The sequence below is a fragment of the Dasypus novemcinctus genome, chromosome 20, assembly GCF_030445035.2.
Source record: "Dasypus novemcinctus isolate mDasNov1 chromosome 20, mDasNov1.1.hap2, whole genome shotgun sequence".
Taxonomy (NCBI): domain Eukaryota; kingdom Metazoa; phylum Chordata; class Mammalia; order Cingulata; family Dasypodidae; genus Dasypus; species Dasypus novemcinctus.
In genome coordinates this window covers 39,126,487-39,198,575 of record NC_080692.1, presented here as the reverse complement: position 1 = coordinate 39,198,575, position 72,089 = coordinate 39,126,487, and positions in this window count along the sequence as shown.

Genomic DNA, 72,089 nt, shown 5'->3' with positions numbered 1-72,089 from the left:
CATTCAAACCAATATCTCTTTCCTAACAACCACACCTATTTGTCTCACTGCCTCACAGAATCCATCTGCTTTCTCAAACATCTCAAATTCAATATGTTTGAAACAGAACTCATTTTTCTTTCCCACTACAAACTCTTCCCATGAACAATACATCTTTATCAATGTAACCCAATCTGCCCATCCAGTCAAACCAAATTTGAGGAATAATTGCAAATTCATTCCTCTCTGTCAAATATAAGATTCATCAAATTTATCTCTTAAATATATCGTGAATTACGTTTTCCCAAAAAATTATAATTCTAGGGTATTTTAACATCTGTCCATTAAGACTACTTTCTTTTATTTTTTTCTCTGACTTACCCTCCATCTGATATCTCTAATGTTAATGGCATTGGAGTGGCCATGGAAATTTTAGGGATCCAGCTAAAGGGAAGTTGATTTGGGGTACGTGTATTTTAGATTTAGAATTGTTTATGTAGTTTTTCACAGTAATTTCTATGTCTAGGTAAGTTATTTTTAATCATCCCACTATAGGAAGAGATTCCATGAATATTCCTCCAACAGTGTGATTCATCCAGCATGGTTATCTCAGGGTATAGAGCCAGAGGTCATATCATAGTGCCATCTTTTTGTGCCCTACAGCTTAAATAGATGAGTAGTGGAGGAGAAACAAGGCCTAATTTGAACAGGGCATGAAGCTAGTTTGTGGGCAAATTTTCTGGTCATTTGAGGTATAAATTTGTAAGCAGATGATTTAGTTATTATCAGAGCTTCATAAAACTGAAGTTCCTTCCTAACAGGAAAATAGTCAGTATTAGGATTTACTCTATTATTATATATATTTTTTTCCTTTTTGATGGGAATTGAGTGAATTAAACTATGTTGAATAGTACAACATACAATGAGCTGAATTGTGTTTAAGCATGGTTCTGCTTTCCAATAATCGAAAATATGAAACAAATTTTGATTAACCCTGGTAGAAGAAAAATCTAAATGATCTGTTTTCTTTACAGAAAGTGTCAGAAAAAATTGTCTACATTGAATGAGACTTGCATATCTGGTTATGGTATGTACCTATTTTTATACATTGCTGATATGACTTACTAATATATTATTGAGGATTTTTTTCTTTATTCATTAGAGATATCGGACATTAATTTTCTTTTCTTATATGTCTTTCTCTGGTTTTGTATTAGGATAATGCTGGCCTCATATAATGAGTTCCCTCTACTTCCATTTTCTAGAAAAGATTGTAAAAATTGGTGTCATTTATCTTTACATATTTGACAGAATTCATTAGTGAAGCCATCTGGGCTTGGTGCTTCCTGTGTTGGAAGGTTATTAATTTTTCATCCAATTTATTTACTAGATATAGGTCTATTCAGATGATCTCTTTCTCCTTGTGTGAGTTTTGTTGGATTGTCTCTTGCAATGAATTGGTCATTTTCATCCTAGTAATCAGATTTGTGGCATAGAGTTGTTCTTAAGAGTTCTTTATTAACCTTATAGGTTAATATAGGATCAGTAGTGAAGATTTGTCTTTTATTTATGATATTAATAATTTGTGTCATCTCTCTTTTTCTTGACTCGAAGTTTATCAATTTTATTGATCTTTTTAAAGAACCAGCTTTTGGTTTTATTGATTTTGTCTTTGTTTTTCAATTTTAAATTTCACTGATTTCTGCTCTAATTTTCATTATTTTCCTCTGCTTACTTTTTATTTTATACTTCTTTTCCTAGTTTCCTAAGATTTTATATTGTTCTTTTCTAATATATGCATTAATGCTATGAATTTCCCTCTAAGCACTGCTTTTACTGCATTGTACTTATTTTGTTCCAGCGAAATTTGTCATATGAAGTGATTATCAGAGACTGTTTAGTGAAAATGTCAAAAATATGGTTGTATCTGGCAATTATTTTACTGTGTTCTGTTATGTTATTCTTCAGAATTTTGTGGGGGTATTTAACATTGTTAATATAATAACAGTGTTGAATACATTTTTCATTTGCTGTGATTTCTCATTCTAAATTATCTTTCATTTTCTTTACTAATTGGGTGTTTCCTAACAAGCATTCTTTTTCTGAAAGGACTACCAAATTGTACCAGAGAATACCACAAAACCTGTATTCACCACTGTGAACATCCTATAAGAACCATTATTTAACAGTTGGGTTAATTGAGGAAAAGAGAGAATGATCATTTAAAATGAAAAATTGATCAAGCCATTTCCTAAACAATTTCGACAATTCTGTATTCAACCATATCTAAAAATGATAAAAAGAATGAGACTCTGGTAGGGAAAAGGAAAAGAGGTGAAACTGATTTTAATACTTTATTTTGTTTAAGCCAGTATGTCCAAAACACCATTTCAACATGAAATAACTATAAAATTTTTAATGAAATATTTTATAGTTTTTTCACACTAAATCTTTGAAATCTAGCACATATTTTACAGCACATTTCACTCCCATGTATTCAACAGCCACATGTGTCTAATAATTAGAGGTCTGAACATTGCAAAAAATATTATTAGGTGGATTATTCCAGTAGAATGATGAACAAATATTATAAAAACTAAAAAGTGAGTTAATTCCCAGGAGATTTAAAAAAAAAAAAAAACCTTCCATTAGGCTAAGTAAATAAAAGAAGAAATGAATAATTTATGCCTGGAGTGAGGAGATCAGTGGATTTAAGGAAATTGTGATATGTACCTAGAAAAGCTTAGGGGAGTAGGAAATTCCAGTTATGTTCTGGTGCATGGTGCCAAATACAGAGGAAACATCAGAAACCCTGATAGGTTATGACTTCATGGACTAGTGAAGAAAAGAGAGTAACGAGCAACCTCACGGAAAGCACCTTCCAGCTACAAGTCATTTTGCTGGATTTCAGGGACTTAAAAATGAACAAGAAACAGGGAATACAGGAGTAGCAAAACACCTCCTATGACCACAGACAGAGCATGGAAATATGGGAGGAAACTGCTTGAGCTTTGGTGGATAAATTTCTCTTGAACCAGGTGGATCTCCCTCCCACACCAACAGTGTTCTATGACAGCATAACCCCCTGCCCCCACCCCAAAACATAGATGAAACCCTGGGAAAGGAGTGAGAGAACTGAGGCCTAACTGAGATTATTTTCTACTATCTTGGTGAAATGGGGTTTCAATATGAAAAGGTGATGTTTTAAATAATATTAAACATCTTGCATGTGAGTGCATGAACCCACACACATAGGTATATAAAAACCATAACATTTTCTTTAGTTATTATTTTATCCACTATGCAAGAGGGATTTCTTACTAGGATTTATGTTCTTTCAGTTAAATTTCTTATTCATTTTTATGTCTTTTTTTTAATATCCAATAAAGTACTTCGTATATGGAAGGTACTCAATAAATTGAGTGAATGAATCAATTAATGAATAAACAAATTTATATAACCTCTAAGAGTCAGAAATTCTGAAGAATATTTGGCAGAGTATGTTAGGGTCTAACTCTCCATTATCCTAAAGGTAAGATGAGATGTTTTGACATTGGGTAGGTAGCATAGAAGATGGTGTTTTCAACTCCTGTGCTCATATAATATGAGAGCTGAAATTAGAAATATGGGAAAACTGGGTCTTAGTATTTAAAAATTGGCCATATAGAATAAAAAGTTTAAAGAATGGCTTTCACAATCACATTTACTAGTATAACAAGCTATAAATTATGCATCTCTCTTTCTTTATTTAACTATGTGAAACATGAAAACAAATGTTTCTTCAACTCACCTTCTCCTGAAGATGATTTGTCAAGTCATTGCCCTTAACTTTTGACAACTTAATGAACCCATGAAAATAGAACTAGCCCACATGCCCAAGGCCGATGAGAAATGAGTTATAGGTCCAACAGAAATCAGGTGGTGTGTTAAAAAGCAGCATCAGTCCCTTTACATGGTTTCCATGACAAACTATGGCAAAACTCAGACAAAAATATGAGATTATTTGTTAAAGGCTCTTGCATTTTATTTTCTTAAGTAATATGAAGGCTAATAAAAATGGCAGGAATGAATAAGATAGCTAATGTTATTGTGGTAAGTGCATCAATTATAATTTTCATTAGACTAAAGTTTTCTGTAGAGCAAATCAATTTGAAATTATTAGGCAAAATAGGCAAGTTATAATGCCCTTAAAAAAAGATTCTGTTTTCTACTGAGAAATAAACACATTATCCAATGTTTTTAAATATTGCTCAAGGAAATAGTAATATTTGTAGGAAGCCTGATGTTTGATTTGACTCTTATTTAAATAGAATTTGAGGGTTGAAGGACAAGAGGTATGAATTAATAAAAATTTAGTTTTGAGCATTTGTTGGATAAAGACCATCCAAACTATAATCCAAAACAATCCTTACTCATAAACATTTACAGAGCATCTATTTTGTGTCAGGCAGTATTTGTATTAGTTTGAAAAGCTCCTGTAAGAAAGTACCACAGACTAATTTGCTTAAACAACAGAAATTTATTGTCCCACAATTAAGGAAGCAGGAAGTTCAAAATCAATGTGTCAGCAGGGCTATGCCTCTTCTTAAGGGGAAAAATCCGTTCCGTACCTCTCCTCTGGCTTCTGGTGGGTGATCAGCAATCTTTGGTATTCCTTGACTGCTGGCAACATAATTCAGTCTCTGCCTCCATCATATGGCCATCTCTCTCTGTGTGTTCAAATCTCCTTTCCTTATAAGAGCACCAATCAGATTAAGCCAGTGTATACCAGTTTGGTATCTATTGACCAATAATGCCCTCAGAGATCCTATTTACACAAAGTTCACATTCACAGACCTGGGCTTAGGACTTAAAATGTCCTTTGGAGGCATACAATTCCTTCTATAAAAGTATTGGGGATATAAAACAAAATTTCTGTCTTGAAGACATTTACAGACTTGAGAAAAAGGCTATACCAAAAATCCTAACTAAAGAAAGCCCAACTGTTATATGCAAAATTATAAAAATATAATGTAAAATACCATTGAAGTCCCATTTTTATGGAGAAACTGATGGCAATGGGAGATAGGAAAAGAAATTCGATGTTAGGATGGTATATACATGAGGAAATCTGATATTTTTAGAATAACAGAAAGGAGTTACAAAACATATTATGAGACCTTTAGAATAATTCAAAATTATATTATTGCCCCTATCAACAAAGAATAGGAAAAAGGAGCAAAATTCTATAGGCAAAGTAGAATTTCCTGAATACACTCTTCAAAGTTTTCCCATGAGGTTCTGTCAGTTTTACATCTACTTTTATTGTACTTCAAGTATATTACCTTTTCTTAAGGAATCATCCTATGCTGGTAATTGTCACTGAGAGTTCCACTGTATAATCCTCATCATTTTGAATATGTTTTAAGTAAAATATATTGAAAAAATCCTTTTCTATCTCATAAAACAACTCAGTCACAGTCCATACAGAAAAATGATCAAATTGAGCAAATGTTTAGCATAGCTCTGACCATAAAGTTCCATGACTGAGAATATAGATTTTTCTAGCCAGAATTGTGCTTATTGGTTGTTCTCATTGATATAATTTTTTAATCTTTCTCTTCATTGCACCCAGATGAATAGTCAAAACTATTTCAGTAATGTTTTCCTTAAAGGGTTCTTTATATAAGGTGCTACAATGGAAAAACTGAGTTGAGATGTATTTTGGTAATATAGGTACTGATTAAATATGCGCTTGGAAAATAACAAGGCCACACTACTTTTGCCACATTTCCTTCACGTCCTGGCCATCTGGGAACAAGGCTCTGCAGAATTAGTTTTAACAACTCACACTAAAGATCCAGTTTGAGTAGAATAGGACAATGTTAAGCCACACAAACCTCATATTTATCTACTCAATGAAAAGAGAGATGATTGAGGATATATTATCCAATTAAACCTAAAATACTAAGAAATGCCTTATATGTAAGTGTGAAGCATGAGTACAAGCAAGATTCATTGGTAAAAGGTTAAATTAAATAAAACTTTGACTTAAAAACTACTGGACAAGTAGAGGGTATGGGAAGACCTGGATTAACAGACATTTGCAGGAAAGATTACTGACCATTTAGTTTTTACAAGCTCAGTCGCTCAGTATAAACCTACAATGTGATGTGGCTGCTTTAAAAGTTCAAATTTAAATGGATAATCTGTGGAGGGGGCTGAGATCAGAATTGATGTACATCTAGCCAGGAGAGACCATCTCCAATGGGAAATAAGTGTCATGGCTCTCGTTCTGCTCCACCCCATGCAGTTGGATGGATCTGTCCTATAGGCATACAACTCACCTTCACCCTAACTAGGACTGTGGGTCAGTAGTAGTCACCCACATGGGTTTGATCTTGGGTGGAGTGGAAATTTGGGCCTACGTACCATGATTTGACCCTCAAAGTCACTAATCAGTCAGTAACAATCTTAATCTGAGAAAGTAGGACCCCACCAGGGTCCCATTCAAGTATTGGTGAGTTCCAGAGTAGGGACAATTTGTTGCACCCATTTCAATGAACCTTCTCCTTCTTCAGTGAATTTGTGTGGCATCAGGAGAAACTGCGACAAGGTGTAGGCTTCTCAGCAGCCTCTACCTAGAGCAAGTTTACAGCTCTGTAAACTTTTACTGTAAAAGTCTTTTACAACTTTTAAAGGACTTCTAGAGGTTCATTTATCATAAAGGATGCATTTGATGGCTTCTTGAAACAAAATGTAGACTTCAGTCATGCTCCTCTTGTTCCACAGTAACTCTCCCCCTCCCACATCCTAATTATACTACTTATGTTCATTCTTTGTTGACTAGGATCACAGTAAACAGACCTCTATGCAACTGGGATGTTCCAAAAATCTTCTAAAAATGACCTGGGTCTGCTTAGATCAAAGACATTTCTACTCAGGGAGGTTACTCAAGTTCGTTTCTTAAAATCTTATAGTTTATTATGCCATAGTTCAGTAACCTCTTAAGGAGGAAAAGACCTCCTGTGCTGGTGAATTTCTTTAGGGCAGAGCAACTACAGTGATGCCAGTGGCTGCAGCATCCTCTCAGCTCTGCACTCTGTCCTACAGTTAGAAAATACAGTTTACACACATGATCCCTCCAAAGACTTGAAGCTGAGCCTTTTTTTCAAACTGGAAAGCTGCTGTGGAAGCACAGAGTAGGAGGATGAGAGTGTCGATGGAGAAGCAGATGAGGGACATGCACCAGCTCAGCACGAAGGCCTCTCTGCTGTGCTTGAGTCAGCCGTCATCGGCCACAAGCCTGAAATAGCATACGCAGGCTACTATTCGGTTCAGGTCCTGGGACTTGGACAAAATGGGTCTCCTGGGACACGGAATTTATGTATTAACTTTTCAAACATCTCTCTGGGAAAGGTAGAATGCCCGAGCTCCAATTTAGGTCAGGTTTCTTCAACCAGGTTGATGTTCGAATGGGGTAGAATTTTATGTGCACTTGATATATGTGGATATATGTGGCAGACTATTTGGGGACTAGAAATAACAACAAAGACCACACCAAAAAAAAAAAAAGTCTGAACTTTTTTCAGAGACTTCAGAGAGAGAAGGAAAGCAGAATAGAAAGCATATAGAGCTTGCTGGAGGTGCTACATGGGTTACCAGGTGCAAAAGGATCAAATGGTAAATTCTGAACTGATTTAAACAAGTAGGGTTTAACATAGAGATAAACAACAACCATAACACATTGATGAAATGCAAAAATAGAAGGATTTACTAAAAATTCAGGGATGCTTGGAGGATATATGACTTTAAATTTTCTAAGAATTAACAAGGTATGGTTAATCAGTTATGGCTGATTTAGAGAATAAAATTTGGTCCAACTGGTTAGAAGATACAGAGAGGCTTTGCATTGATGAATCAGCTTCCTTTATAACGTAATGAAAATTCTCCAACCTTAAAATTGATCAAGCAAAGCTAAGAGTACAACCTCTCATTGACCTAAAGAAGATCTGTATTTTTCTCCCCACAGCAGACAATATTTTCTATAAAGTTCTAAAATTATTCAATGGCATGAAAAGACACACCAAACTAATATGTCATTTCATCTCTTCCATTTTAAGTTGCTAGAGAGCAAGAATTCAGATAGATTTTTTACAAAGGTCCAAATTTAGCAACATGGTGAGTAGGCATTATGTAATTATTTTTCTGACAGATCATTTTGCATACTTTTGCATGTTATATAAAATAAGAAACACACAATATCACTGTTTGAATTTAACACAAATTATAATTTCCATTTTAGGTGTAGATAGACATCCCAATCAAAATCTTTTTCTTTAGTTATTGCATAAAGGATATTTCCAAAAAATTAGGTACTTTCAAAATTATTAAATTGAAACTTTACTAAAAGAAAGTCATTGCACATTTATGATTTACTATTATCAGCATATTTTTGTAAAGGTAGAAAAAGACAAAATTAATTTAGAATGATTTCTGTCATTGTTCACTCTGAATATAGGAATAGATAGATTAGTAAATCAGGTTGTATCTTTTCAATACTTCTGCTTGCAAATATTGAGATTTTGTTCCACTCATTCCATTTTCATTGTATTAGAATTTAAATATGTTCAGCAATCTCATCCATATTTTTGCTTTGCACTCTATTCTTCTCTTTAACATTTATGTACTTTGAAATTTCAGTTGCATTTTGTTCACCCACACAATTCAATAATATCTAACTTTAAAAAATTACTTCTGTACAAATATCATTGCTATTTATGGGGTGAGGATAGGAGCTAACCATAATTTTTAAGCATTGTGGAAAGTTGTTTGCTGTTTTAGAGCAACATACCCACACTGTGTTTTTCTATTATGTTGGGAAGCTCACAGGGAGATTACAAAATAACCTTAAATTGGTAAATGAGTCAAGAGGGTGGCATTATAAGTTAGTGCACATTGTCAAATTGCAATACTTTGGACTTTTACCATTGCACTTTAATTCCGCTTAAAGGAATTGTTTTTTGTGTGTTTTTTTCACCCAATTTGTAAACCCACAGTCTCCTTGAAAAATAAAACTCTGTACTTGACATTTTCAGATTCCCCTTATCCCATTTCCATTAAAGACAAGTCTGACTTTGGGAGCTCTAAGAATTTCAGAGAATTGAATTCCAGAGAGAAACTCCTACTGGAATAAAGTCTGCCTAACCGGAAACACAGAGGATAGATTTTTCTCACCCCTGCTAATGAAGAGCTAGACTAATGTCCCCGCTTGGGGTTTGCAGTTAATACCCCCATGGAACATTCATTTGCAGAAGCTGCTGAGTTAACTCCAAAGCCCCCCTTTCCCTGAGCAAGTTGTCTACAAAGACAGTAAATTTAAAGGGTCATGATAATGGTGTCTCCCAAGACACAGTAAAATGTTGAAAGTTCTCACACCGTGTTTTGAACTCTCCAATGGGTTGTTGATGGCAAACTGTGTATCTTGAGGAGGTCACCTCCAAGAAGTTTCTTCCCAGCTGTTAATACACAGACTGTGTGACTGTGGAAATAATGACACTTTTCTCAGACTTTCTGATGCAAATAAAGTAGATGCTGTTGCTTTCTATCACAATAACGTTAAGTGTGTAATACCTCCTGACAATGGTAAAGGCTCTGAAATTAAGCCCATAGGATGAGATCTTTAAGGAAAAGAAGTTTATATTCCCCTACTATTTTCCTCAAATTAGAATAGAGCTTTTTTCTTATTTTCCACATTTTTAAACTTCATTTCAACTTCAAAAAATTAACAGACAAAAGGAAGCTTAAAAAATTTTTTAAAAATCCTGTCCATTCACATTTTATTTATTTAATCCTGAAAACCAACTCAATTCTTTCTCTGGTATTCTGAAAGATGACCAAACAAACACAGTTTGGTAAAATTACCAAGGTTGCCTTGAAAATGAAAAAAAGAACTGCTTGATCATGTTCACATCTCATAAACTAAAACCAAAAAAGTTTTTTGACCTTTAGTATTGATATAGTACCTTCTCTGCCTTTGCTACAAAATATTATTACTGTTAAATGGAGTCTGTAAGTGACATCAGTTGTATTTTTCCCATGTATCACCATATTCTTAACACTTTGTAATACAGGAACATTCTAAAATAGGACTTTTTGAAAGAGTAAGAAAGAGGGAAGAAAGAACAAACAAAAATATACAAAACAGTTTATGATATTATAAATAATATAGGCAAGGAGTTTAAAAACTTGTTTTGTGCCCACATGCTTAGGATTTTAGTTTCAGTTATTTGGTATTTTCCTGAAAAATTTTCCTAATAAATGTATTATGGAGCTTAAATATAAAGAAAGATCCTGTATATAAGAGAAAATTGAACCGAACCAATCTCTATTGTTGACTGTGAAGGGATTTTTTTGTTGTTGTTTCTTTTTTTTTTATCTCCTCTCCTACTGACTACTCTGTCATCAGTGGGAGGTCAATTTATGTTCTCTAAGATGGATAAATTCAATAGTTTTTCTCTCTTTTTGTTATATTTTTTAAATAAGCCTTAGAATAGTGAGAACAAACTTAATACAGAGACTTCAAGAATAATTTTCTCTAAAGAGGATGCTTTATGTCCAGAAGTGGATCCCTCACTGATATTCATTTTCTGGGGACTGGTTTGTGACTCTATGTAAGACTAGCTCTTTTAATAGCCACAGGAAGAATTAGTTAAAAATTGACTTTGAATGTAATTCATTTGCTACAAAGTAGTCTTTCACCCCCTGCTCTTCTCTTTCACTTGGTTCACATTTTCGTTTTTCAGTCCTTTGTTAAAAAATGAACGGCACAGCAAAGGCATGTGAGGATAAGATTTCTGAATGCCACAGTGCACACCATGGTGTTCCCAGCACTTAGCCATTAGAGCATTACTACTGTCCTGTGCAGGATGAGGGATGAGGGGCCGTGAAGAGGAGCAGCTGGCGACGGAAAGCCCCAGGGATGGACTCCCAGAGACACTTACCTGGAAAGAAGAAAGCCGTAACCTTCATCGCATTTGGTCCCCGTTCTGCTCCCCGCACTTAACACCCAGGGACCCAGCTTGTTGAAGGACAGGACGCTCACTAACTTTTCTGTCGCTGTACATACAATCAGTGCAGAGAAAATAGAAAGAAAAAAAAAATGCTTTCTTATTTATCTTCTCAAGTCAAATTAGGGATGGTTTGGGGCAAATATCTAACAGAGCTAATTATAAGCAAATATTTGAATTGGGCAAAATTGGTTTAGGTCAGATTGCTAGCACTCCCCCTCCTGTTTTAAATCTCCAGTGTCCATGTACTCTCTTTCCTCTCTCTCAACTCCACCATCAGTACCAAAGAAGGCAACTGTGCTGTGGCTTAATGTACATTTAAATCACTAGTAAGATCTTTTAAGCTTCTCTTTAATTTGAAAATAAAAGACCTTAACCACGGCTAGAAGGAATTGGCAAGCTTCAATGAAGAACAAAGTATATTTTACCTCCTCATCAAAAAACTTTTATTTTTTCTCTGCCTCTAACATAAGCAAACCCTTTGTACTCAGAACAAGCATGCCATAGGTCGAATAAAATATCTTCCACTCATATCAGAAGTTTCCCAACACTCATAAAATCAGGGCATTTCCATGATTGGTCTCTTAGTTTAGACAACTTGAGACTTTCCACTGATAGAATTACATCTTTAAAATCTTTTTTATAAGGATTCACCAATGTCTATGTCATCTGGATAATATTCTCATCCTGACTCCTAGGTGTAATGTATAATATATGTTGAAACATGCTGCCAATAAAACACTTTGTAAGAGAGAAAAATATTAGCATGAAATGGCAACCCAAAGATACAGAGTGGGCTAAATGCTGTGTCTGATAGTCACTTGCAATTGGATGTTAGCTTGATCCAAGAAGTAGCTGAAAATTTAATTCCAAAATAGTATGAAAAACATTACTGAGAGTTTTTTTCTGCGGGTATCTTCCTTCTTAGGAGAGCCTGGACCACTAAAATTTCCTAAAAATACAAAAATGTGAATCTATATCTTTTGAATGGAAAGTTAGATAAAACACTTCCTTTTTATTCCATTTACCATGATATTTACTAATGATTTTTTAATAAGTTCAGCAGTTTGTATATAGAAAAAGTTAACACCTCAGAAAGCAAATCAGAGGTTTTTTTCATTAATTTAGACAGTTAAAATGTTACCAGATTTTGTCTAGGTTCTTGGCTATGCTGCAGAAATGAGCATAATGAGTGAGTTAGGCCAGTAATTTATTCAGGTAGGGAGGGACAAGAAATGGAAGAAAATAACAGATCATGGGTCCAGGTAGAGAGGGAGGGGCTGAAAAGTGGTCAAGCAGGCTGATTTACAGACTACAGCTTTCCATTATAGATTATAAATGCCCAGGTTTTCTTGCATTGCAATGTGGCAAAGGCAAAACAGTGAGAGTAGAACAAGGAGGGCAGGAAGACGGATGCACAGGTGAGGAAGCATGAATGTAGGCTCTGTGCCTGCTTTTTGAACTGTTAATTATTCTAATGGCCTAGGGGGTGTTCCAGCTGCTTGCTGTTTTGATTGATTACCTCCCCATAAAGCCCCCCCTCCCCCCACGTCCCAGGGCCCAGTGATAAAGTCCTTGGGGAATATCTGGGGCTTCTCCTGGCTTCTAGAAGAAGTCTTTACTCTGAATGACAAAATCTTGGGGAGGGTCTTCCAGCAGCCATCTTGGGGTTATTGATGTCCACGTGGACTCTCTGCCATGTTCCGGATCCATCTATTGATTCCCTATTTTACTAGCCTGCTTCAAAAAGGTAAGGATTTAAGTGGAATTTAACAATAATCTCTAGGAGAAGAAAAAACAAACAATAGTAATTTGGAGATTGAACCTTATAATTTATAATTTAAATCTTGGAGAGGAGGTTATTGCTGGAGAAACAAATTGTAATTCTTGTTTCTGATATTTACTAAAAAATACAAATGTTTAAAAGATTCTATTCAGATAAATACATTTAAAATTGTGGCTTGATCAATTAAAAATATAGCTAATTATGTGAAGCTATTTTTAGATTTCATGATAAAAGAAGTAGCACGTAAGAGAAGCATTATGTTTGGTACAAAGTAATCCCAAACACAACTCACTCCACCATCAGATTTTCATTATTTTCACAGCTATCAATGATTGTTCTAGTAAAGGAATTGTACCTTCGAGAAAAGAGAAACTTGAACTCAAAACTTAAATTTCACCTGTAATTTGATTAATCAAATGGACATTTACTGCTTCTGTCTTCTTATGAAGACCCCAGGTACACAATTATAATTTTTTCAGTACTTATCAAAACAATGTTCATTTTCTATTCAAAACCAAAGAATATATTCAAAATCAAACTCAACATCTTAATGTATCCTTTTGGCTATTTGGTAAGACAAAAAAAATGCAATATTGCCATAATACATTTTCCTATATATAAAATATATGATTGTCATGTATAATGTATATCATTTATATATAAAGTGTATATGCGTGTCTGGTTTTTCAATCCTAATTCAGGGTCCAGTTTTGAAATTTTTTTTTTCAAGTTACATAGTGCTTAAGGTTGATGAGATCCAAAATGACAAACTGATGTTGGGTATTCAAAGTGAAGTTATGTTTGGTTTGCAAGTTCACAAATATTATACATTTATTGTTTATATATGTTTATATATGAGTGATATATTTTAATAAATTAAAAAATAAATAAATCTAAGAGAACAGTAAACAATATCAACAACAAAAATGTCATACCAAGGTGACATGGAGAAAAAAAAGGTAAAGTTATTAAGTTATTGAAATGAAAGAGATGGAGGAGCTAAAACCAGGTTGCCAGTTATATCCAAAATGCAGATTTTTAAGGCATCAAATACAGAAGACATCCTTAAACAAAGTTTTCAAATCACTAAGAAGGATGGAGAAAGTAATGAAAATACAGCAACAATGGTTACATGGACTCAGGGTCCAGTAAAATGCTTGTCATAAAAATAAAGGAATGTTTAATAATTGTTAACCCTTGTTATTATTCTCATTATGCAAACCAATGTAATTTTTAAAGAGCAAGTTTTCCTTAAAATATCAATACTTTCAAGGAGATATAAATCAAAGTTAATAACTAAAAATGGGCAAATGTATAAAAAACTGGCAAAGTCCAATTTGTTACAAATATCTTTAAAAAATACACAAATCACACTTGATATAACAGCCACAGAAATAATTCTTTAAGAATGTGGAGGACCAGTGCTGTATTTCAAAGTATGCATACTGTTGAATATAAAGGGAGAAATTTTGTCCCACAGTGATGTCTCTCATTATGGCAATATTGTAATTAAATACAAGAATTTCTTCTGAAAAAAATTTCTGAGGTTAATTTTACCTCCATTAGAAATCTTAAAAAAAAAATGACTGAAACAAAATTTTTTTAAATGCCATTGAGAAAAGACTTAGAAAAAAAGTTATTTCATTTATGAAACCTTTTCAAAAAATCTTAGTAAGTTTCCTTATTTTTAATGGGTGTATGTTACCATTCGATGAACTAATAAAACAAATTATAAATAAAGGACAAGCTGTGTTAAATATAGGTGAGAATAGAATTAGAATTAGAAATGTTAAGAGCAAAATGAATAAGGACTTGTAAAATTCTTTTAAAAATTACTAAGAGGGTCAACTGAAGCAATGTTAGAGCATAATGATGACAATTTTTCTTGCAGTATCTTAAACATATCATACCACTGTCTTCTTGCCTCCATGGTTCCTGATGAGAAATTGGCACTTAATCTTATTGGGTATCCCTTATATGTTATGCACTGCTTTTCTCTTGTTGCTCTCAGAATTCTCTTTGTCTTCGACATTTGACATTCTGATTAGTATGTCTATTCAGATTTATTCAGATGGGAATGCATTGTTCTTCTTGGATATGGATATCTGCGTCCTTCAGTAGGGTTGGGAAATTTTCTACCATTATTTCTCCAAATATTCCAAATATTTTTTTCCTTTCTCTTCTCCTTCTGGGACACCATATGTTTGCATGTGTCTTGCTGTTGTATTCATTCTCTGAGAACTTGTTCAATTTTTTCCATTCTTTTCTTCATATGTTCTTTTGTATGTTTGCTTTCAGAGGCCATGTCTTCAAGCTCACCAATCATTTCTTCTGCCTCCTCAAATCTGCTACTATATGATTCTGGTGTATTTTTAATTTCATTTATTGTGACTCCCATGCCCATAAGATCTGCTATTTTTCTATGTATACTCTCAAATTCTTCTTTGTGCTCATCCAGTGTCATCTTAATATCCTTAATCTCTTTAGCCATCTCATTGAATTTATTAAGGAGATTTGTTTGAACATCTATGATTAGTTGTCTCAACTCCTTTATGTCATCTGGAGGCTTATCTTGTTCCTTTAATTGTGTCATGTCTTCCTGTTTCTTGGTGTGAACTGTAATTTTTTGTTGGTGTCTTGTCTTCTGACTCTATTGAGTATTTATTCTGGGTTGCAGTTTCTCTCTTTAGTTTAGGGCTCTCTTTCCCTTTTCCCTTGCTGGTTATATAGTAGAAACCAAGCATGTAGTTGGTAGAGGCTCAAGCTGCCCTCATTGCCTCAGGGACCGATGAAGCTTCTCCCAACTTTCTCCTTTGCCAGGGGTAGGGACAGAGTCACAGCTGTGTGGTTAATCCAAGTCATGCAGACCTAGACTATAGTTGCCCAGAGAATCTAATGAAGCTTCGGTCCCCTTTCTCCCCTGCCTGTGGCAGGGATGGAGCTGCAGGTGTGGGCAGCAGTCTATGCCCTGTTTTGGGGAAGTAGAGCTTCAAATTCCAGCTGTGGAATAGCTCCCGAGGATAGGCACTGGCCTCCATGGCAGGGAGTGCTCTACTTATGAATCTTCTCTGCAGATGGTCATTCTCCTCCTTCCATTCCTTCAAGGATGTTGCAGGATGCTCTTTTGGTCACTTGGAGTCCCAAAACAGGTGCTTTAGATAGCTCTGGGTGATTACTAACTGCCCTGGAGCAGGAGCTGACTCTAGGTGCTCCTTACTCTGTCACCACCTTGCTGGTTATCTCCCAAATATCTTTAGATAGGTAGCATGTTTGTGCATTTTAAAGAAGGAATACAGCAATAAAAAGGAACAACCAATATATGCAAGAACATAAAAATTTCAAGAACATTTTTCCAAGTAAAAGTATACATACTGACACCTCCAGGAAAGATGGCAGAATAGGGAGCTCCAGGACTTTGTCCTTTCAAGAAAACAACTGTTAAACGGGCAGGAACTGTCTCAAACAGCTATTTTGACACTCCAGAGGCCCTGTACTGCAACCAGGGAAGAGCAGGAGGGAATAAGCCAATACATTACAGTAAAGGACAGGAAATTGTTTTATCCTTGTTGTGGCTACCAGTGCTTATCTCCCCAGTCTTGCAGCAGGTGGCCATGGAGCCCAGCAAGGAACATTTAATAAAATATTGACTATTCTAAATTCAACATATAATGCAAAGAAGATACTGATGACCAAATTGAAGGTGTTAGAGGAGAGTACCTTCTTTAAATGATCCTCAGGTATTATCTGACTCATTCTAGCATCAATTCTTCAAAAAAATAAGAAAATTTGGAACAAAATAAGAATCTGGGGTGGGGCTGGGTGGCTGTAAAATACATTATTGGTGCTGAACTTGAAATAATGTTATGCAAGTTTTACCTTTTAAAAATAAAATATAAATTGTACTTAATTTAGAAATTTCATTTCCTTCCAGCATTATTTCCATTGTGAAGAAGCTTATCTGAGTCAGAAACTTTATGTGGCTGAGAAACTGCTTGTTCTAAAGAGCCCTTTGGGATAAAACTGCCTCACAAATTGTAAAATATTATCATTCATTTTTGCCATTTTGGCAAACCTCACTTTTAAATTGTCTTTCTTGCTTCCCAAGATTTTTCTGCTTTTGACAATAGGAGTGGCTTATCTCCTGGGTAAAATTCAGTCAAACCACATGGCTTGACAATTTGAACTTCTTCTTTGCCTTTCAACTTCTCTTTCCACCTCTCCCTCTACCTTAAATCCCTGGAGATGCACAAATTTCACCTTCACTATGTGAAGATGAGTTTGAGAGAAAAGAGGAAAAAGTGCTTTTCATGTATAGTTGAACATGACCAAATTATACCAGTGGAACCTAATGAGAGATATAAAAAAAAATGTTAAAAGATAAATCTTATTCTGCTTTATCTAGAAGAAAATTATATGGCTACTATATAAAACTCCCCACTATTTATCTAAGATTATTTTAGCTGCCTTAGAAATTAGTGTATTTATTGCTGAGGCTGAAAAATCCCTGTGAAGAAAAATATTTCTCATCATCACTGTACTAGTATTCATTCCCCTTTTCATTGGAAGCAAATCATAACTGCAGTATCAAGCTCAATATTTTTTCCTAGCTCAAAATAAGTGTTGGAGATTATTTGTCACATGACGTGAAGAATGGATGCATTCTCTAAGACCTGGTTTTGGACTTGGACCTAATGTAGTATATCCTGTAAACTAGAATAAGTGTAATGAAGGCAAATCTTACATTATCATTGTTATTAGCTAATGTTTATTAAGCACTTATTCTATGTCAGGTACTGTTTCTAGTGCCCCGAATTGAGTAATTCATTTAAACTTCAAGGTACACGCTTCTGTGTGGACTCAATGGGATCATTCTTTGTCTCTTTCTGGCTTTGCTTTTTCACTATGCTCTGATCTAAATTCATGGCTTCCCTAGATATTTACACATGAACACGTTTTCAATTGCTAGCCCGGATCACCTTTCTAAACTAGAAATTTTTTATCAAAATTACTATTGAACCTTTCCGTTTAATTGGCTCTCTGTCACCTCCAGCTCAGAATGTTTCCCCTCCCTCCATATTAACTGTCCTCGTCATGTGGACCACACTCATCTAGTCACCCAAACCATAGTTCTTTCGGTCACCTCCCATAACGTCCTCTCTTTTATTTTTAACACTAAGTTTAATACATTCAACTTATATCACCTCTTTTACTTATTGTTGATTTTCCATCATTACTGCAAAATTTTAAGCAAATGCTTACCTTTCTATACCCAAGGGGAAATTATCCAGTGGTTAACAGTGCAAGCACTAGACTTAAGTATACATCTTCCAAATCCAAGAACCTGGATTGACTTGCTGTGTGACCTCAGACAAATATTGTAACCTCTATAAAAGAGAATACTGAAATGTTTATCAAACTCATAATATGTAGGAAAATGCAAGAATAAAAATATCAAGAAAATGGATATTATACAGGCAACTCCAATGAGTTATTAAAAGAAGTGCAAATATATCAGCAAAGAAAATAAATGTAGAGGATTAAATTTAGTTATAATAAGGCAGAGATAAGATTCCATTTTTAGAAAGCCATTTATATGTTTCTTATGAGGCACACATAGAACAGAAGGAAACAGAAAGGAATATAAATATGCAAGTTGTGAAAGGTCAACCATAGGAATGGCAATTTATCAAAATTGTAGAGTCATAAAACATAAATGGAATCTAAGACTTGTTCTCTCAAGGTAATCAGTTAGGAATATATACCCGGTTGAAAGTATCTTACATGCCACAGACAGCACTGGCTTATACAACCACAAGGTTAGTCCTGCATCTGGCTCAGACAAGGCTACATGCAAGGACTAAGGGATGGGATCATTCTCCCCATCTTTTGACTCTACTACTCTTTTTACATTGCCTTAGTTCAACAGAAAAATTGTCTTCACACAGCAGGAAAAATATCCACTTTCAGCCACATTCACAACCTGCTACTTTACCAGTTCTGGTAGGTAGCAAGGAGAGAAGACTTCTCTCTTGTCCATATAGCAACCCTGGGACTGTCTGTTTGGACTTGTCAGGGGGAAGTCTGTGGATTATTTCTGACTGGGACACATGGTACCCTGTATTTTTTCTTAAACAGGCCATTGGCCTGTGGTATAGAAGAATAGTTCCATGACTTACATAGGTCCCACCAACTTCATCATGATATTATTTAAATATAGCCTGCTTATTTATTTCGCTTTTTACCTATGCCAGATATCTTAGGATCATGTGATCCCTATGGGCAGCTGATCTTAGAGCTGGACTCTAAGTTGTGGCTACCTCCTACTTAGGTTTATGATTACTATGTACTTATTTGGAAATACAAACAAAACATAAATTCATGATTTATAAAAAACAATTTATTCTTTCTGACTATACACTTTAGCCAGTAACACTATAAATCTCAAAAGAGTAAAACGAAATTTTTAAAAGTTTTTAAAGGGAGTTAGTGTATTCCTGTGATTTACTTGCTTTCTTTCACCTGTTTCTCCCAAACACTGCAGATTTTTAGGGACAAATGAAATTAGATCCTGTGATTAGATTAGAGGGTATTTACTGATGCTGCATTTTTATCGATTCAGATAAAGCCTTTAGGCAAAGGTCACAAGCCTCTGTAACTCTGAGTATAACAGGAGGAGCTAAATGATGCCTAGAGATTCCAGCGAAAGATAGTCATATTAAAGGAAAGAAATGTCAGCATGAGGAGCATGGAGCATAGAAGTCTGCAAGAGTTAGCTGCCCTAAATGAATAAAAAAGTCCTCTGGACAAAAGAATAGTGTAAATACTTTAAGATTCTAAAAGCATATTAACATCTCTACTACAACAAAATGATTTAATCATTTTTAAATTCTCCATACAATTGCTAAGTAAATTCTTACTAATATTATTTTTAAAACAGATTGCCTATGGAATTGAAGCTTCCACATAAGCTGTAAATTAAATGGCATGATCTTCTAAATGATTTTTTTTTTTTTTAATTTGAGACACTCTACTCAGCCTAATTAGTCCTAGGGCACATATATATAAAATAACCTTTACTATTGAAACGATGGTCTCCATCTGTGTTCTCAAGAACACTGGAGTCTGGTAAGAAATATATAGGCATTCTTAAACGGACTCCATGACAAAACACCTTTGGGAAGTGGCATAATGTCAGTGCTTTTTAGGGGATCACAATTTGTACTAACCAAGTATCAATCATAAGAATGCCTACAATAAAGAGAGTTGGTATCATATAAAAAACAGGAACATGGATTTCCACTTCTGCTCAAGAATGAATGACTAGTAGTGGACTAGCCGCTCTGCCATTGAAAGGAAAAAAGCTTAGAAAATTATATATAAATTAGAAAAAAAATATAAAAAAGCTCTTCTCAGATATTGGACAACAGAAAGCACATGGCTAGATCCCCTGAGAGAAGAAAAACAAATGAAATATACCCTACAATCACCAGGCTTTCTTGGAGAAGCATTTCAGTCTACAGTACAAGTAAAGGAGCTCTAAGCAGAACAAGAAATTCTTGCTGAGGTGAGGAAGGCTCAAGTGGATAGAATTTGTAGGGCAGTGTACCAAGAGAGAAAGTGACTGGGACGAGGAAGATATATCCAGAAATTTTTAAAGGGGCCCATTTACATCTCTCACTGAGTATTAAGCTGCAGATGCCAAGAGTGACAATCTATAAAGTCAGGAAAAGAAATTTCCAGGTAAAGATTAACTGAGCTTGCAAGCTCACAAAGCACAGAGGCATTTGAGATCCCACAGTAAGAGTAATTCAGTGGATACTGCAGAAAGGCCATGCCTTAGGACAAAGGTCAAAGTGAGAACAGACATAAAGCTACTCTAGATGTACATTAACAAAGTTTAAAATATTTTTTCCAAAGTTCAAGCTGATTGGCAAGTAAATTAATATCCTCCTAGAACAAAGGACAACAACTGGATCCTTATACTGACTGATATTTAGTATGTCCAGCATCCAAAGTATAGTTACTACATAGTTTTTTAAAAAAAAAAAGGCAGGAAAATATAATCCATTATCAGGAGAAAAAACAGCCAATGGAAATAGAATCAGAAATGGCAGGATGATTGCATGGGCAAACATAAGGCTTTAAAAGAGCTACTATAAATGTGTACAATAGTATAAAGAAGAGCATAAAAAAGTAGTGAAAGAATGGAAACTATAAAAAATGATTCAAATTGAATTTATAAACTTGACAAAATATCTGACATGAATGGGCTTAATAGAAAACTCATTTTTCCTAAGCAAGACATAACCAAACTTAAAAATATGGCACAAAAACTACCCAAAGTAAAATGTATGAAGAAGGGAGAGTGAAAAAAAGATTGATATAAGGGGAATTTTCTAAAGAGGAGGGGGCAGATAAATATTTGAGAAAAAATTGCTGAAAATTTTGCATATTTGTTAAAAATATCAAGCCAGAGTTCCAAGAAAATTAAGAATTACACCAAGACATGTCAAAATCAAATTGCCAAAAATCATTGACAAAGAGAAAATATCTTAAGTGGCCAAAGAAAAAGACACCTTATATGTAGGTATAAAAGATTAAAATGATGACTGAATTCTCATACAAATTTTAAGCTACAAGACAATAAAAAGGAATGTTTGATTTACTGTAGCAAGTCATACTAGAATTCTGTCTACAATGAATATTTCTTTAAAAAAATATGACAATGGGGAAGTGGATGTGGCTCAAGCATTGAGCTTCTGCCTACCACATGGGAGGTCCTGAGTTCAGTTCCCTGTGCCTCCTGGAGAAGAGCAAGACAGTGGGCTAACACAACAGGCAGGCACAGGGAGCTGACACAAGGAGATACAAAGAGGAAAGGCAATGAGAGACATAACAAATCAGGGAGCTAGGTGGATCAAGTGATTGAGCACCTTTCTGCCACATGGGATGTCCCAGGTTCAGTTCCTCATGTCTTCTAAAGAGAAGATGAGCAGATACAGAAAGCAGACTGTGCAAAACAATGGGGGGGGGGGGGATAAATAAAATAATTATGGCATTTCAAACAGACACAAGCTGAAAGCATACAGCAATATTCAACATGTACTACATGATGTTCTTTGGATTGAAGGAAAATGTCACATGATATAAAGGAGTGAAAGTTTAAAGGATTTTTGTTTTTTAATATTTCTTTAAACATGTTTCATTGAATAAAAACAGGAGCAGTGGCAAATAAATACCAGATATACAGGTAAAAGCATTTGATGGTAATAAGAAAGGTCATGGGAAGTAGAAATACACTACTGTATATGTGAAGTGGTTGAAATTTTATTTGAAAGTAGATTGTGATAAGTTGAAAATGCATTTTTGTAAACCCTGCAGTAACTAATATAGTATAAAATAAAGTGGTTTAACAAAAAGGTAGTAGAGAAGACAAATAATCCCAGGAAAAAGTGCAGGAGTTAAAACAGGAACAAAGTATATGGGACAAATAGAAAAGAAATAGATATAAAAGGATATAAACTAAATTAAAAATAATATCAATAATTGCATTAAATGTAAATGGAATAAACACAAATTAAGAGGGATAAAATCTAAAACTGCATAACAAAATCAGATCCAATTATGTTCTGACCATAAGAAACACATTTTAAATATGAAAACATATTCAGTAATTAAAAGAATAATCTAGCAAAACAGGAAACAACAGACATTGAATGCATACTCTATATCCCCATTTACATAAAGTTCTACAATAAGCAAAACCAATCAAATAAGTATTTGTGGCAAAGGTAGAGTGAAATTCACTACAAAGGGGTTAGAGAATATTTTAGTATAATGGAAGTGTTCTGTATCTTGACTGAGGTGGTGATTACATTGGGGTATGTAAGTACATCAGACTGTGGTTTTAAAATGGGTATTTTTCTATTAAACAACACCTCAATAAAGTTCATGAGAAAAAAGAAAATTAACAGCTGGAAACATTACTCTAGCATAAGAAATCAATTTAAATGTTGAATTTTCTCTAATATATCAAGATAGATAATTTGGAAATCAAATTATTTTCTGTAGTCACTATGGCAGTTGACCTAATAATATCCAAATTATTGATAACTGAATTAATGAAAGTTTGAAAATATTTTAGTCACACTAAAACAGTTTATTCCAATATACTAGAGCCCAAAAGATGTCTACAAGTCATTTCTATGTAATCTACATTCTTGATAATATATTTTCAATTCTGAATTATAACTAGTATTGATCTCTGATTTCTATGCATCTCTGGCTTCCAGAAATCCTGAAACACAATGATTTGTAATATGAATATTTTTCTGACAAAATCAAAAGCTTCAGTTGATTCCACATTCATGGGGGCTAAAGATCTTCAAATAAGAGAGGTGGAGCAAAGATGTAAAAATCTACAATTGTTAAACTTCCAGAGTCCTCCATCATAAAATATTCTTTTTAAAACTCCAAATAAAATGTCTTTAACTTAGTCTGTCACCTCAAGCCATAAAATTATGATTAAGCATGAATTGCCATATTTATAGCAGTATACATGCCACCTGACAGGGAGGAAAATAGTTAAAATCTGTAATAATGATCTAAAAGACAGTTGATACTCTACCAGACAGAATCAATTTTAGGATTTAGAAAGTAATGTCATAAAAGAGAGAAGATAACTTTTTTGCAGGATATTTTAAATCTTATTATAAATATGAAAATTACTAACAAGTAGAAAAGAAATAATATAACACCTAGAATTAAGAAGGGATCTAGAGGAAATCCACAATGAAACCAAAAGACTACTAAGAAGTGCAAATATGTATAAAGAGAAAAACGTGCCAAGAAAGCTAGAATTTAATACTTTATCTTAAAGATCATGTTGAATTAAGAATAAAGCCTGTACATTTTCTTAAAAGCACCACTATAAGAATAGCAAATAGAAAGGACGAGAGAATTCTCTGGGTATTGGATATGTAGAAAAATAGATCCTTAGTTTTAAAATGTATTAGTTCATATACTGAAATTAAATATTTTGCAATAAAACTTAGTAGAAACCTAAAGGAAAATCTGATCTAGAGCAAAGGTTGGCAAACTATGCCACTATGGTCTCACACGTCATTTAGGAACACAACCACAGCCATTCATTTTTGTATCATCTATGACTGCTTTGCCCTAAAGGGCAGAGTTAAGTAACTGCAACAGTGATCATATGGCCTACAAAGTCTAAAATATTTACTATCCAGCCCCATAAAGAAAGGTTTGCCAACCCACAATTTAGAAAATAAAAAATGGATCTAAAGAGATAGTTTCTCCACAGTGATAAGGTCACATAGTTGTATTAAAGAGATGAAGTTGCTTTTCATGTTAGACTCAAACCAGTAAATTAATCCTTATTTTGGTAAAAGAATCAATGAGCAAGGTCTCAAGAGACAGTCTTTGTTGAACAGGAGAAAGCGGCAGAGGGACATACGTTCAGATAAACAGGGAAGAGTAGTGGCAAATAAACATAAACAGATTAGCTTTTTAAATTTTGTAACTTGTTATAAATCCTTGCAGAAACATCACTGATTCCTAATTTATATATTCTGGAAGTTTAAACAGAGCACTGCACATCTACTGAATGTTCTTTTCTGGTTTTACTGTTGTGGGTTTTTGTTGTTGTTGTTTTAATTACAGTCCCTTTAACCATCTAATTAAATCCTTGAGCCCCTTCCTTGGGCAAATGCACATACCAGAATTTGTTTCCAATTTGGTTTAATGTATCAACCCATAATGCTCAGTCATGAATCCTTCTATTGATTCCAAGTCAAGGATTTTTGTTCTTGATTAGAACATATTTATCATCGCAGCCTTCAGGGGCTGAAAATTTTATTATTTAGCCTTCATTACTTTTTATCTTTTTTTTTTCACATTTTGGGTAAAGATGTAAGCAATGTTTTTGGAATCCATGGCAATTGGATACAGCTAATTAGAATTAAAGGAAAAAGGACAAACCGATATATGCACACCAATGTTCATAGCGGCATTATTCACTATTGCCAAAAGTTGGAATCAACCCAAAAGCCTATGAACAAATGAATGGATAAACAAAATGTGATATATACATACAATGGAATACTACTCAGCTGTAAGAAGGAATACAGTGCAAACACATAGTATAAAATGGATGATACTTGAGGACATTATGTTGAGTGAAGCAAGCCAGGCTTGAAGGACAAATACTACATGACCTTTCTGATATGAAATAAGCAAACCAAGCTGTCTCAGAGATCTGGAGACTGGATGGTAGGCTTACAGGAAATTTGGGGGGAGAGGAAGGTTTTGAGCTGATACCTACATGGGTGAAATCTATGATAAAGTAGAGGTAAATAGTTGTACAAGGAAGTAATAAGACAGGGGCTTAGGGATACAATTGGGTGGGGCTTTGCAGGCTTGAGGGGGACTAAGGTTGGGAGTATGGGTCAAATGGCCCAAGGAATTGGGGGAAGGGTTGAGGGGAGCAGATGGACATGGTAGATTGTTGGGTATGTGGTTGAAACTATAATGTTGAGAAAACTCTTTAGAAAATATAATAAGGAAAGGTTGCCTATTTAAAGTGCTTACTTTGGGGGGGGAGGGGTGGAGGCATTATCTGGCCCAGGGCAGGCTTCTCCAGAGTGTGTAAGTGCTTATCTTATCTTGTCATAGTGTGTTATATCATTGGGTGGCGACCCATACAATGAACCATACTGGGGAGGCCTGATGTTCTCAAACATAGGGAATGGTGTCTCTCAAGAGAATTGGTGGCTCCCAATGGGGGAGGACAGTCTACTGTGTCAAGCCCTCAGCATTGTTGCAAGTATCTATGAATCTGGTCCTTCATGCAGTGAAGGTTGTGGGCCCTGAGGGAAGGGAGAGAGAGGAATAGAACAGATGAAAGCAGGGATAACTAGGGGGCAATGGAAGTATTCCACAAGACCATGCAATGATGGATATAGGACATGTTAAATTTCACCAAAAATTTATAAAAGTGTTTAGTCTAAAATGTAAACCATAATGTAAATCATAATGCAACTAAAATTTTAGAAAAGTATGCAGTCTAAAATATAAACCATAATGCAAACCAAAATGGAGCCATGTCTGGTAGCTATGTTTCAATATCTAAACATCAGTTGCAGCAAATATAACATGAACATGTAAAATGATCATTGCTGGGGAAGGGGAAAAGGGTTTGATGATGGATATATGGGAGTCCCCTATATTGTATATGTTACTTTACTGTGATCCAAAACTTTTTAAAAGACAAAATTAAAAATTAAAATAAATAGGATGTAGATACTGAGGAAGGAATGAAAGAAATTTCCTTGCTACTGTACATACAGGGCAACACCTATTACAATGATGAAAGGCAAAATATCAAAAACAAACTTTTATGATATTTTTCATTTTTAATACCCCAAATTACTTTTTACTTTATTTTAGTTTTTCTAAATTAGTAGGTATTCTATTTCTAATCTTTAAACTATCATTACCATTTTATTTTCCTACTATTCAAATTTGGCAATATATTAGGCTTCATTTTTGAAGTTTTGTACTACAGAGGGGTCCAACTATGGTAGGGGAGGAACACTGATGTGGGATGTTATTGATGGGGGACACATGGTTGGGAGGGAGTTCTCCAGGGCATGTATATAGGGTATATAAAAATGTTCAGATATTCGTTGGGTATTTTCATAGTAGTTAGAGTTACAAACAACAACTGAGGGAGTGCTGAGTTCCTAGCTAGGGGAGATCTCTCACATTCACCAGTGGAACAGCAACAATCCCCCAACAGCAAGAGCAAAGACCAGTGATGAAGGATGGTCCAATGGTGAGCCCTTGATACTGATGACTGTGAGCCTGTGTGCCTGAAATTTGAACTAGACCTAGAGCCACAGGGTACCTAAGAGTTACCTCCTGAGAACCTCCGTGTTGCTCAAATGTGGCCACTGTCTAAACCAAACTCAGCATGTAAATGCATTCATTGCCTTCCCCCCAGCATGGGACATGACTCCCAGGGATGAGCCTCCCTGGTGCCGAGAGATTACTACCAATCACCAGCTGGTGATGCCAGTAGAAAAAGAGCATGAATAAAAGGGGGAAATGGTAAAGACAAATGAATTCACATGTCTAAGAGACTTCAAAATGAGTTGGAAGGTCATCAGAGGGGTGTGCTTATGCACACCTCAGCAGGATCCCAGAGACAGCCAAAGTAGATACAACCCCAGGAACTGGTGTTTCTGAGGGCAATAGAGACACAGGTTCTATGGTCATGACAGATAGATCTGGAGTTCACTGCCTTGTCAATGGGCCCTATTTTGGAATTTGTGTTCCTGAGTGTGATGGAGTTGGACTCAGATGTGACCTTTCTACACATGTCTCTTTTGTCACTTTTACTGAACCTGTGGTTGGTGCTAGGGTTGGTGTATACTCAGTAGACTTGAGTCTCTGGACCGGCCATGTGCCAGCTGGCCCTGAGCCTCAACAGAGTTGCAACTCCTACTCTCCAGTTCATTGGACTTATCCAGGTCAGCTAACAGGGAGGTGAAGATGGTCAACCATCACACCAGGGAACCAAGAGTGCCTACAACTGCAAGCAAGAGAATTGCATCCATCAGCCATGTGGGATCCCCTCTCGATTTATAGGTGGAGTGGACATCACCATCCCAGGATCTAATATAGATTAGAGTGGACTTACTGGTATTCTACTAAAGAACTATTGTGACTCTACCAATAGAAGAAATTGCATCATTGATGTGGAAACACTGGCTATGGTAGTTGCTGAGGGGAGAAGAAATGTGATATTGGGGCATTTTTGGGACTTGAAGTTGTCCTAAATGATATTACAGGGACAGATGCTGGACATCATATATCCTGCCATAACCCACTGAATGGACTGTGGGAGAGTGTAAACTACAATGTAAACTATAATCCATGCAGGGCAGCATTGCTCCAAAATGTATTCACCAAATGCAATGAATGTGCCACAATGATGAAAAAGGTTGTTGATGTGGGAGAAGTGGGGGTGGGGTGGGGTGAGGGTATACGGGAGTCTCTTATATTTTTTAATGTAACATTATTTTGTGATCTATATATCTTTAAAAAAATAAGACAATTAAAAATAAAACCAAAAAAAAAGAAAAAGAAAGAGACAATAAATATTTTTAAAAATTAGTATTAGCTTTTTAAAAATGATTAACCAAGTATTAATTATCCCAAATAATTATGTTTAAATTATTAAATATTTCTTTAGAAAAATTAAAATCCTCTTAAATTACATTCTTCATTGAGCTGGCATAAAACTTTCAATCCAGACCTTTGTCTTCAACCTAAATTTCAATAAAGATGGAAATTCCACAAACATCAATTCAAATTTCAATTTAGAATTTTAAAATAGTAGTATAGTACGAATATATAGTATAGTACTAGTAGAATATTAGCAAAATTATTAGAAAAATAAGCAATGAGATCATTAGAACTGTGATTTCTACTAAGCCATATACACATATATCTGGATTTTATCACTATGCTGTTTATGTGGTTGTAAGAAAAATATTAGAATAGTACACAAAAAGGAAAATCATTCTGAATCTATAATAAGCACGGAAATAAAGTTGTTTTGATGTTGTTGTTACTGTAAGGTATGTAGTTCTTTAACACAATAATGGAGTGATGGTATCTTGGAGATATTTCAAGGATTAAAGGCCCAAAGCCTGGTTGCCCATTGTTTCTACTAAGGCAGGTGCCATTTTCTAATTCTAGATATTTATCCCTTTCTCATGTTTCAGAAGTAGATCATAATCTATTTGGAGTGCCATAAAAATGGGTTGTTAAATTTTCAGGTAAAACAAGCTTTGTTTTGATTAAAGTTATACTGCCTACTCATTTGCAACAGATTCAGCTATGCTTGAGAAATATTAATGAAATAAATTGAAGGTTCGCTGGGAAAAAATACACACATACAAGTAACTGGACAATCAGTATAGGTACATGGGATTCTGAATATAATTACATCCCATAAAATTTTCCAATTTACTCTTCCTAGCAGGAATTCTATCATTCAGAAATATAGGGTCAATTCTTTTCCCATAATACTAGACAGAAAGAAGATTGGCTGGTCTAGTTGCTTTAATTGAAGAAGGTTCCTTCACAGTTCTAGATAAGATGATGTTCTTGCTCATCTAGATCCCCGCCAATTCCACGTGGTTATGCACACTGGGGATGAGGGGTTGGTGCTATTAAAATGTTGATTCCTGGAGTCCACCCTTAGAGAATCTTTTGTTTACTTGGTCTGGGGTGGGGTCCTGGGTGCTTGTTTAAATCTCCCAACATACTTCACATATCTAGCCAGCAAAGATTTATTATGGAGCTCTATACAGTCTTTAAGTTGTTAAAATGCATTTTGATGCAAGATTATGGGGGAATGTATTTCATTCTCAGAGCTTACCAGATATATTTTTACCAGATCTATTATTATTTAGGGAGTTGATTGGGAGGTGCTGCTCTAGTCCAATACACACACTTACCAATGAGAAAAGGAAAGGTCAAAGAGATTAAGTAATTGCCTAAAGTTACACACCTTGGTAATAGCAGAAGGAGATCTAAGACTTAGGTCTCCTTTCTTTGTCTGGTGCTCTTTTCCTTCTTATGAAATATCATTATTCCTCCTGACTCTCCAAGTTTCATCTGTGTCCAGATTATCGCAATGCGAAATATTAGTTGGGGAATTTCATTGCCATGGTGGGTACAGTTACTTTGATTGCTCTGTGGCAGGGAGTAATTTCTCTCTCTCAAAACTATTCCCCTTTAAAACACCACCCTAGGTGACTGAGAGTCTGCTTCCCAGTTCATGTGGACTATGGATGTGCTGACAGAATGGCAATCCTAACGGGTTTACCAGAGGATGGAAGTGATGTCAAGGTGACAATCGCTATTCTGTTTTTGTTCCTGTAAGGAAACTAAGAACCTCTACCCATGATCCTTGAAAAAGTTTTATTAAAACTCAGACAATTTTTAACATGATTTTAAAATAAAGCATTTTTAAAAGTGCGAATAATCATACTTCATGGTCGACATGCTACCCCATGGCTGTAAAAGGTAGCAATTTTCATCTGAGGTGGACAACACATGGCTTGTTGTGATCAATTATGGGGTAGCCAAAATAAATTCTTAATAACATTTGCAACACCAAAATTTGTAAACAAATGATTTTAAAAACAAATTACATTAAACGTATTCCTAATTTAATCTCCCCTCTCAATGGTCCTCAGTATGCTTTCTTAAATGAAAGAGAAAGGGGTTGAGGTACAGATATTTGCCAGGTCAACACATGGGTGTTGGTTATACATGATTGCCATTTTATATATATGCTCAGCTGATAAAATATGGAGAAGTATTGCAGAAAGAAATTTTCTTGTAGGATATACTAGTTTTCAAGTGTATTTAATAGAGAATATCTCACACATGCATATACACACCACAGAACTTAAAACTGTAAATTGTCATCAGGATTTCCCTATCTCCAAATTAATTCACTCTAGCTTTGAAATTCCTTAAAGAAATTCTACATTGGCCAAATGTATAGAGTTTTTTAAAGGACAAAATAATACAGAAGAATTAAAATAACCAAGAAACACATCAGGGTAAAAATAATGCAGCCTCTTTCAGGAGAGAGTGTGCATATATGGGAGTCTAAGAAATGTAGTGTGAGGTTTTCATAGAGATACCAGAATGCCCCTACTGACATAGACACTTAATCTACAAAGGGTTTCAACCATCTGTTAGTTCACTAACCATGTACTTTGCTAGACTTTCACTTATCCCCAAGAGTATCTCAAAGGGAGAAAGGATCAAAAGCTTATACATCTGAATTCTGGTTCCGAGCTATGTTTACTGTTGAACAAAAGTTATATTCTTCTTCCTCCTCCAATATCATTTACCCATCGATCTTGGGAAATTAGTGTATGAATAATTCCATCAATATATTTTATCAAATGAAAGGTCATAACTAAATCTAATAGATTTGTCGACTTTCTAAAAAACTTCATCCTTCACATCTGAAGCCTGAAACATTGTAAAAGCAGTTTCAAAGTCAACCTATGCCTACATAGATATTGATCTAAATTAGTTTGGTCTTGTAATATTATTTCTCTTGTGATATAGTTTAACATTTTCCATCACGCAGATTCATCCCAGCCTGGAAACCATCCAGTGTTCAGATGGCTAAAGGAAAAAAAAAACATACTGAAGAAGCAACTTACACCTACAGGCTACACCTACACATTAAACTTACTGCACAGTCAGCTTGGGTGAAATTAGAGAGAAAACTGCCCAAGCATGTCAAATGTTTAAGCTTTAAGACCCTGGGTGGAATGAAACAAAAGAGGAAGGAATCCAGGGGTGCTTTAGCATAATCAAGCTGGCTCATGCCGCCAAAGGCACTGCTGGGATTGAGAGCTTACTGCTGTGAGGAAACTTGTAATTGTATTCTCGTCCCACAGTCACCAGTGGACATGGTGTGTGTGTGTGTGTTTAAATTCTCAGCTAAGACAGGAAAGGGAGAAAAATATTAAGTACTGCAGAAAGCAAGATTTCACATTCCTTTTTTATGAATGTGAAATATGTTTAATATTACAAATTTAATAATTTAATATCTGTTCCCCACCCCTACAATTTCACTTTTCAAAACTTGCTACATAAGGCTGCTTGGTGCCCAGCATGTTAAGACCCTGTTCTTCAATTTGACAGTATGTTAGAGTATCCCAAAGGGCACTAGGATGTAGCAGAGCCATACTCGAATTGTCCATAGACACATTAAGAATTACTTTTCATGCTTAGTTCTTTAGTGCTGGGCACAGGTGCCAGCTGGCAGCACAAAGCAGTAACTCATTTAAACCTAGGGATTAAGGAGGCAGTATCTGACTTTATTTCCTTACTTTGCCATGCTCCGATTTTCATGACTTTTCAATTCACTTGTATTTGGTGATTTCACCATTTTGTAAAACTTACTGACAGCAAAGCCAAGGTTTCTGAGGAGACATTGGTGGTACTTGTGAGAAATAAAAACCTACTCAAAGGAGCTACCATCCAGGGACACTGATGTATCTACTTACCAGATATGTTTATATTCATTGCAAAGATGAGTTAGAACTGGATAGGTGGAGGGGTATATAGGTGTACACCTCTATTATAAAAATACTGGGATGCCTTTCCAAAATATTTTTAAATCAAATCTAAAAGAACACGCTCCACATTCAGTACTCCTACAGAACATCACCAGGCTACTTGGCCTACTCTAATCCAATTTATACAGAAACAGTAATTACTTCCTAACATTTGTGTCAGATGGTTATCTCATAAACCAAACAGACTATTTATATATTATTGTAAAAAAGTAGGACTAAATGAATGGTTTTCCATGATTCTCCAGCCCATTTTCCAGCCATATTTTTACCCTCAGCCCAAACTCTGAGATGTGAGCCTTAAGGGAGGCAGGAATAAAATCTCTAGTGTGCTAGGACTTATTCCTCTCCTTTTCAATTAGTAGAGCTGCCCTGATACTTGAGATGAAAACATTTGTACTAGAGAGGCAGATATGGTATACAGAGTTAAATTTGCTTGCATAATGATGCTGCATCCCCTAGAAGTGGATTTCATTCTAGAAGTTTTATTATTACCAGGCAGGTCTGAATTCAGTCTGACTCTGGATTATCCACAAAGTTTATAGTTAAGTTTACAAAGCCTCAGATTGCACTTTGGTAAATAACACCTACTTTATTGAGTTGCTGTGAATAATTGAAAAAAGCACGCAAAACATGAAAAGTATAGAAGTTGGCACATGCTAAGAAATTAATGTCATCTTTTATTTTATTATGATATTATAATGATTCTGAGGTGACTGGTCATTTAAGGACTGTTTGTTTCTCTCTTGTTGTATAATCAGTGTACTATCAATAAAATGCCTGGGATATGATAGGCTCATTAATATATTAAATATGTTATATGCAAATATAGGAGCACCTGTAACTTCTCAACTTTCTCTCGCATTTTAAAGCTAGAATCTCCAGAAATTTTTCTTAAAAGTTGTGAATTGGTTGAACCATCTAACCCTTGAGGTATTTCAAATCTTTCTGCCTATTCAAAACCAATGTACCAATTGATTATTATACTGGAGCCAAATCTACTAAGAGCGTTCCAAATTACCAATTTGTTTGAAACTTTGAAAATAAAAAATAATAATGAGAGAATAATTCATATGCCCAAACACAAAACAATATAGCCTATTGATTAAGAATATGGATTTTGAGTTCAGACAGACTGGGGTTATAACCCGGTGGTTTGGGGGAAAATTTAATCTAAATTTGCTTCCTCTTCTGTAAAATAGGGATAATACTGGCAACAGTCTAATAGGGTTTCTGTGAGGACTGAGAGGAGATAAAACTTGTATAAAGCTTAGCACATCCTCATAATTTGTTCAATAAATATTAGTGGCTATTGTTGCGGCTATTATGTATGTGATAACCTAAAGTTACATGAAAGCACAAAAACCACATTTAAAAGTTTGATTTGATGAACACATAGGAACTACTTTTGAATGTGTCCTATTTGTCTACTCAGAAAGTATTAAATTCGACTAGTATATGTCTGATCAGGTCTCCCTAAAAGTCATCTCTTCCGGATGGTTTTCCTACCTGAATCTAAACTAACCTATATATTTTTCATTTCTTTCTTTGGCCTTCATTAGCAATTGATGTACACCCATTTTTTTTTTTTTTAAAGCTTGTCTCCTCCATCAGAATATATATGTGTAATAAAAGGGACATGCTTTGTTCATTGATAGATTCCTAGGTCCTAGACTTTTGCCTGGCACCAGATAAACATTACTTATTTGTTAAATGAATGAGTTAATGAGATAATCATGTAATAGCCTTAAAGTTAATAGAAAGCTAGGGATAGAATTTTCATCTTTAATGTTTCCAGATTTGCAGCATCTTTGACTTTTGAGTAGTAGATGCATATTTTCTTTCAATAAAGCTTAAAAAATAAGCCCATAATTTTTTGTTTAAAAAATATCTCATATTCACTAAAATATTTGTAATACCATATCACCATCTAGAGATAATAATAGCAAATAAAATTTTTTGAACTATTGCTTAATGCCTGGCCTTGTGGTAAACACATCACATAGGTAATCCAGATTTTTTTTTTGATACAAGAGTTCAGTATAGTCAAAGGGTATGAACATTTTTAAAACTCTGATATCTGTTAAAAATTGTTTTTAAAAATCTATAAAATTTTACTACCAGCAGCACTGTCTATAAAACCTATTTTAGATAACTTTGCTAGATTTTGACATCAGTGTTTTCCTAAATTTACTTTTTGAAAGTGAAAAATGTCTTAACATTTTCTCTTTAGTGTTTGACATAATTCTTATATCTTGAAAGATTACATTTAATCATTCTTTTGTAAATTGGCTAGTTTGTCCCTTCTGCACAGGTGTTTTGTTTTTTTAATTTATAGCAGTTACTGATTCATAAGGACCTTAATATTTCATCATATATTATAAAATTTTTATTCCAGTCTAATATGGGCTTTTTAATTTAATATGCTTTTTGAAATATAGAAGATTGAGTCTTTGTGGGGTCAGTTATCATTTTTTGCCTATATCACTTTTGACATTATTTTAATATTTAAAAATTCTTTTCTAGCATATATTCTGTTCTTCTAGATTTATTTATGCCTAATATGATTAATTCTTAAAATAATATGTCATCTGTTTTCATATAAATATGAAATTAATGCCATTAATTAGCCAATTATTCTATCACAATGTATTTATACTTAATTTCCTGTAATGAATTTTGGTGGCACTTTATCTAGACATATATATACACATAGACATTTATATATATATATATATATGATTTTCTGTTTCCAGACTCCTTATTTTGATCTTTCTGTCAATTCTTATACATATTGTCTTATTATTAGAGTTTTATATTATGATTTATTAACTAGTAGAGAATCTTTTTTATTCATACTTTTTTTTTCTTCACAGTGCTAATTGCTAGTCTCATTAAGTTAATTTTCCAGATGTGCTCTAGAATTATTTTGCCAAGGTCCAAATAATCTCTACGAGGGATTTGATCATAGCTGTATTCAATATAGATCCTAATGAAGAAGAATTGGCACTTTTAAAATGTGCAGAATTCTTTTGTGACTTTCAATAAAATTATGTAATTTTATTCATATTGCTTTTGATAATCTTTTGCAAGATTGGTTCTGTGTGTATTATACTGAAATGTATTTCTAAGACACTAACTGGAACCAAATATAAGTTTTTGTAAACTCATAAGTTCTCATAACCATGTATGTTGTATCATAACCACTGAGGTCACCCACGATTAAATTGAAATGCCAATTTATCTAGATGCTGAGTCACACATAAGCACCTTAGCCCTCCCACCCATCACCCTCACAAATATATATATATATATATATATTCATCAATATACACACATATTTATATACTCGAATATATATATACACAATTCATTGCTTTGAACCTAAATATATAAAACAAATCATTTGTGTCACCACTATTTCACCTTTCCTTGGCAAGAGTTAAGGTATTAATTTTGAACAATAATTCATAGGAGAATGAATTCCATCATGCCAAAGTGGCCTGTAGGCTGTGGAATGTGGTTTGAATCCTAGTCTTCCTTTCACAAATGTTCCCATGAACAAGTTACTTAATATCCACAACCAAATTTTACTCATTAGTAAAAGTGGCAAAATAATAAAATTTAACTCACAGGACTGTGGTAAGGATTAAGTGAGGCAATTCTTGTAAAAAGCTTTTAGAAGAGTCTGGAATATAGTAAATATTCAATACGGGTTGGTTCCTATTACATATATGTAATAATACATATTTAGGAGAGGAAAAAGAGATGCAAAGAGTATGATGCATTGCTTATAAATAAAAATGCTAATGGTTACCCTCAGCAAGTTAAGTAAATGTGCAGGGTAGCTGGAAAAAAAAAGATACCAAGTATAAAGCTTTTTAAAATTTTTTTATTTTCGTTACCGGGGCAGCAAAGTGAACTTGGTATCTTGTATGTGGGAAGCCAGTGCTCAACTACAGAGCTAAAGCAGCTCCATTAAAGCATTTATTCTTGCTAAGTGTTCTTTTAATTACATAAGTCATAGTTATAGTAACATGAAAAAAGAACATGAGGAAGGCTTATGCACTGAGGACTATTTCCTCTCTCCTTTTATTTGATGAAGTCTTTACTGGTAGTTCAAGGCAGAGAGAACCTCCGACTACCAATGCTCTATAGGAAAAACCCATGGCTATGATGAGAAGGTCATCACTGAGAGCAGCCACATGGTTTTTCTAACCTGTTGTCTAGCTTTACAAATGAGGACTGGAGTTTTGGTGTAGTGTTCTTTGAACTTTTGGGATATGTATCCTTATCGAGGAAAATATATTTAAATCAAATAACTGAGCACATGTTACAATACATGTATACTAATATATCCCCCAGTTTATAGATGTATGCATAACTGTACTAATAAAATCTATACATTAAAAAACAAGTATAGTTCAAAAGAAAGTAAAATAAACAATACATTACTTTCCAATCATGGTGCTTCATGGAAAGTTAATAAAACTCTTAATAAAATATGCACTTAGAATGAAGCTCATTGTTAATGATAATGGAGTCAAAAGCATATTTCAAATAAATTTCCTGATATTTATAAAGAATTTACCCAGGGTTTTGGGGGAGGGTTTGATTAGATCATCATTTTTTACTTTGGTTTTTGTTTTCAACTTTGTACTGTGGTGATACGAACTCATATTTGGAGTAGAAGCCATGTCTGTTGTGCTGTTTCTTATTCTCTTGAGCTTACATTACTAATACTATCTTATATCTGTGCCACGTTGGTAAGGATTTTCCCCAGGCACGCTTGTATTTTGTGAAATTTTATTGCTTTTAAACTGGCTTCTGTTGTCCATGAATTTACTTAAATCAGCCCAAACCAGTGGGGATCAGTTGAAATATGCTAAAAGTGAGCCGAAGAATAAAAGCAGCCCTGCTACCCTCCTCCCCAAAGTCCCTCATGCTCTCCATAGTGTGTCTCACATCCTAGCCAATTGAGGTTCCCAGGGCCAGTCCTTAGGCTAAATACTAGAAATGCCAAAGTCTTCTTATTTAAAAATAAAATTTAGCTAGAAATAGAAGTTTTCATAATTCCTTCCAAATCCAAATCATTGCATGCACCACAATGCTGGAAATTTATTAAACTATTTTCAGGTAGTTCCGTAATGTTAAATTTTTGTGCTTCGTACTTTGCATTATGATTTAGAAATTAAGTCATTCTAACTTCCAGTAATACACCTCCACTTAGGGTGTGTGCTGAGAGCTCAGTGACCGTGCAGCAGATGGAAGCAGGGATCTTGAATTCTGCCTTTCCTCCAGAAGCTTTTCTCACCTCCAACTCTTCTCCATTAGAACATATTCAAACATAATTAGTATAACATTAAAAATGGAGGGAATTCTGTAATTGCCAGTTGTTCTGTCGCCATGGTTACAGCAAAGATTTATAGCAAATAACTCCAGGCTGGGCACGAACAAGCAGTTAGCAGGAACAGCAGTAGGAAAATGTTTGTGTGCTTGTGCAGGTGTGCTGACGTGCATGTTTGCCAAAAAAAAAAAAAAAGGAAAGAGAATATTCGGTGACATTTAAGGTGCTAATATCTGGAAGTCAACCTTTAATTTGACAGCTTTTAGTGCTAGTTAATTTCATTCATCCAGGCGAGGTGTAGGAAATTTGCAGCACCTTTAAATTATCACGTTTTTCCACACTGCCTCAGGCCTATGTGGAATACCTGAACCGTACTTTTTTTTTTTTTTACCTTTTTTTTTTCAGGTCAGTTGAAGTAAAACTTTCATTCCCTTTCTCAGACAATTAATCTTTAGCTAATTGAAGCAGGGATGCTTGCAGGATGGGTTTCACTGGGGCCTGTAAATCTCATTTAGCAAAGTGAATTCAAGGCACATGCTGCACCTAATGATGTGACAGGTGGGCTGCACCGCAAGACAGCAGCCTCGGAAAAGTTGATTCTCATTAGACCCGCAGAGTCCTGCAGTCAGTTTTCTGATGGCTGAAGAACACTAAACGCATCTGTTTGCTACTGGGGTGGAAAGGGGCAATGCAGGGAAGTTGGGGGGTGAGGGGGGAGGGAGGGTTGAAGGGAAGAAAAAAAAAGAAGAAAAGAGGAAGGGGCAAAATTCTCCTCTATTCTTTCACAAATTAATATGCTTGACTCTTGCCCAAAAACCCAGCAGGTCTACCTCCCACCACGCGATCGGCCTCCGTTCTGCTGACTCCAACAGGGTGCACCCTTTTTCTAATTAACTAAAATGGCTACGGAAAGCAGAGGAGGCCTTGTGTTGGGTGAACCAATTATTTTGAAGGGTATTAAGTCATCAGATTTACTTTTATCTTGATTGCATTGTGGAAATCGTGCATAATTAATGGTGGGAGCTTATTAGGAAAATGATTAGGCAAATTACACAGGTGTCGGATGCATTTTTTATGATAAATTTGCTAGAACAATCCTGCAATTCCATCTGTTCAGCTCACATCAGAATGTCACTCTGAAGAAATTAATGGTTCAGAGTTACACAAAGTTACTGGAGGTTTTAGATGCAGATTTAGGCAAATTACATGGGTAGATGGATATTTAGGTAGCTGTATAGATAGCTGTTTAGGCAAATTAGATGGATAGATTTACAGGGACATAGACATATATAGTGAAAAGTATCCTAATTTCCCTGTAAATATTGATGTTTGCTAATCAATAAATTATTTCATCTTCAAAGGAAATGATAGGCAGTTGGAAACAGGAAATTTAAATGTAAGCCTCATTTCATTAGTTTGATGCATATGGAAATAAAAGTAATCACAAGGTACAATAACTCTTTGTTTTGCATGATGACTGCAGATGACCTATTGGCTCACTAGTACTTTGAAACCTTGTGTTTTGTCCCAATTTACCATTTTTAGCTGCAGCCATTCTCATTCTCAGTTTTCCTTTAGTTTAAATGGAATCACCTTAACAAACACACCTATCAGCAGCTCTTACATAAGTAATACATCCAGTATATCTATATAAACCAATCTTTCAATATTCAGGGAGGATTTCTCCTCCTCAAATGTCAGAAGGAAGTCAAAGAGAAGGATAGTTCAGAGCTTTCATCCACCTGTTCATTTGCCAGGTGGGCCAATCATTTCTTATCTATTCATATATGATCAGGTAATCTCATGTCTTAATATTTTTTATACTTCCTGATATTATGAATTGATGTAAATCTCTGATCTGAAATATGGGGTCCAATATTATTTAGAGTTAGTATTAAAGACCAGGGAAGGAAAAATACTTCTGAGTGACATTGGTGTAAGACTTTGGTTTTGTTGTATTTTCACAAAACAGTGCTTATTTCTTAGGCATCAATAAAAATATACTTCAAAGAGTTTAAATTAGTAGCACTGCTCTAAAATAGCTAAATCTCCCTTTCAAGCATAACATCATGAAAAGAACTAATGAAAACTTATGGTCTTTGGGATTCTTCAAATTCCAGAGCAAATCAGAAGAAAAGCAATTATGAATGTTGAAATTGGAGATAACCTATCTGAATTTTTGAGCTACAGAGCAGATACTAGGTGATCCAGACTAATAGAAAGATTCAGCTTCTATATTCCATATGCATTTTGTTTAATCTGGACCTTGTATTAATAAAACTTTGTTTTTTTACAAAATGTTCAAAATCAATGAGATAAAAACCAAATTCATTATCACCTTCAAAATAGTTACATTCTTCTCTATGCAGACTTCTTTAACAAATACTATCATATCCTACCTAATTAATCAGACTGAAAATTTGAAAATCATCTTTTCTCAGTCTTACTCCAAGGTTCAGTTTACCACAAAGTCTTGTAATTTCTGCCTCCAGAATATCTTTCATAATCCCCACTGATAATACCTGAGTTCTGAGTTAACTCTTTCCCACTTGTATTGATATATCCAGATGTGCCCTTTTACAATTCAACATTTTATGCTGCTACTGAATTTATTTTTCTAAAACATGAACACCGTAATAATCACCCTAATAAAAATACCCAATATTTCTATGTTACCTGTGAGATATAAAGCCATCTTTTTTTAGGATAAGGACTATTCATAAGTTGGTGCTGCGCTCACCTTTTAGCTTCATCTCTTGCCACTCCCTCACATTCTTGAATACACCATTCACTTTAATGCCTCTCTGCCTTTGCCAGTGCTATTATCTCTGCAAACAATGCCCTTGCCTTAAAATTCTACTGCCTGGAATATTATTTCTCACTCTTCATGTCTCAGACCAATGTCATATCCACTGTGAAACCTTCCTGAATCACTGTGATAATGTAGTGCTTTGTATTTAATTCAATATTACTATTTCACTCACCTTATCTGTCTCTTCCATTTAAATATAAGTTCCTTGAATTAAAGGAACATGTCTCACCCACCACTATAGCTACTACCCGGTTCATTTCCTGATGCATAATGCATGCTTAATAAATAATTATTGAGTAAATGAATGAAAAAAATATATAGCATGGGATGGCTAAACAGTAATACCCAACCTGTTCCAGATAGGAAAAATATTCATCCATGAGAAAATCACTTCTTGAGTAATGAAGGCAAGCTATTTTATGGTGAACATGTATCTGAGAACCCCAATGCTAGGATTAAGTATGATTTTCTCTTATCTGTATCTCTCTTTTGCACATAGGTATATACACCCATTTGCTCACAACCACAGGAAAAGAGAGAACGGTACTCTCTAGTAGCTACAGCCGAGAGCTGAGTGAGCTGTCTAATTGTCTTTTTGGACTTCTCAAAGCAGGTAACAGGAGAGATGACATCATCAAGATGTTGGCAAAGGATATCTTGGTAAATACTCCCCCTTTGAAACAGCAGAATAAAAGAGAAAAATCAACTCTTTCAAAACTCTGGAAGACAATTGAATTGGAGAACAACTAAGGCAGGCTTAATCATGAAAAATGAATAAAGAAAATTAAAAACAGCAGGAAAGTAATGGAACACATTTACTGATCCAGCCCCCTCTCTAATGCTCAGATCCCTGTAACAGTTTTCATAACTCATGGGGTAGTCTCTGCAGCTGAAGCACATTCTACTTCCAGTCCCTAAAGACTGATCCACCCATGGAAGCAGGTTCTTGACCCCTGCATTCTCAAATGTGGGGTCCTGAGGCCCAATAAACCCACAGCAATGGTCTATAGGTACATGCAAGTGCAGTTCTCAGAAGCCAGGTAAATCCAAGGTGCTGCTTTGGCAAGCAGTCTTTGGTCCCTGGGCTTTGATTATTAGTGCACCTAAATGAAAATAGTGTGTATCCTTGTCCATTGACCCCATATGGCTCCACAGAAAACTGAGTCAGGGTACAGATCTGGGTTCCCTATCCCAGAAGTTATCAGAAACAGAAAAGCTATATTGAAAGCCTGAGCAGAGCTGCTGAATAGGAGCATGGACCAATGTGTGGAAGAGGAGCTGAGCTAACCTCAGATGCTGAGGAAGAAAATCTGTATTAAAAAAAACAATAAAAACAACAAAAACACAGTCCAGGAATCCAAGAAAGGGATGTTGGAGAAGAGAAATCCCCCTGGTGGGGAAACATTTGCATACAGTAGGAAATTTTTGGGTTACTGTGCACACCTAAGTTAAGACACAGGCTCAGAGAGACAGTAGAAAGCCTCAGCTGTTAACCACAGGCTTTTATAAAGTTTCAGTATAAACTAGGCTGAACACTGAAGAAGCATTTCCAGAATTAGCACATCAAAATAATGTAGTGCTGAGATATCGCTAAAAGATCACAAGTCATACAAAGAAATGGAGAGATAGCTCATCAAGAGAACACATTAAAACAACAGTGGATGTAAATATGTTGTAACAACTCATGAGAAAAAATAATTGAAAAGTTTTAAAGGAGTATAATAGAATTTATGGGTATGGAAAACACAATAATAGAGATTAAAAATACACTAGAAGTGTTTAACGGCAGATTTAAACAGGTAGAAGAAAGAATCTGTGAACTAGAAGACAGGATAAATCATATGAAAGGTAGAGAAAAGAATGAAAACAAAAACAAACTCAGCAGAGCCTCAATGACAACATTAAGCATAATATGTATGTATTATGAAAGTCCCAGAGTATGAGAGAAGGGAAAGGGGAAAAAAGAATATTTGAGGAAATTATGGCCAGAAACTTCCCAAATAGGATGAGTATCTTCATGTCTTTCATCAAAGATGCCTAACCAATTCCAAACAGGATAAACCCAGATAGATGTATTTCAAGACATATCATAATCAAAATGTCAAATGACTAAAATTAAGAGAGAATTCTGGAAGTAGCAAGTGAGAGGCATTTTGTCACATACAAGAAATCCTCAATAAGATTAAATGCTGATTTCTCATAAGAAACCACAGAGACTAGAAGGCAGTAGTGTAACATTAAAAGAACTGAAAGAGAAAAATTTCCAGCCAAGTATTCTATAGCTGTCTGAACTGTTTTTCTAAAATAAGGAAAAAGTTAAAACAATCACACATAAAAGCTGAGGGATTTGGGGAGGAGGATTGTGGGAAGATGACAGAGTAGGGAGTTATAGGATTCAGGCCTTCCACCAAACAAAAAGGCAGGAACTCTCTAAAATGACTATATTAACACTCTGGAAACCAGATCATCATCCAGGAAAGAACAGGAGGAAAAGACTGATAAATTATGATAAAGAATAGTAAACTGCTTTCTCTCCATGGTAGCTACCAGTGCCCATCTCCCACTCTTGCTGTAGGCCACCTTGGGTCCAGTCTCTCATTAGCTTGCTGGTGACAGAAAGGAATATAAAAATCATCTTTACCCCCAAAGCAGGTGGGTACAGCCACTCACTGATCACAGCTTTTGATTAGCAGATTTGGACCTCTGCGGCCCAGCTCTGATAGTAGGAATGGTTTCAAGTGACCCTGCCAATATCAGTGGTAGCCATTGTTTCAACCCTCCCTGGAGAGGGATGGTGGCAGTGGAGACTTAAAGATGCTGCACTTCCTCAAGGATACAGGGGACAGTTAGTTGAAAGGCTACATTTCCTGGGTAGGCTAGGAAAGTTCATCTGTGGGAAGCCATTGAAGAAGCTCTTGGTGCCCTTTCTTTGGAGTCAGTTGGTACCCCCTTTGTCATTCACTGGTCCTGTATTGACTGGGAAAGACTAACTTGGGAAAGGCTTCCCTGGTTTGCCATCTTCCCAGAAGTTGCCAGAGGGAGAAATGGACAATTCACAAATGTGTGAAATTAAATGGGTTAAAGAGGAAATCACAAGTGAAATTAGGAAATAATTTGAGGTGAATGTAAATGAAAATACAACATACCAAACATGGGATGCAGTAATGACAATATAAAGGGGGTAATTTATAGTTCTAGATGCTAATATTAATAAAAGAAGACAGACTTCAAATCAGAGAACTAAACCCAAAACTGGAAAAACTTGAAAAAGAAAAGCAAACCAAACCCAAAGGGAACAAGGAAGGAAATAAAGATTATAGCAGAAATAAACAAAATAAAAAACAAACAAAAAAATGAATCAACAATACCAAAAGTTGGCCCTGTGAAAAGATGAATACAATTGTCAAACCTTTAGCTTCACTGGCAAAGAAAAAATAAAGAGGATGCCAACAACTAAAATCAGAAATGATCAGGGCAACATTATTACCAACCTCACTGAAATAGAACTATAAGAGGATACTATGAACAACTCTATGTCAATAAATTCCATAAGCTAGATGAAATGGACAGATTCTTAGAAACACACAAACTAGCTACATTGAATCAAGAAGAAATAGAGCTCAACAAACCAATTACTAGTAAAGAGATGGAATCAGTAATCAAAAACTTCCCAAAAAAGAAAAGTTCAGAACTAGAGGCCTTTACCAGGAATTCTGCCAAATACTACAACAACTCCAATTCTCCTTAAACTCTTCCACAAAATTTGAAGAGGAGGGACATGACTTAATGTTCTATGAAACCAACATCATCTACATATGAAAGTCAGATAAAGATACCACAAGAAAAGAAAACTATAGACTAATATCGCTTATGAATATAAGATGCAAAAATCTTTAACAAAATACTAGTAAACTGAATCCAAGAGCATATTAAAGGAATTATGCACCATGATCAAGGGGGATGTATCCCTTGTATTCAAGGTTGGTTTAACATAAGAAAAATCAATTAAAATGATACACCACAATGACAGAATGAGGGAACAAAGCCATGCAGTATACTTGATGAAGAACAGGCATGTGACAAAAGAGAGAGAGAAAAAAAAAGAGAGACTTAAAATGAAACAGTGAACTAGATATGTAAGTGTGAGAACTGACAAACAGCAGTGAATAAGTAGGAAGCACTGTCCCGACCTTGTATTAGGCAGTGGTTGCTTGTGCTTTCATTGCAAAGGTGAAGAAACAAAAGAAAACATAGATAAATGGGACCTTATCAAAATTTAAAACTTTTATGCATCAAAGGAATTTATCATGAAATTAAAATGGAAATAAAATATAAAGTCCCTATACAATGTGAGAAGATATTTGGAAACCACATACCTGATAAAGGTTTAATATCCAGAATATATAAAGTAATCCTTCAACTTAACAATAAAAAGACAAAGAAATCAATTAATAAATGAGCAAAAGACTTAAATAGACACTTTCCAAAGAGATATACAAATGGCCAGAAAGCTCATGAGCAGATAACATAAAAAGCCATTAGGTAAATGCAAATTTAAAACCAAAATGAAGTATTAATACCATTTCAGACCCATTAGAGTGACTGCTGTTAAAACATGGGAAATGGCAAGTGCTGTGGAAAACGGAGAAACAGGACCACTCATTCATTGCTGGTGGCAATGTAAAATGGTGTAGCCATTGTGGAAGACACTTGGGTGGTTCCTCTGAAAGCTTTGTATAGAACTACCATGACCTGGCTATCCCATTATGGGTATATATGAAAAGAATTGAAAGCAGGGACACAAACAGATAATTGCACACTGATACTCATAGAGACACTACTCACAATTGCCAAAAGATGAAAGCAACCCAAGAGCCCATCATCTGAAGAATGGGTAAATAAAATGTGTTATATACATAAAATGGAATATTACTTAGCTGTGAGAAGAAATGAAGTCCTGATACATGTGAGCATGGATGAACCTGGAAGATACCATGTTGAATGAAATAAGCCAGGTACAGAAGGACTCATCGATTTGAAACAAGTAGAATAAGCAACTCACAGAAACAGAATCTAGAATTAAGTAACAAGGGGACCGCGTGGGATAAGAATTGGAAATTTAAGGCTTAAAATGTACTGGGCTCCTATTTGGAATGATGGAAATGTTTTGATAATAGGTGGTTGTGATGGTAGCACAAAGTTGTAAATGCAATTAATAGCACTGAAATATATATTGGAATATGATTAAAGGGGGAAATGTTAGATTGTATATATGGTAACAGAATATTTTAAAAAATCAACATAGTACACAAACAGAGAACCCTAAGTTAAAGCATGCAATTTAATTAACTGTACAATTATAACAATTTGTTCTAAACCAGTACATGTTGTCGGTTTTGTGGCATTGTAAGGGAATGCATGATTGTTTTGTATTCCCAAAACTTCTCTATAAAGAAAATAAAGGGGTGGGAATCTTTCTTTTTAGAATAATTAAATTGTAAAATTTTTGACATAATGAGTGTACAACATTGTGATTATACTAAAAGCTATTGATTATACACTTTGGATAGATCATATGTTATGTAAATATATCTCTCAATAAAACTGCTTAATAAACAAATAATTGTGCAAGAATAGCTAGAAATAGTAGCTATGTACAGCAGGGGAAATAGAGATTGAGAGGTGAGGAATTTTCTTATTTGTCTGCTTGTGTTTATTTTTATTATTATTGAATGAATATATTTTAATAATAATTGAAGTGATGAATGCTAAGCTATGTGATTATACCAAATAGCATTGATTACCAATAAAATTGATTTGTTTAAAAAAATATGGGTAAAAGAGAAATTAAATAGCATGTCGTCTATGTATAAAAAAAGCTGAATAGATTTTCACCATAAGAACATGAAATGATAAAGAGAGTTATGCAGGTTTAAAGGAAAGGACAGTAGATAGTTGCTTGGAGCCATATGAAGAAATAAAGATCTCTGGTAAGGTAACCACATGAATAAATACATATGCCAGTATTTTATTCTCAGTATGTAACTCTTTTCTTATGTATTATAAGATTTAGAATACAAATGAATAGAAAATAATCATATTTCTACATATGGACATATGAAATAAAAAGAGGTGTGTGACTAAACAAGAGGGGGAAAAGGGGTAGATTAGAAGCAGGGACTATGCATGCCACTGAAGTTACTTGGTTATAGCTTTTACATTGTTAAATGCAAATTCCATGGTAGTTACAAAGAAAGTATTTAAAGTATGAACAGAAACAAGAAGATTTTCACTCTGTTTATTATAAAAATCAAGGAAAAGGAGGACAACAAATGTATGAGACATACAAGAAACAGAGGAAAAAATGGCTGAAGTACGTCCTGCCTTATCAGTAATTACCCTGAATGTAAATGGATTAAACTATTCAATCAAAACACACAGATTGGCAGAAGGGATATAAAAGAATGATACAACTATATGTTATTTACTAGAGACTGACTTTAGACCCAAAGAAACGAATAGGTTGAAAGCCAAATGTTGATGGGAAAAAAATAATTCATGCAAAGAGCAACCAAAAGAGAGTTGGAATGGCTATACTAATTTATTGGACAAAATAAACTTTAATTAAAAACTATTACAAGAGACAAAGAAGGAATATATTAATAAAAATATCAATCCACTATGAAGACATATATCACCTAGTCACAGAACCCAAAAATACATGAGGCAAACATTGACAAAACTGAAAGGAAAAATATAAACTTCTACTATACTTCAATATACTACTTTCACTAATAGATAGAACATATGCACAGAAGACCAATAAGGAAACAGAGGATTTGAACAATACTATAAAAGAACTAGACCTAAAAGACCTATACAGAACACTATACCCAAAACAGAATACAAGCACTTCTCAAGTGTACAAGGATCATTCTCTAGGTTAGACCTCATGTTATATCATTAAATACATCTTCAAAATTATAAGGGATTGAAATTATATACAATGCATCTTCTCCAACAAAACTGAGTAAAATTAGAAATCAACACAATAAAAACTGGAAAATTCACAAAAATGTGTCATTAACACTAACAATGACCCAAGAAATCACAAGGGCAATTAAGAAATATCTTGAAGAATATAAATGAAAACAAAATATATGAAAACTTGTGGATTGCAACAAAGTCCGTGCTGAAAGGGAACTTTATAGCTATGAATGCCTATATTTAAAAAGAAGAATATTCTCTAATCAATAAAATAACTTCAAATCTCTAGGAACTAGAAAAAGAACAAACTAAACCTAAAGTAAGTAGAAAGAAAGAATAAAGAGTAGAGCTAAATGAAATAGAGAATAAAAGACCAATTGAGATAATTAATGAAACCTATAGTTGGTTCTTTGAAAAGAGCAATATCATTGACAAGCCTTTAGCTAGACTGGCAAACAAAAATGTGAGAGGACATAAATAACTAAAATAAAATTATTCAGGGGGGAGAGTAAAACTGATGCTGAAGAAATTAAGACTGTAAGAGCACACAATGAACAACTGTATGCTAACAAATTAGATAACCTAAGTGAAATGGAAAAATTCTTAGAAATACAGAACTTACTAAAACAGACTCAAGTATAAATAGATTTCAATAGACCAATAACAAGTACAGATATTGAATCAGTAATAAAAATCTCCTAACAATTGAAAGTCCACAATAAAATGACTTCGCTGGTGAATTCTAGCACACATTCAAAGAATTAACACCAGTCCTTCTCAAACTCTTCCAAAAATTTGAACTCTTTCTCTAATTCATTCTTTGAAGCCATGATTACCCTAATACCAAAGCCAAATAAAGATACCACAAGAAAAGAAAACCACAGGCCAATTTCCCTAATGAATATAAATATAAAAACCAAACTGCTTGTTAAAGTAATTATATACTATGATCAAATGGAATTTATATTTATCCCAGGAATACAAGGAAGTTTCAAGTTAAGAAAATTAATCAATGTAATATACCACATGAACAGAATAAAGGAAGAAAATCACTTAATTATCTCAATTTCTAAAGAAAGGGCATTTGACAAAACCCAACATGCTTTCATGATAAAAATACTCAGAAAATAGAAATAGGTGGTAACTTCCTTAAAATGATAAACGGCCTATATGAAAAATGTATAGCTAACTTTATACTCAATGGTAAATGATTGAAAACTGCCCCTGAACTGAGGAACAAGGCAAGGATGCCCACTTTCACCATTGCCCTTTCTCACCAGTGAATTGGAAGTCCTTGTCAAAGCAATTAGGCAAGAAAAATAAATGACAGGGATCCTTATTGGAAAAGAGGAATTAATCAATCTCTATTCCCAGAAAACATGATCTTTTATATAGAAAAGATCAAAGAACAACAAAATTACTAGAATTGATAAATGAATTCAGCAAAGTTGCATGCTAAAATCAATTGTGTTTCTATACACCAGTCAAGAATATTCTGAAATGTTTTTTTAAATCCCAGACACAATAGCTCCTAAATGAATAAAATACTTAGGGATAAATTTAAGCAAGAAGGTGAAGGAGTTTTACATTGAAACTACAAAACATTGCTGAAAAAAAAAAAAAAAGACCTGAATTAATGGCAATGCCCTGAGTTTATGGATTGGAGGAGTTTATATTATTAAGATGTCAGTACTACCCAATCAAAATCCCAGAAGCCATTTTTGGAGAAAATGGAAAAGCCATTTTTAAAATCCATATGAAATCTTAAAAGGCCCCAAATAGTCCAATCATTATTGCAAAGGAAGAACAAAGTTGGAGGGTCTCAAATTTCCTGATTTCAAAACTTACTAAAACTTCACAGTAATAAAATCCAGTGTGGTACTGGCATAAAGATAGACATACAGAACATCTGAACAGAATTGATTGTTTATTAAGAAATCTACACATTATGGCCAGTTGATTTTGGGAAGGGTGCCAAGTACATTGGGGAAAGAATGGTCTCTTAGACAAATGATGCTGGGAAACATGATATCTATTTGCATCAGAACAAAGTTGGACCCCTGTATCACACTATATAAACTCTAAATGGATCAAGGACCTAAACATAAGAGCGAATACCATAAAACTCTACAAGGTAACATGGGGGGAAACTTCATAACTTTGATTGCTAGTGATTTCTTAGGTAAGACACCTAAAGAATGTGTAACAAAAGAAAAGTAGTAGATAAAATGGACTTTGTCAAAATTTGAAACGTTTGTATGTCAAAGGATACATAAGGATAGTGAAAAAATAGGCTATAGAAAGGGAAAACAATATTGCCAACCATGTATCTGATAAGGTTTTAACTCCTGGGCAGGCTGCACTTTCTTTCGCGCTTGGAAGCTCTCCTTACAGGACGAGCACTCCTTGCACGTGGAGGCTCCCCCATGTGAGGGACACCCCTGCATGACACAGCACTCCTTGTGCACATCATCACTGCACATGGGCCAGCTCCACACAGGTCAAGGAGGCCTGGGGTTTGAACCATGAACCTCCCATGTGGTAGACAGACGCCCTAACCACTGGGCCAAGTCCGCTTCCCTCATCCAAATTGTTTTATATCTACATCTCTTCTGCTCATTAGTGTGGATTCAGCCATTTTCAAATGATCCATTTTTAATATTAATAAAACTTTGAAAAACAAAAAAAGAAAACTTCCTGCTATTACTAAGGAGTATCTAAACCAGATAGAACTAAACTCTGCTGGACAAAGTTCCAAGGTAAGGAGCACCCTTGACTTAATAGTGCCTGGACAAGTTCTGTTTCAGTCTGAATGTGCCACACTGCCATGGCCTGAGGTCAGGACTACTAGTCAAAGGAAAGGAAAGATCTGGCAAATATGTGAATAATTCTGATATGAGATTCAACTTTAAAAAGACACCCAAGACCAACATTTGCCTCCCCCCCCCACCTTAGAATAGACAGGGCCACGTGCCTGGGTGGATCTAGTTTAAAATTAATCATTTAATTAATTGATTAATCAATCATGGGAAGAAGGTGATTTCAGGATTCAATTATTATTCTTTATTTGTAAGAACTGGATGATTTTTTTATACATTATTTAGATCTTTTTGAGCACTAAACCTGTCTTTATTTCCTGAAATATATCTTTAGGATAGGAGAGGCAAGCAAATTACCATGGAACTTTTTCCTTCAGAAATCTGTCAGGAAATGTGATTATCCCTATTACCTAGCATACTGTTGTAGTCAATGTAGAGTAAAAAACCAAAATTTCCTTGTAATTTTTCCCAATATTTTATAATTTTAAGAATTTTATTTCTACTATATATTTTCCATACCTGTAGTCCTATGTTTTGAGTTTATGCAGTTTATACTATTCAATACTGGATATAATCACAAATAATTATAATTTAATATTGACCCTTGTAAGTTTTCAAATATTTTTGGTCTATGAAAATATGTAGTAAATGCTTATAAAGTAAAGCAGGAGTAATTTATTGGTATTAAAATATAGCAGAATATATAAAATACAAATCATATACAAAACTAAACTTGTTCCCAACTAATTTATTTTCCTACCAACAATATAATTTTTTAAAAAAATCAAACATTCTCCCTATTACAACTGTGAGAGCTAACCAAAAACTTTGTTCTTGTCTCCAGTACAAGAGTTCAACGTCGAATTTCATAGTTTAAGAGAACTGCTCATACAAACAAAAGATTGCAGCATGGAATATGTGCTTTCTCTTTTCCTGAGATTTCAATAAATATATAACTATCTACAATTATCTCATGCACTAAATTAGAGCAGTGAAGATCAATGAGACACAAAGTCCAAGGTGTTTGGTTCTAAATAGTCAATGTGTTTATAAACACCACGGAGAACCAAAGGCGGTCATAGTTGGCTATGACGCTGTATTGGAGGTCACCAAAAAGAGACACCTAGTAGTTCACGAAATTGGAAGTCCTAAGGCATTCTCCACATAAACCTCAAGGAGATAACCTTGTAATAATTAATCAAATTGTTTTATGGACAGACATTAACAGGGAAAAATAATTTTCTAAAGATAGCTTGTGCTGGGGATGGAGGACTTTTACTGAAAACTTTTTCTGGCAAAATGTCCTTAAATAGAAAATAAAAACCATAACCAGTAATGATCAATAGCTCTTTAACCTTTTAAAATATATCTGCTGCTGGCACAATTCATCCGACATTGTCAAGACTGAGTTCTGGTCATTCCTTTTAGATGTTTGACTTGCAGCAATCTCTTTCCCTGCCAACCTCCACAGCCATTCTCCTAGATTCAGTTCTTAGTAACTTAAATTGACATAAAATACCATCTCCTAGGATGCACTTAGACACTTGATGCATAAAGAAACTGACTGTAGGAAATATGCAAAGAGAACCTTCAAAAGGAGCAATTCCACTGGAAGGTAGAGAGCTATTCTATTGAAGAAAGCACGATACTCCTAGTTAACTCTGAGGATAAACAATTTCCTACCTTGTGATATGCATAGAAAATGAGAATGAACACCCTTTGTAAGACTATAGGCCGAGCATAAACGATGCGTGTTTTAAATGTGATTTTCCCAGATCTGTCGGCTTTTTCACTCATCAATCAATTTCACTCTTAGATCACTCAGCTTCAATTTATGTTTTATTATTTTTATAATTATTAATCTCAGTTTACATGACTTTGGAGAAGTTCCTTTTCTTAGCCACAGCTCCTCATCCATAAAATGTGGACATTATTCCAACTCTGGAATTGTCTTGAGCATTGTAAAAGATAATACATGTAAAACACATTACCCAATCCCACCAAAACCACCACCATAATAATGGTTTGCAAATTATGTCAGGATTGTGAAGGAATGAGGTTATGTATCTAGCAGTCATATTTCATTATTTTAATTGCAGTTTCATCATGACTAACTCAAAGCTTGATTCTCTGGAAAAAAATTACCGTCAACTTTCTTTCAAATTTCTATGCCCTACGTTTTATTTCTCTCTTGGCATTCAGCATTAGGGTTAACTGGTATCAAGTTCAGGAATTAAGTTGTGCACCCCATAATTCTGAAACCATAAATAACTTGCTGTAAATTTTTTGTTTGTTTTGTTTTGTTTTAGCATTGGCACCTATGTGACAAGAGGCCCATGCCTTTTAACTTTATGACAAGAAAGACCAGGCTAGCCACAAACCCAATGTTCATAGACAGCTTTTATAGAACTGGACTAGCTTGTAAACAATAAAAGAATGTTAAAAAAACAAAACAAAACATTAAGTTTAGGAGAAGAAAAGGCTACAACAATTTGAAGAACTTCCAGTTACTACTAGGATGTGTTCCAAAAAAAAAGGCCCTGAGGAATTTAGGTTAATCCATCATTTATCTTACCCACGAAGTGGATCTGTAAATGACTTCATTGATCCACAGTTGTGTTCCGTATCATATGCAACAGTGGTTCAGGCAGAAGTAAGATTGTGTGGGCAGAGGAGCATTAATAGAAGAGCTTGAGCTAGAATTAGCTTCTCAGATTTTTTGCTACTGTGCCCTGACAGTTTCCACCTGTTTGGTTTTAAACTCGAAGGAAATTTCTCATGTGATTATTGCCATGGGTTCTGTACAAGGCAGTACAGTAATGACTTTTTTTCATTGGGATTCCTACTGAGTTAGACTACCGAATCATTTTCTAGTCACTGATCTGCAAGTTTTAAATAGGTCAGCAATTACGTACAAGGAACTTTACTGCTAGTCAATAAAAATTAAAAAGAATTCAGCTCAGAGACCACTGGAAAGGACAGATCCCAAGGAGGTCCCAGTTAGCACAGAATCACGTTCCAAGTGTTATCTTACCCCTCGTTTAATACTAGAAAAGGAAGCATATTGGTATTATGCATTACTCTGGGTAAGTGGATTGTTTGTGCTTTGGAGATGTAGCTTAGGCAGCAGGAGATGGCTGCAAATCCCTGATGACGTTTTCGCATGTCCCCTGTGGGTTTGCAACCTTGAGAACAATTCCACTGTACACGTCTACAAAGATGACCCCAAAACACAACTGAAACAGCATTATGTGTGTGTGTTTCAAGGTTGGTTCAGGAAGAGCAGGAGTGAAAATCAGCCAATTGAGAGATTTGCTTAATTTCTCAGATTATTTGTTCAGGCCAAATTTTTATTGGAAAGCAGTCTGGTTTCCCAGTGAAGAACCCAGGAAAATAGAGCGAGATTTTTATTTGGTCCCACAACTGAACTTTGTCTCTTCCCAAAACAAGTTTTCCCTTTACAAATTGATCAATGAAATTTTAAATTACTGCCCTGGCTTACAACTACATTGGTTCTTAACACAGATGTCAACTAAACCATGTGTGTCTCTTACCAATAAGTGTGAGTTGGGTTGTCCAAGGTTCAATTTCTTGAGTGTCCACTTGCCAGAAACCTATATATTATTAGTGAGCAAAGATAAACTTCACCTTTTTCTCCTGAACCATTTTACTTAAAATATTTACTTTACAATGACAAGTGGGAGAAGAGTATGTGCAGATTTTTTTAAAAGGCTACATACTTATTTAAGAATTCTTTTTCAAGTGGTTAAAAAAAGAAAAGTTACTCCAATAGTTCAGTGCCAAAAGGGTGTGATGAATGGAGGGTGGGCTGATTTTGTGTAAACACCCTGACAATGATTTTAGTAAAGAAGATGAAGCTTTAATAACAGAGTTGGGGCAGGAGAAAAGAGAGAATGCTAAACTACAGATGAAAGAAGAGGAATTAGGAAAGAGGGTAGGTTAAGAAGCAGAAAGAGTAAAGGAAAAGAAAGAGCCAGAGCAAAATCTGGGAAGTATGGAAAAAAGGTATAAATATTAGGAAAAGGTGATTAGTGATAATTTCCTCATGACAAGGAGGCCAAAAAGCTTTTATGAAAAAAATTCTGATGTTTAATTTTATATTGTTTACATAGCTGCAATTGCAAGCCCTTTTCTATTAACACAAACCATTAAAGTTTTCCATGCAGATGTGCCTTGTGTGAGAGGTTTGGGAGAAATTAAAATTAAAAAATTGAGTTGCTAATCTGACTCATAAATGAGACAAAAGAGTCATGCAAGGTGAGATGGAAGATATTAAAAAATTAACAGAAGGAATAAAAATCTCAACAGCATAAGTTATAAAGAGTTTGCAAAACTCTTGGGGAAGACATGACACTACAAAATATGGATCATGGATCTTCAGCCAATTTTATTTAAATCTTAGTGTATAAGAGGACTTTAGTTGATATTCAGTTACATAACATAAATCAATCATTTCCTGTATAAATGACCAAGGTAAGCATTTGGAAAGTTATACAGTGGTATAACTTTCCAAAATCAGACCAAAATGAGGTAGGAAAATTTGTATTCTAAAAGGTTGAAATGTGTACTATAATATGTTTTAAAGTAAGGACTCTTTCAGTTCCAAGTGATAGAAAGCAAACACATACCAGCAAAACCATGAAAACAAATGTACTGGTCCCATTAGCTGGTAAATTAAAGAGATACATCAAATGATGTCATAAGACTACTCTTTCAACTTCCATTTTTGGCAATGCTTCTCAGACTGTGGGCTTGATTTGTAAGCAGCCCTTCCCCGTGTTATAGGATAGATGGCCACCTGCACCTCTCCCCAAGGAGAAAATAACTTTCATTCCTCAAAACTTCAGCAAAAATGCAGTTATCTCAATTTGGATCATGTATACATTCTTAATCCAGTCAGTTTACAAAGTAAGGCCGGAAACGAATTTGAAAAAGTAGATAGAGTCAGTAGTGCTATAGTGTTTTGGTTTTTCTTTTAATTGATAGAGTCTGGACCATTTTCCAATTTGCAGATATGCAGTTCACAGTAATTTTCTTCTGGTGGTAAAATTTAAGAGAGAATCCTAGACCCCAGTATCATAAAAATGATTTAAACTGTTGTTTAGTTTCATTCATCTGAATTTGATGAGTTCCTTTTTCACTATCAATGGTTTTCCTAATGAATCTATTTTTGGAAATATATTAATAATGAAAAAAGAAAAAGCTTGGGTTTCTGAAATTTTTGAAGCATATATATAATTCCCTGTTTTTGTACTTTTATTTTTAAAGTTCAGCAGAGTTTTGTTATTTTGATTTGATCAAATTACATAACAGATGAAACTGGTATGGATATGTATATAAAACTTTTATTACCAGACTAGTTTCAAAAATTAGTTTCTAGTATTTTACTAATTTAATCTTATAAAATTATTAAAGTCATAAAAGTGCGTACACATAATTCCAAGCTAATTGTTTGCTTTACTGCTATCTCAAATTCACAATACTTGGATCTTCTTGTTTGAAGTAATTATAACAAGCTGTTTTGTTACACTATGGGAAGACTTTTTATTTTTTTTATTTTTTATTTTTAAAAGATTTATTTATTTATTTATTTCTCTCCCCTGTCTATTTGCTGCATCTTCTTTGTCCGCTTCTGTTGTTGTCAGCGGCATGGGAATCTGTGTTTCTTTTTTTGCGTCATCTTGTTGTGTCTGTTCTCCATGTGGGCGGCACCATTCCTGGGCAGGCTGCACTTCCTTTTGCTCTGGGCGGCTCTCCTTATGGGGTGCACTTCTTGCGCATGGGGCTCCCCTACGCGGGGACACCCCTGCGTGGCACGGCACTCCTTGTGCGCATCAGCACTGCGCATGGGCCAGCTCCACATGGGTCAAGGAGGCCCTGGTTTTGAATGGAGGACCTCCCATGCAGTAGATGAATGCCCTAACCACTGGGCCAAGTCCACCGTCAGGAAGACTTTTTCCCTTTACTTTTTTCAATTTTAGCTTCCAGAATATGAACATATTAAAAACATATATAAACAAATGAAATATGCAAAATTACAGTGAATTAAAGTCTACCAAGTATAAATGATGAATATTGATATATCATGTGCACATATAGAGATGCGCAGGGAAAAGGAGTGAATTATGTTCAGCCACCACCAAGGAAGAAATAATTTCAATGAATAGATGTTATAGATATAAACATTGTAGGCGGTGGACTTGGCCCAGTGGTTAGGGCATCCGTCTACCACATGGGAGGTCTGCGGTTCAAACCCTGGGCCTCCATGACCCGTGTGGAGCTGGCCTATGCGCAGTGCTGATGCGCGCAAGGAGTGCCCTGCCATGCAGGGGTGTCCCCCGCGTAGGGGAACCCCACACACAAGAAGTGCACCCCATAAGGAGAGCCGCCCAGCGCAAAAGAATGCGCAGCCTGCCCTGGAATGGCCACCCACAAGGAGAAGTGACACAACAAGATGGCGCAACCAAAAGAAACACAGATTCCCGTGCCACTGACAACAACAGAAGTGGACAAAAAAGACGCAGCAAATAGAGAACAGGCAACTGGGGTGGGGGTGCGGGGGGTGGGGAAATCGGAGAGATATAAATAAATGAATCTTTAAAAAAAAACATTGTAAACATTACAAAAAAACTTACATAAATAATTTTATACCAAGTCCAGTTCAAATAATGTGCTTAAGTTTTCCTAAAAATATGGAACATACTAAATGAATCAAAATAATACATTAATAAAATTAAAAAATATACACTGAAAATTGTGATTGTGATTAAATGGGAAACATGTGTCTCCCATTTAATCACAATTAAAGGTTAGACAAGAAATACAATATTTTTATAAACAGTTAAACTATTTTGCTATATTCATTTGGAGATTAATAGCATAAAGAACTAGAAGAAAGAGATAAAGAAGATTCAGTATGTCTTTCTCCAAATATTTAAGGGACTTCATACATCAACATGATTAGTCTAATTTCTATTGCTGAAAATAATAGAATTAGAACCAATGGCTGGAAAAACGTGAGATTTTGACACAAAGAAAATAAGTTCCCAGCAATCAATGCTGTTCAACAATGGAATGCCAGTACTTAGGAAATAGTGAATTCCTTGTCAATAGAATTGTGCATGACAAAACTGAATGGTCCAGATATCATAGAAACGATTCTAGCTATGAATTCAGGATGAGATATACTAGATGAAATCAGTGTCCTCCAAACCTCATGATTCCCTAAGGCTATTAATTCTTTTATTGAGAATCTACAGATAATTTTAAATTTTATCATTTAATCAGTGATAAATAGCTCATGGAATATAATGGGGAAATCATGTTTGGTAAGCAAAATTATAATTTACATGAAGACTCTCAGGAACAAGGATGATTTCTGAATTGACCCATAGGTTTTTTGTTTGTATTTATGTTTGTTTCGGGGTGGGGGGAAAAGTTTCAATGTATCTATCCTTACAGGCAACTAGCCAACCAGCCTTTTGTTCATTCATCCAAAAATATTTATTGAACAGCAAATATTTCCAGGCCCTGTGCTAAGGGCTTAAGAGCCATTGGTGATCTTGATAGACATAGCCCTTGCCCTCTTGCAGTAGTCATTCTAGCAAGCAAGCCTGACCAAAAGCAAGTTAGCAAGTTAAGTTCATTAAAATGGGATATGGCTTAGCTAGGATGATCAGGATAGGCTTCTATGGAGAGCTGACCTTTAACCTGGCACTTGAAGTTTGAGAAATCAGCTTTTGGAAAAGAATGACAGTATTCCAAGTAGAGAAACGGGTATCTGCACTAGCCTTGGAAGCAGCCAAGAGCTGGGAAAATCAGAGCTACGAAAAGAACCCTCGATAGTTAAAAACAGAACGAGAGGAATGACATGAGTGAGACAAATATGGAAGGAGGCAGGTGCCAAGTTATACACGTATGAAATTTGTATTTTACTTTAAATGAGAAAGTATTAAATTGTTTTACATAAGGGAAAATAGGTTGATTGTACTTTTTAAAACTCAAGTTCAGTTGAGTAGAGAACAAAAGCAGAAAGAGTAGAAGCAGGGAGACCAGATGGAGAAAAATTGTTTGATTTCAGGTATATTTTCAGTGAAATCGATGGGATTTGCTGATAAATTTAGGAATTGCATTTCAGGCAATGCCAAACTATAAACCAGTTTTGGTACCAAATAATGAGGACAGCACCATCCCTTCAGTGGTAGGAACTCAATCATCACTTCCTGTGTGTTGAAAATAGATCTCCCAAAGCATTTTCTCCAAGTAAAAAGTAATATACTGTGTTACTAATTATCTGAAACTTTTGTAACCATTGCACTTAATGGCTATCAAATTATGTGGCAAATCAGATAAAAGTTTTTTTTAAAACCCTACATCTCATTTCCCTTTTGAGATATTAACTACATATTTGCACAATTGCCATGATTAGCCCCACTTAAAGATGAAGTAACTGAGGCTCACAAAGTTTAAGTGCCTTGCCTAAGGTTACAAAACTAAAAAAAACACAGTCTGTGTGCTCAAACCCAGGTTTTCTGACTCTTAACCTGAACTCTTCCTACCAAGTATTACTGTCCTCCCATTGCAAATTGGATCTGTCACACTTTATCTCATGCTTAAAAACGATTTTGTGCAAAGTGACTATATTCAAAATTTGCTTGTAATACTAGACTAGTAGGAATAGTCACAGAAAGAAGATGGGAATTTAGCCTCTTTAGTCAAACCTTGGCCTTTCTGTTTAGACTGCAAATTAGTGCTGATTATGATAGAGGTTTCCATGGTGTAGGCACTAGTCTCTCATGAACTGAACTTACACCATCAACATTGGGAGCTGAAAGCCATTAGACAACAGTAACTTAGGTCACTGTTGTTATCATTAAGAATTTATGCAGCACTTTATATTTGGAAAGAGGTCAATGAAATGTAGACAGATTTGAGTACTGCCTAAATGGACAAATCTGCCCTGGCATCTCAGCAGCACAGCAGCTTCATAACACAGTTTTCATTCTTTTTGATTTATGACAGAATATAGTATTTGTAACACAGTGCACAGTTTAAAACATAGAGAACATTCGCTCATATTGAATCAGGAAAAACACCATATTCTATGGAAGTTAACAGATTTGTCATTAACTCTTCCAAGGCATTGTTAAAGATATAAGAAATCCAATTTATTCTTTGGTCCTCGGGTATTGGGGCGGGAGAGGTGGGAACACTGCCACATATCAGTTTTACTTCTAATTGAGACAATTTAGCATAGTTTTATCATTGTGTTTTTGAAGTCAAAGTGCATGTGGGTGTGAATTCTTGTGTCTATCCATAATAAGAATATTGAATAGGTCACGTAACTTTTCTGTACCTTTATGTTATCAACATTTTTGCAGGGATTAAAGAAAACATATGAAAATTATTCATTCTTTTTGGTCACTCAGTTCTGAACATAACTCTGCCTTATAGAAGCTGAGTATTCTGGATATTAAACTTACTTTTCTACTCTCTCTTATAGCTATGATGTAGGCAATTTGCCAACCACCAAAGTCATCCTAGATATTGGCTCTTAAACTAGTGATGCAAAGAAACAGGGAGTATCTCTAAAGGGCCAATAGCTACATCTATTGTCCAGAAGCAGGTCTTTGTTCTATCAGCAAAATCTGCTGTCTAGTGACCGTGCTGTCAATGGCATATCTGTGGGCATCTAGCAAGCAAAAAGAGAGGAAGTCGCATCATCGCTGCACCAGTTCTGCTGCATGACTTTGGATTTTTCTCCTGGTCTTTGTCCCTTCCAAGAATACTCTGAGATCTCTAGTATCTTTTTTAATAAATAGCTCTTCTGACTAAATCATCCAAAATCGCTTTGTATATTTGCATCAATGGACATTGACTTATAATTTTTAAAAGTGAATATCTACTGGGTATCTGACAGTCATTCCCATTTTATAAATCAGGACACTGAGGCACACAGAATTAAGTGACTTGCCTAAAATCACACCAGAGCAGTATTAGAATTAGAATAGGCTTGCTCCAAAAGTTCAGCCCGTAACCATTCGACCATATTGCCTTTTCACCTTTGACACATTCTGTAAATTGCCTGGTAGAAAACTCATTCTATAAACAACACTTACTATTTGCAAAACAGTAATTAACCAGAATAAGTAGCCCTGTGTATTGAAGACACTACATTTGTATATCAGGTTTGGAGTTTATGAAGTACTTGCTCATTTATAATTTCACTTATGAGTAACACAATGAAGAATTGCAAATTACAGCAGAGAAATTGGTGCTCACATATGTTGCATGATTTTCCCACAATTACAATTAGGAACTACAAGATTTTGTCCTTTAATTTCCTGAAACTCTATCTGGAATTTATTAATAAACCATAATTGTTTAGATATGATATTAATTAAGGTCTCAGGTACCATCCTCAATAAAGGACAAGAATGCATCTTTAAGTGATATTACATCATGGGACAATCTTGCACATGCCGACTATCAAGCCTTGCTGAAAGAGTATACTCATTGTGACTACCGTAAAAAGAAGCTTTTACAAAGCAGACAGTTTGGACCAATCTTTGTCAGGCTACAATCTCAGACATATCTGTTAAAACACAGAATATCATTTTCTTTAAAATAAATGCAGAGAAGCAATATTAAAATGTAAACTTTCCATATTTAATATAAAAATTCAAATTTGAAAATCCATTAATTCTTATAATATATATGAATATAAATGAACTAAAAATTTAGAAGTATTTAAATACATGATTTTCTAGAAATTCCCAATACTTCAGTCAAGATAAATATAATATTGAACTATTTCCTTGCAACTTTGTAAATATTTTAACTGCCAGAAAATAGCTCCCTTATGGAAAGTCATATTGTATTGCTAGTAAGAGTAAAAATTGATAAAACTTTGGGTTATGACATAAACTCATAAGTTGAACACGTACAAACTCTGTAACTCAGAAATTCACCTTCTAGGACTCTTGTCCACCATGAGCCATGTATAAAATTATTGTTGCATTATTTATAGTTATAAAATATGGGAAATAAACCAAATGGCAATCAACAGAAGAACAGATAAATTGTGGTATATTTTTACAATGGAATATAAAACATTATAAAGAATAAACTTACAGCTGCAAACATCAGCATGGATGAATCTCAGATACATAACATGAAGCAGCAAAAATAGCAGTTCAGAAAAAAAATCATGCTTAATGGCTCCATTCATCATATTCAAAACCAGGAAAATCTAAATTATAATTTTTAGGGATGCATATAAATGTGGCAGAAGTCTAGAGGAAAGTAAGCCTTTGGTTAGGTCAAAATTGGGCATAGCTTTAACCCCAGATAAGGTAAGTGTTTGAATAGAACTTTTAAAAGCTATCAGTGGTGTGATTAGATGGGTGGATATTTTATTATTTGTACTATTAATGTAATTAACCTAAGCCAAGTATATAGTACATTTAAACATCTTTAAGGTATGAGTTTGCACTTTAATTCCTTGTTAATCATCTTAAGTGTTTGATGGTTGAAAGTACTCACAGGACTCAAAGAGTTTATACTCACAGAACAGCTTTGCTATTAGCAAAGGATACAGTACAGTGTGAGCAGAGGAGAATGTGAGTGAAAAGCATCTAGAAACACTGGCGCAGGCTTCTTTGTCCTCATGCCATTGTTGCACAGAACACACATTGTCTCCAAATCTCAAACTGCTTCTGGGGTACACAGAGCACCAGCAAGCTCGAGTCTGCTTGTGGTAGGGATCTCTTCTAGTGAGCTAGACACATTCTAGCTCCTGCTCCTGCTTAACCATCCATACCACACCACACCCTCCATGGCTGCGCAGCTCGACCAAACCAGGTGCAAATCATAAATCCAATTATTATTGCTAAGCAATGCTGACAGGCTGATACAACTCATGGAACAACTGGCGAATCCATGGCTGTGGAACATCGTTTATCTTAATTAATAGATTCCATAGCATTGGCTAAGGGTCACCAGCTCTGAGTGTAAGTGTGGGGTCAATTCAGACCAGGTGAGATAGCCCATGCTATGCCGTACGTGTTAGGGCACAGGTGCAACACTGGTATGGAAGAATTGACTATATATCAAAACATATTTAAGTGTATATGCATAGTTATTCACTGGCCTGTTTGTGCATTCACATCACCTTCAGAGCTGAGCCACTTAACCCCTAACTCTGGGCTTAGTTCAGCTGCTGATTTTGAGACCATCTCTGTTCCTAAGAAGGAATAATCTTACCTGCCTTGGCCTCAAATCTGCCTTGTCACTGTTCCCTTTATAATAGTTCTGCTTTTATTTTAATGACTAAAGTAAGTAGTGCCACTTATTAGGCACTTTTTTTATTAATCACCAGGCTAAGCCCAAAACAGTTACCTCCTTCAATTCTGACAACATGAAAGAAATGAGGAAATTGAGATTCAGAGAGGTTAAATTACTTTTCCAAGTTTTATATGACAAACATATCGGTTAGGAATGCTGCAAGTAGCAAAAGCTCAAGCACAATTCAATAAATAATTTGGGTCTTATTTTTCACTCAAAAGAAGTAAACAGCTCTGATCTAGGTTGCACAATGATATGAGAGCAAGCTTCTTTATGACACTTTTGGTCTTGTCTTCATAGTTGAAGGAGAGCTGCTGCACTGACATGCGTTATGTTTGCATCTGAGGAAGAAAAATGGGGAAACAGGCAACATTAGCAAAAAATGTCCATTTTATCTGGAAAGCAAATGCTTTTGCAGAAGCTCCAACTTTTCTACTTACGTCTCAAGTGGAACACATGGGCATAATCAACTGCAAGGGAAACTGGGAAAGCTAAGAAGAAAGTAAAAGGGATTGGGCTTCAGTTAGGTCAACAAGAATGCCTTGCCAAACAGATAAAGGGTAGGGCCTGAATTCAAAAGCTACATAGACACTACATTAAACAACTGCTCCCCTCATTCTCTTCAAAGAAAACTGGCACTCTCAGTAACTGATCAGGTCCTGGTTTTCGTACATCTCTCTGTCTTACATCTGATTCCTTATCTTGATTTCCTACCAGGAACCCTAAGTTCTCTGAGAATGCTCTTCTCCCTGGTCCATCCTTGATTCCTTCTCTGACCATCAGTTCTTCACTCCCTAAAGGAGACTATGCACTTTTCTGGGATCTATGATATTTTATTCTTTTCTACTGTTCACCAGACTATTCTTGCCCAACACACCCTTCCACCTAACCTGGTTATGGCCATTTATTCCTCTTATTAGTCTACTTCCTGAGCCTTGAGTATAAACCTAGCTTTTTCTTTCTAGATTATTCCATTCAGTGTGCCTGGAAGACTTCTCGTCTCCATCTTCAAATTGCCCATTTATTGTCCCAACCACAGCATGTTTTCATTAGGAAAACTGTCTCTGAACACCATAGCCTATAAGGACCCCTGTCTTTTCTGGGGTAAAGTAGGATTTGCTGAGTACTATTCATTTAAAAAAATCTCTTGCCATAAGGAGTTGATGACTTATTATTTTTGTTATCAAATATATTTTTATTTAACTTTTCTTTAAAAAAACTAAAAGAACATATAGACAAGTACAAACCATAAAATAACAGTCCTCCACATTCTTTCCATCAGAATTGTTTTTACTCTTTTGTCATATTTGCTTTGTCATATTTGTCCATGTACATACTCTTTAAAATTCACTACCATTTTTGAATACATATAATTAAACACAAATAAACATATGCATATTACTTTTTAAAATAATAAAGCATTTCAAATCCACTTTTACCAGCACTTTCAATCTCACTGTATGCTTCCTATCCATTCCAAAAGACAATCCTTTCACGATTTCCACTTGATTTTTTTCCATTTTATTTTGTATACACTTATATATACCCATATATATACATGAACATGATATCTATTATTACATTAAAAATTATACTGAGGGTACCATTAGTTATTTCAACTTGTCTTTTGAGAAAATATTTTAGAAATAACTATGTAAACACATCCACATATATTGATAGCTATATCTAGTTGAGACCTATTGATTATTATAATACATTGTATAAATATGTAAACAATTATTCATTGACTTCCTCTTGATTAATAGGCATTTTTCCAGTTTTTTACTGGACGGGTGGGAACACGGACTCTTCCTGATTCTCTGTAAGCTTCACGCGTTGCTCCCTCTAATGCTTTTGGACTGTTCTTTCCCCACCCTTGAGTAGTTTCCTCACATGCATGTGCTGATTGCTACTCTGTTGAATGCTCAAGGGAGATCCTCTGCAGATCCCGAGACTACTCTCTCTCTCTGCAGTTGTATGATCTGTGAACCCTATTCAGCTTGGCCTCCTGAACTTACATCTGATTACCTCTTCCCTCCTGCTGCCAGGAAACTCTCCAAGCCATAATCTGGGTTACTAGTTGGGCTCACCATGCTGTTTCCCCTCTCCTTCATCACCCTGATGACCAGTGTTTGAAAAATGTTTTGTCATACACCCTGTCCAATTTTTCAGTTGTTTTAAGAAGGAGGTTAAATGTAGTCTGAGTTATTCCCACTTGGACAAAAGTGTTAGTCTACCTCATTAAGTAGTTAAAATTTAACTATTCTTGCATTCCTGGGGTAATGAAATATGACCATGATATAATTTTTCTCTAAATAGTTTCATAAACTTTGTATTTGCTTAGTATTTTACATCTTTTCTCTTCTTGAAAAACATACTATTTTTTTTACATTTTTCTTCCCTAGTTTTGTTATCAAAAATAGATCTCTCTCTTTCCAGTGTCTAAGCAACTTTATGAGCTTTATCTCTCACTTGAAGAGTTAATGCAACTCACCTGCAAGAATTTGGGGATTGAGCTATTTTATTAATAGGTTAGGGAGAATTTTTACTATCTAATTTTTTAAAGATTAGATAGGTTTTCTATTTCTTAATATCTTATGCAATAAGTACAAAAATTGTCCATATCATCCAAATTTCCACTGGAATATATTATTCATCATATGCTAATTTTTTCCTAATACTTTTACACTTATTTTTTTTTCATCTTGTACTCTTATGATATAAAAGTCTTGAACATTATATGTTCTGCCATGACCCACTGGATGGACTGGGAGAGAATGTAAACTACAACATAAACTGTAATCCATGCTGTGTAGCAGTGCTCCAAAATGTACTCCTCAAATGCAATGAATGTACCACACTAATGAAAGAAGTTGTTGATATGGGAGGAGTGGGGGTGTGAGGAGTGGGATATATGGGAACCTCTTATATTTTTTAATGTAATATTTTGTGTGATTTGTGTATCTTAAAAAAAGATAATAAAAAAATAAAAATTTTAAAAATCTTGAACATATCTGTAATTAATTTTCTGCCTCTTAATGTCAAATACAATGTTTATGCCCTCTCTCTCTCTCATAGTTTCGCTAAAGGCTTATTATTATTTTCAGACACACTTCTTTTGGTTAAACCTCTATTAATTTTTTTCATTTGCATTCACTAATTTCTGTTCTTATTTTATTATTCATTTGTTCTAGTTTCATTAACTTTTTCCTATTTTAAGTAGAATGTATTTCTAATTTAAGGTGTTTTCTTTTTTCTTTAATAAACACATAAATTATATATATTTGCTTCTAAACACTTTAGATTTACCCATAAATATGGATCATTGTTGTCTAGTTGTAAAGTATAGATTTCATAATGCCAATTGTAATTTTTAATCTTATCCATGGACTATATAGGAGTGAAATCTTAGTATGCACACATAGGTTTTATTTTAAACCTTATTTTCTATGTGATATTTAACTTTATTGAATTTTGGTCACAGGACATGACTTAAATGATATAGTCTGATCAAAATTGATGAGATATTCTTTGTGACTTTTCTACATAAAATTTAGGGATGCTAACTCCTTTATTCTTAGCACCTTTCCTGAGAATTCCCTTCACCTGCCTGCTTTAACTAAAATCTGGCACACTAGTTTTCTTGCAGCCCTGTCTGGTGGTATGTTTTGTCTCCCAAAACTTTCAAGTTACCATTTTTAGATGTATGGTAGGTATTTTTTTCATTGTTACTTGCAGACCATTTTACCAACCTGCTCCATTTACAAATAAAAAATGGGGGCAAAAAACCTTTAAAAACTCTATTAGTAGCCATGCCAAAATCTACTCTTCCTTTTTTTGTAATTAAACAGAAAACAAGCCATTTCCTTTCATTTAATGATTTTTCTTTAGTTCCACAATAACACTCACCTTTCTTCTGTTAATTTTCTTCATGAATTTAATAAACACATAAATAACTCTTCAAATTGGTCATTTAGTCTTTTAACCTTCTCTACACTGATGATCTTGATCTATCCTTATTTAAACATACACTACAATAATAGAATGGTAAACTTTGCTATTACCAATAGCTGATCCCCTCTGTAACCTAGAAGACAGCAATCCTCTCTCTGATGATCTTTGATTTGTTAAGCTCATACTCTCAAGAGTCCCAATCCAACAACTTTCTTCAAGACTGGAATGATCACCTTTTAGCTTATGAATCTCTCACCCTCACCTACCATCTTCATCTCTCATTAGTTGTCTTCTTCTTGTAGTCCTTGATCCATCAAAACTATTCCCTTTAAATACTATCACATTTCTTGCCCTTTTTCCATTTTCACATCTCCTGTCAAAATTTCAATCCTTGTTAAATACAGCTCTCTTTCTACTCTTTGCATCCAAACAGATGAATGTGGCTTGGGATCCTGCACATGGAGCCACAGACTAACACATTAACTGGTCTCAGATTGTTAATTATAGGTGGATCCACAGTGCTACTTGGCAATTCTAGTCTTGTCATGCAACCACTTTTTTAAAGCCGCTTTACCCTTTTCCAATATCTGTCCTAGTAGCTTCACTCTTGGAAAATAACCGTAATTCCTGTTTCTTACTATTATTGTAGAAGCAATCAGAAGAGATAAACCTAACATACCATCTCTATCCCCACCAACCTGAGTCTGTACTCCATTTTATCCTCTGTAACCACAGATGAAGTGTCATGCTATGCATGGATCTCTTTCCAGAAATGTTGCTTTCTCCTTGCTTTGTCATTAGTTATTTCTTATCTATTTCCTGGCACCCTGATAGCATATAAACAGGTAGGTATAATTCCCACAATGAAAAGATTTTTTAATCCCACTCACATTCTCATCCATCTATTCTTGCCCCTTGTTTTACTCCCCTTAAAAATTAAGCTCCGAGAAATAGTTATCTATTTACTTATTCCAGTTTCTCTCCTCCATGAACCCACTCCAATCATTCTTTCTCTGATACCTTTCCATAAAACTGCTGCTTTCAACATAAGAAATCACCAATTGCCATATCCAGTGGTTCTTTATAAATCTTCACCTTGCTTTATTAAAGCATATGATACAATTGCTCATCGCCACTTTTTGAGATAGTTTGTTCATTTCCAGAATAGTCTCTCATTCAGTTCTATTCCTGCTTCAAAGATTAATTTTTTAAAAATCTCATCTGTTGGATTCTTGTCATCTTCGAGTGACTTAGATCAGTCCTTGAAGCTCTTGTCTCTTCATGCTCCTCCTGTAGTGCTCTCCTGAATCCCCATGGATTTGATGCTATCTATGTACTTAAGACTCCCAAATGTATATTTCCACTTCAGGCTAAGATCATGAGCCCCATATTTTTTCCAACAATTTCTTAACGTGTCTTAAAATGAATTTCTATTTGTCTTCTTTAAATATGATCCTCCCTTAATCTTCTGTATTTCAGTAAATGGCAATCTTTACCTTCAGTTACTCAGGTCCAAATTTTGAAATTATCTTTGACACTTCTCTCTTTCCCACTCCACGTGGAATTTATCAGCAAATCCTGTTGACTCTGATTTATTGATTTATCTTATAACAATCACTACTATCACCATAGCTGATGCTACCAGGATAAATGCAATATACTTTTATCTCAGGGATACGTAAACTATTGTTTGCAGGTCAAATTATTTGTTTATATCATCTGCACATTTTGACATGGTTTGTTTCTTTCTCATTGATATGTAAGCAATAGTCATATACATTTTGCAATCTATCATCTTCCAATATTTAGCTTATTTTTTAACATGGGTTTAGTATGCAACTTTCACTTTTTTATTACCAAATAAGTAAATTTCAAGCTCCCTGAGGGCATGGTTATTGCTTCATATAACTTTAATAACTTACTCTGCCTATCATATCATAGGTTCTCAATCAACGTTTGTTGATTCATTGATCCAAAAGATTGCATTTCCCTTGAGGTTCAGTACACAGCACACAGGTAACAAAGTAATAAGATTCGGCAGTCTACACTAGCACTGACCTGTACCCTATCAGCATTCAGAAATGAGCTTTGGAGGATAAGCTGGTTTCTCATGTTCCGTTGTGTCAGAACTCAGGTACACAGGGCAAGAAGTAGGAGGCAGCATATAAATGCACAGAGGATTCTAGACAGAATCTTTAAGTAGTAAATGTGCTTTCAAAAATGAAAAGGTTTACTTCAAGGTCCCAGTTTCTTTCTCTGTTAGAAATATTATTCAAGAAAAGTCTTTTAAAGAAGGTCTGTTCACATAAAATGCAATCCCTTACACACAGGATAGTCAGGCTACTAGAGACCAGTTTTCTATCTATAATTCATTTGCCACCTTCAACTGCTAGCTTGTATATATGTTTATATGAGACTGTATTTTACATTTATTACCAGATCAAATAATATATATGCAGCACTAAGAGAAAGTATCCCTACTACCAGTGCTATAATGTATTTCTCTAAATCTTAAAGCATAGGAGAGATGTCTGCCTAGCCAGTGCACATCCCTCTCGCCACCCTGCACCTCTCTCTCTCAATAAGGAAATAACTACCTTGGAAGTTCACTGAGTTCATAAGCCTCCAAATGAGTTCTACCTACATAAGGAGAATCAAGAGGGAAATCACCGGAGCAAAATAAATCTGAGGGAAGACAAGATGAAAAGGTGTACAATGCTCCAAAAATTACATATTCATTAACGTGAAGTTCACACTTGATTGTTATGTACAGGCACCAGTTGGTTATTGCATCTGTGTGTCTGCTTAGAAGAATTTTTGAAAATGGTTTTTGAAAATTGTTGAATCTAGTAGAAAACAAACTTCTTACATGGAAAGAGTCAGCACAGTATAAGACTAGTTTGCGAGAGGCAGACATAAGAAACATAGCAGAGAGAGATTTAGGAAGAGAAGTACTTAGAGAGAAAGAGGAAGAAAGGTATATAAAGAGAGGATTAAAGAGACAGGCAGTTCTGAAGTGAAAGCTGTGGGAATGCTATATTCTGATATCAGTTTGAACTGTGTACTCAGTATATTATTGCCAGTTATTTACTACCCTGTGAAAAATGAGCTGGTATTTCCAAACATGTATGATTATCAGAATCACCTGGACAGTGTGCTATATTACAATGATTCCCAAGATCACTACTTTCATCTCTGAATCTCAAACACCTTTATAAATCAGTAGGTCTGGGATGACCTGTGATCATTCATTCATCCGCTCTTTATATATATATATATATATAATTTATGTTCTGTGATGTGCATCTTTTTTTAAATTTTTATTTCCTCTCCCCCCTTGTGGCTTGCTTGCTGTCTGCTCCCTGTTTCCATTCACTGCACGCTCCTCTGTGTTATTGCTTGTCTCCCTTTTTCGTTGTTGTTGTGTCACCTTGCTGAGTCAGCTCTCTGCGGTGCTTGCGGGCTGGGTAGCACTCTGTGGTACTTGTGGGCCAGGCAGTACTCCGCGGCGTGCGGGCGAGCCCGCCTTAACAAGGAGGCCCTGGGACGCGAACCCAGGGCCTCCCATATGGCAGACAGGAGCCCAACTGATTGAGCCACAGCCACTTCCCCATTCCCTCATTGTTAAACTTTCTTGTCTGTGTATGTAGGTGTGTATATAAGTTAGTTCAGGATGACCAGACAGGTTTGGAAGCTCGTACTATTTTTCGTTGGGCCCTGAGAGTGTGGGTGGGAAGAGCTCTCTGCCCTCGCTCTACCCATTTACCTTTATCTTCACAAGACGGGGGACTACTAATCACAGTAGTGAATGAAGTTTCAGCCTTGCCTCTAAATCATGAAATACACAGGAGAAACTCTCTTGTGACAGGTAATGGGGTTAGGATTTAGAGAGAACTATCGGGCAGGTGTGGGCAACTTGCCATTTTCTCTGTTCCATTAATTGAGAATTCTTTGATCCTTCAGTGATTTAATTTCTTACAATGTGTGGTGAAGTTTCCATTCCAGGGGTTCTTAAAAAGGGGTTCATGAGCTTGAATTGAAATTCAAGAACATATTATTCTTGTGGGAATGTGTTGGTGTGAGTGTGATATATTTATTAAATAATACACAGTATAGTAAAGGGTCCATGGTTTTCACCTGACTGGCAAAGGGGTCTGTGGAACAAAAAAGGTTTAAGAAGCTCTGGTTTATACCAAGAAAGTTTCCGATTAATTTCCCTCAAAGTAGTTAACTTACAGCTGTCTCAAACATCAACTACTTCTCCATCTATAAAAAGGGGGTAAGCTACTTATCTACCTTGAAAGTTTTTAAAGGGTACAGAAAAATAGCTTGTATATATGATTTGATTTGTAAGCTAGTATAAAATATTATTTATATAGTTAGCTAAAGACAGAGATCTGCTTTCACTCCCAATTTAGACTGCAAACATTGCCTGATATTTTGACCCTCCTTACAAAACAGTCACACTGCAGTGATGTACGGTCTCTGGCTGCTGGTCCATCCCAGTATTTCCAGACTCCCAACCAAAGTCCTAAACTTTAAATAAACCACTGTTCACACTTTTTCAACTTCTTATTCTGTTTCTAGGGGAAATAGGAAAGGAAAATCAGACAAATTTTGTTGTTGAAAGTGTTATATGGAATGCAGCATCAACTGTGAGAATACTGTGTTCTCATAGTCAGAGACTTCCCATTCCTAAACCCTGCCAAAGTAAAAGGGGAAGGAAGAGACTTAATACATTTTTCAAAAATAATTTCATGAAAATAAACTTCAACTATTTTTTAGCTGTGTAAAATCAGAGTACTCATTTAACTTTGAAATAGGAGGAAAATGAGTTCTAACAAACAGTTGCAATGGTTATGCCTGGTCAACTTAGAATTGTTGTAAAGATTAAACACTATCAAGTACATAGAAAACCTGGCATAGAAACAGGCATATTTTAAGTGCTAGCAAATATTAGCTATTTTGATTAACCATTATATAAATTTGCAGTAAAAATGCTAGAACCACTCCAACAAGTACTATTTTATTATATAATTTATATATAAGAATTTACTTGAAAATATACATTTTAATCATTTCAACAATATCAGAAGTTTGAGAGGTTTTTTTTCCTTATCTCCATCATCCTTAATATAAAATACAGCATGGCAATCTAAATATTTATACTTGTTATAAATACAGTATTCTTATTAAAATACATATATAAAAACATATTGATCCACTCTTTTATTGATTTCTTCAAAAAAGTGATGATATTTTTTGCTGACTTTAGGAATAACTTTAACATGGCATTAGAAGAAATTTTCACATCCAAGTCTAAAATTCAAACACAGGTTTCAGAAATTTTAATTGTTCCACAAATATATAAATATCTAGGCTTAGTTTTTATAATACTTTTCAAAATGTCACCTACAATTTTTTATTTATTTCTATGTACTTTCTAAATATCATGTCCTTGAAAAAAGAAATTTTGAAAGGTTACATTTTGTAGGACATAAGATGCAGCCAAGCCCTACTAAGTTTAACTTCTAATTAGATTCAGATGAGCAGCCCCTTTTCAGCTACCTAAGAGAATAAAAAATCTGTTTTGTGAAAAATAACATTTTCATAATCAAGTGCCCATCATATAACCAACAATTACTAGACCGACAAAGCCACAAGAAAATATGGCTGACAATTAAGGGAAACAGCAGATAATAGATGGATATCCACAGTTTATTCACATAATGAATTTAACAGAAAAATAGTTACGATTATTGTAAAAAAATAGAAAAATAAAAAGT